Source organism: Diuraphis noxia, unplaced genomic scaffold, assembly GCF_037042655.1.
Source record: "Diuraphis noxia isolate RWA-SAM2 unplaced genomic scaffold, SU_Dnox_SAM2 contig0001, whole genome shotgun sequence".
NCBI lineage: Eukaryota > Metazoa > Arthropoda > Insecta > Hemiptera > Aphididae > Diuraphis > Diuraphis noxia.
The window spans coordinates 51,533,072-51,584,292 of record NW_028301711.1 but is presented as its reverse complement, the minus strand read 5'-3'; the positions used below and the strand labels follow the sequence as shown (position 1 = coordinate 51,584,292).

The window sequence follows — 51,221 nt, the reverse complement described above, 5'->3', positions numbered from 1 at the left end:
ACATAATAATTGATGAGAAATTTATTCGTGGGTTGTCTCCCTCTCCAGACGCTCGTAATGAAGGAAGACATTTCGGGGGGGGGGGGGGGTTATAACCTCCTAACCCCCCCCCCCCCCTGTGTGCGCCACTGAATTAAATTATCTATATATTATATTCATTATCCATTAATATTTACCACCAGACGTGGCTGATTAATTATTAATTTTTTTTTTTATCACGAATTGTCATTATTTTAAAAATTACAAATGTTTTTGAAAATATATTTTTTTTTCATTGTCTCAAGTCGTTACAAAACAACGTTTTAATTGATTTTAGGACAAGTAATCAATGAGTTATAGTATAGTGTTAAAATTTGGAAAAACGGGGTAATGAACTAATATTTTGCAGAATAACCGCGTACCACTATAAACGAATACTTTGGTAAATGCTAAATACTTCAAATACTTCAAATTCATAAACTACTCTTCGTAATTCGATTTTTATGAATTGAAATACTCAAAAAAATATTTTGTTTTCGAAAATGAAATTCAAACAGTATGCTAATTTTCAAAAAGTAAAAAAAAGTAATAAAAATAATCATAATAACAACCAAATAACCATAATATACCAAAAAGACTCTTTTTTGTTATTTCAATGGCTAAGCTAATTTAATTTCCAGGCGTAGGTATGAATCAAGACGAGACATAGTTGAACTATAACTGCTCAATAACTAAGTAGGTATATCTACAATATCTTGTATGGTAATATCGATTAAAAGTTTCGGCAAAAGTAACAATAAAAATCTGAGAAAATATACTTGATGTTTTGCTTGTAGTTTAACTGCCCAAAAACATAGTTTTGACTCTAACTCAGTATAACGTTTTTTAATTCAGTTCAATACGGCGAGAGCTTTTCATTTGAGACTGAGAGCGAAATATTTTGAACAGATTAATCATTTATTTGAACTACCCAGTCTTAAAAGTTGATTGTTCAATCACATAGCACACTATGGTTAACAATAAATAAACACAAATTAAATTATTATTGTACAATTTATCATATGGCAGCCACCATGTGATTTTTTAAGTTTTTTTTTTATAAATATCTTATAATTAAATCATTACTCATAATAATATAATAATATTACACAACAGACTGCATGATAAAATTAATATGATTTAAAAGAATATTTTTAAAATCGTATTAAAAATTTCATTATTCAAAAACTTAAGGATATGATTGCATATAAGCAGTACGCCAATGTAAAAAAATACAGTGTTGTCAAAATTCGATCAATCCAAACTAGTCTGAAAAAAAAATACAAGAATTTTAGGTTTTTGTTTAGGCATACATTATTTTGTAATTGAAACTGACTTTTTCAATTTTTTCCTCGCCTCGGTTATTTTATTGGGATTGGTATTGAACAAATATTTTTGCGTTCCAGTAAGGCAAGTTATAAACGTATCTTCTACATTGATATGATCGAATTTGAAATCAAAATCGCCTTTTTCGTTATCCGGGATATGAGTGATCAGACTTAAGAAACTCGTATTTTTGAACGTCCATGATTGCAAAGTGAAAGACGATAACGCCATTGTCGCTAAATAAATTTTTCGTTGCAATTTTACAAAGTAACTGAAAGCAAGTATAACATTTTATGATTAGTGTTTGGAAATATTATAAAATATAAATCATTATTAATGGAAATATAAGATGAATAGTAAATGAATAATGATTTGATTTCAATTGTAAATCAAATAATATAATGTCTATCAAAAAAAATCTGAATATAAAATATAAAATATAAATATAAAATCTAGTGAATAATTATATTAAATTTTGAAAAGTAATTTATTTTCAAATACAAATTAGTCTAACACATATTAATAAAACCTTTTCAAATACTGTAAACAATAAAAAATGCAACGCAATTCTTTTTATTCATAGATAATAATATAGTAATTATAATATTATTAAAGGCACGTGTTCTGTTTTTTTTTTGCTCAAAAACTCATGAGAAAAACTTTCACATCTAGTATATAGTCGTCAAGTGGTTCGATTACGATAATTTTTTTTTTGATATGAAAAACACTTATTACAGAGCTAATTTTACTTGACTGTTTTTAAAGCGCTTCTTTTTTTTCTATAATTTATGAAATCAAAATTAAAATTTATTGTGATATGTAGAAAACCATATTATTGCTAACAATAAATTAATTAATTAAGACAATTTATAACAATTTTTCCTATATATTCCAAAAAAAACCACTCTTTTAAGTTTTGTCGGTGCTGCTATTGACATGTGCGCACATGTAATGTCTGCATTGATTATCGATTCCTAAATTTACATTTAATAATTTGCATAGACATAAGCATTCATGTACTATAAAATGCCTATGCTGCAAAATTAAGGCACAATTTTTTTTCAATATACATTTTTATAACTATTTATATTTTAGAAGTTTTTTCGATGCTTAAAGAGATTAAACATGATATTCTATTTTAGATAATATTTATTGTGTTGATATAAGTTACTTGATGATACGAAATAGTATAAAACACGTTAATAAAGCTCACTCTGTCAGTGTATTGAATATGTATATAATATATATATATATATATATATATATATAGAAACCTATTGCCAGTTTCTAAACGTAAATACAACGCAATAATTTATAATTCCATATCATAGAATTTATGTACAGTAACTACGGATAATAAACATCCTAAATCGTAACTATGTAATGATAATTAACAGACAGATGGACATTGAGTGGATATATGATGTTATAAACATATTTAAAAACTTAAAATCATAGGAAATTTATGATTCAAATTTAGTCAACTATGTAAAAACAGTTTTCAGTGCCTATTTATTTTTACTGTTTAGCTTAAATAGCATTATATTTCATATTCATATTCCATTTTTACACTGGTGTAACCAAGACCAATATTTTACGAAAGATTTTTTTTTTTACTATGAAACCTATAAATTTTTTTTTCTAATAATTTTGCTTTAACACAATGGAAAATACTTAGATTAATTATCGGCATACTATAATTCTCAAAATATTATTGTTATTTTTCAGCTATCCACAGCCTACCGTTCAAAAATCAAAAGGATTTGAAATTTGAAATTTTTTCTATAAATGTTAAAATCTTTAGATCTTTCTTAGACGAGGGGAGGTGGAGTGGTGCCGGTGGTGGTAAGTGTATTGGCTCCCTTACACATTCGTATTTATGCAAAAATTATATTTTTAAATGATTTGGATATTTAAAATAATTATATGTTATCACGTGATTCTATTTTGCATTTGATATTATATTAATATAACTGACAGTTAAAGAAGAAAAATGATTTTCAGGTTTTTAACTGATAGCTACTATATCAAGTGTAAATGCGATCAAGCATATATAATGTATAATATATTTATAGTATAATCTAACTAGTCCCATAAAAAATAAATTAAAATCGGATTAACATCAGCCAGGGAAAATAGGACAAATGCGACCAAAATAATTATCTTCACCTACTATTATAATATATGACGTATTTGTTTATTAAGAGCGTAAATGCATAATAATATTATTGCCTATTTGTCGTTTGAACTATAACTCCTCGTAGGTAGGGTATCTAACTGTCACTAACGCTCATTACATTTGTATTAATTATATTGAACGGTTAAGTTATGGTAATTTTATTATTTTTCGTTTTTGAATTTATGACGTTTAACGACATATGGATATTCCAACGGCACAATATGAATATCGAGGTTATAAATTATAATATGACTATTTTATACTATTAATATACGCGTAAAGCATGGGTATTATACGTAGTCATAAAATAATACATTTCAATAATATAATGATATGAGTAATATGACATTAGGATAAAACATTAATTAGATATTATCGATCTGTGAATTTAATGTGCGTATTAAAAAACCATAAAACATATGCATTTGAAATTTTAAAAAAATGCAGTATAAAATGTATATTCCAAAAAACAATTTAAAAATCACGACAGAAAATTTATGAAATTGTATCGAGTTTCTTTGAAAATAAATTAACTATGCTTTTAATTAATTAAAAAAATTTAAACAAAAATTAAAATGTATTTATAATGTATGTAAGAATTTTTATCTGACAGACATTACTAATAAAAAAATAGATTTCAGAAATGAAAAAAGAAAATATGAACTAAAAATTACAAACAAATACTACCTTAAAAACCTAAAGTACAAAAAGTGCAAAATAATTTAAAATAAAATTTAAAATTACTTAATTCATCGCAACCTAATTCGAGCAATCATGTACTAGTCAATTTATGAGGAGAATTGTTTTGATTAAAGTTTGAAAAAAGAAAATGATATCTCCACCCTTAAATAGTAGAAAAAGACTCAAGAATTTAAAAATATAGTCTGAAAGTAAATTTTAAAATTTCAAAATTCAGATTTTTAATAACTGCAGAGTTATTGAAGATGAAAACGGTGGTGACTATGATTGATGAATCAATGCATAGTGACCATACTGAGTGCAATTTATTAAAGCCTTATACAATTTAATATTAAATTTAAGAATGATAAAAATTTTATTAACTGTTTATTACTATATGCTCGTCAATAACATGATAAATCATTAATACTTATAATAATAAATTAGTTCAAAACTGCTTTTTCTATTTTGTGTGCATCCACCGTAGATGAGGTACTCATAATATATAAGAATACTTTGTGATTATTTGTAACGTAATAAGTAATAACTATTTCAATTGATAGTACTAAAATTAATTTGAAATATGATAATCAAATGTGTTTAATTTTTGGACATATTTGTGAAATTTGATTGAATCAAAAACATTTTATACAAATTTGTAACTTACATTTTTTGTGGTATTCCAGTAATCTTCAATACAAAATCGATGAGTATAGCCGGAAAAACTTGCTGGATAATGGTAAGATAGTAAAAAATCCGTTTGGAAGCCGTAATAAAAATTTTCGGCCTCCATAAAATTTCATCGAACGGATGCAACAAAAAATACTTTACTGCAAATTGCATAATTTGGTTGTTGGTAATTGACTTCTTAACCGTAGAACAGTTGTACACCGTCAGTGGATTGTCCGACGACAAGCTAAATGCACAAAATCATAGTAAAAAAATTAAACACAAAGACAAGCAATATGATATTGCCAATATCTATTATGGTAGTATGATCAAAAAACTATTTAACCACCTGTGATTTAACACCTCCAAATAATGGACTTTTTTTGAGAACAAACTATACAGACTATGCAGGCTGCCTAGTATACAAACTGAACCCTCCTAAATAAATTTCAGTGATTGAGAGTGGAAGGTTTCTATAATTTAGAGGTTTCACCGCAATAAGTATTTAAAGTATTGATGAGCAAAGAATTAGAATGTTAGATACACATTTTGTAGATTATATACTCGTACTTATGTGTTCTGTACTACTCCATTCATCTATTTATCATAACTTTAACAACTGTTTGTATGCAAACACAATTTTATCTTAAAGCAAAATATATATTTAAGAATTTCGACGTATTATAATCAAATTTCAAACGAGTTGTTATTACAACTTTAAAATGTTTAAATACTTAAATATAGGTACCTAACTCTACTTCACCACATTCACCACTCATAAAAACTTTAAAGTGTAAATACTTAAAAAGTTGTAACTAATATTAAAAACTCGTTTGAAATTTGATTTTAAATTCTGAGCAAAGAGCAGAGAAATGAATGTGTGATAATGATTTCAACCAAAGGTTTAACAATTATGTTGAATTCGTTTTTTTGTTTGATTCAATGTATTGCAGCAATTCTTATTCTACTACCTATTTAATATTGATTCGTCTTTTATATTTGTAATGTTTGTGGGCCACATGCCAGTTGTTATATTTATTACAATAAGTTTTTGTTTCTATTTTTTAAATAATATTTTTTTCCATTCTAATATACAGATAATTTTTATTTGTTTTTTTTTTTGTCGATGTACTAATATTTGAATTTTTTCCTAACGATTCGTTAAAAAGAAACTGATAGGGTAATATTATGATTTAATTTTCTATCCACCTTATTATTATGTTATTTTCGGGATAAGTTTTACATATAACTGATGGCTTCTTAACAACGTAAGTAACTCAAATTTATATTTTTCTTCCACTTCTATCACAAATTGTAATTATTCTTACTGCATGGCTTGTACCTAGATATACCATATATTTGTAATAACTTAAAAAAATTCTTATGATGCATGTAAACATTGTAAACCCCAAACATGTCCTAATAATGTTATTTTAACCACGTTTTCTATTATTTATTTAACGCAATATACACTTATTATTTCAAAAAATTATTTATGTTTTTACATAAAATTAATAAATTAAGTCATTAAAACAAAATGTTTCACGATTTTTTTATCATTATAATTAAATTAAATTAATTTTTGTAACAACATGCATTTATAACTCCTTATTCCAAAACAGAATTTGGTTTTAAAAGTACCTACTTCAGTTTACAAAAATCGAACTTTAGACAGTAATTTATGAGTTATAAGTATATTTAATATTTAAATGAATGAAGTGGAACCTAACCGATAAATTGTATTGTCCCACTAATTATATTCCTCTCATCAACACTTTAAATACCAATTTATTTATAACTAATAAATGACTATTCCGAAATTTAACTTTTAGAAGTCAAAATGAATTGAATATTATTTGGAAAGTAGAATTATAAAAGGTTAACACACTATAGGTGTCATAAAGATGTGAAAATAAAAAATGAAAAATGAATACAAGTTATATAATGTATGAAAAAAAATACAAAATTATAAAGATAATAAATGATATTAAATGTTTGAAAATTCACAAAAAAAAATATTTTGAAAATTTATATAATTTAATAAATTAATTTAACTAAATAAGACGTTTTTACATAATTATAATTTTCCTAAATTGGTTTACGAATTGGCTATAATAGGCCTTACAAACAGCTAATCTACGGTATTTTATTGGCCAAATAAGCCCTTCTAATATGTACCACATGTGAAACCTAAATCTCCATAAAACACATATTAACAGATTGTCGCAAACATAGGTTAGGTAGATTTGGACGAAAGAAAATAATTGTTATAAAAAAAAAATGAATTGCCATCGGTCATAACTTACTCATATATTTTAATATGTAATACTTTTTCTGCGTACAAATTGTACGTCTTAAAAGCTGGTTTTCCTATAAAGTTTTTGTCATTTGAAATTAAATCGATTGTCGAGAAGTATTTAGCTGTACACCGTTTAGTAAACGGTTTTTTTCTAGACTATAGAAAAACACCACAGTTCACTGATATGTGTGTTTTATACACCTCTTTACTACATTTTACTTTCGATGGAGACTTAATTATGCAATGCTTTGGAAAAATATTGATTTTGTAAAAAGTACCTGCTGCAGAGACATAACCTTTCACGATTGGTCGACTTGTGTGTGGTACATAAATAAATAATATTATAATAGTTATATCGTGACTGTGGTTATATATATATATATTATATTTTTGTATTAATCCACATTTCAGATGTCTGCCAATTACCAATTATTAATGATTTAATATTATATTAATATCTATAATTGTTTTATTTTTGTTGTATACAAATATAAACAGGCGCAGCCATTTCGCTCAAAATCAAACTTTCCCGTTTCGCCCAGATACCCGTTTTGACCAAAGCCATTTTAGTCGTTTTCGAATTGGTTAGGTTAGGTTGTCCATACGCATAAGTAATAAAACTCTAAAATAGGAGTAAAGAAAAACAAGTAACACTTGGTTAAAAAAATGAATTAAATATAGTAAAATATATCAAAAAATAAATAATAAAAAAAAAAGGTAAAATACTGATTGTTAGCTACGACAACGACAATAAGCGAAGTGAATCGAATAGCCAGGCTCTCGTCGCAGACATCGCCTTAATGTAAGTCGTTATAATTTTGATGAATCGGCTTGATTGACATCTGCTTCGTATATATTCGCTATTCTAATATTTTATAATTTTGTTATATATATATTATGGGCGGCACCCGTTTCGCTCAAAATCAACCCTTCCCGTTTCGCCCAGATACCCGTTTCGACCAAAGCCATTTTAGTTATTTTCAAATTAAGTTGGCAATGATTTTTAAATAATATAGTATAAATAGTATACCATATAATATTATATATTATGTAATATTAACTATTTAAAAAAAAGCATTACACAATATAATATATTACTATTTTCTAATAAGTTAAGTTAATTTAAAGAATTATTTTAAAATAATATTTGAGTTTCATTTATCTTTATCCAAGGAAAAACCAACGATGGTATGAAATTCAATATTTATCATGGTAGATTATTGTATTACCCGTAGTTGTCGCGATCACATATTATCCTATCTTCCGATAATATATTATACGCACCTTTTTATATCACTTTCAAATTAATAACATGTTAGTCGACTAAAGGTCTTTCCACATTAATATAACAGTTATCTACATGACGTATAAGTTAGCAGTCGCTAGTAATCGAGCTTAAACAAGAATACAACGAAAAACGTAAACTTTTATATAGATCTGGCGAAATTATTATATAGGTGCGAATTTGTAAAAAGCATATTGTGTAGAAATCTAAAAAAATAATGGTTTTTGTAAATGTATTTTGATAACTTAACTTAATTTTTATAAAAATGCCTGTACCTATTGTATGTAAAATATATAAATAATTGATTATTGAATATAACTTACTTTTAGTAGAAAATAGTAATATATTATATTGTGTAATGCTTTTTTTTTAAATAGTTAATAATAATATATAATATTATATGGTATACTATACATACTTTATTATTTAAAAATCATTGCCAACTTAATTTGAAAATAACTAAAATGGCTTTGGTCGAAACGGGTATCTGGGCGAAACGGTAAAGGTTGATTTTGAGCGAAACGGGTGCCGCCCATAATATATATATAACAAAATTATAAAATATTAGAATAGCGAATATATACGAAGCAGATGTCAATCAAGCCGATTCATCAAAATTATAACGACTTACATTAAGGCGATGTCTGCGACGAGAGCCTGGCTATTCGATTCACTTCGCTTATTGTCGTTGTCGTAGCTAACAATCAGTATTTTACCTTTTTTTTTTATTATTTATTTTTTGATATATTTTACTATATTTAATTCATTTTTTTAACCAAGTGTTACTTGTTTTTCTTTAATCTTATTTTAGAGTTTTATTACTTATGTGTATGGATAAGTTTGTGGTGAATAACACTCTTGGAAAAGGTAATAAATAGAGTTAGGATGTTGATGACCCTAAAAAACACACAAAACTGCCCTAAAAAAAATGCAAAAAAGCCCTAAAAACAGTGCAAAAATGCCATAAAAACTTCAAAAAATGACCTTAAAAATTATCTGAAATACTAATTAAGTAAGTGAAAAAACTTATTTATAAAATACTAATAGTCCAAATTCAAAGTTAGATTTTAAATAAATTAAATTTGTTTCCAAACTTGAGTGTAACATTTAACATTAGCCCTAAAATCTATAATTTGTGAAAAATGCCCCACATTGTATAAAAAGTACAAAAAATGCCCTAAAAGCTGAAAAAATGACTGAAAAATGTTGAAAAATTACGTTAAAAAACAAATAAAATGCATTTTTAACTAAAAATGCAAAAAATGCAAAATAAAATTAGAATATTCTGCATCAAGGGAGCATGAAACAAATTTATAGCTAGAATAACATTGTACAGAATAAAAGGAAAAAAATGCAAAAGTCATCAACATCCTAACTCTAGTAATAAAACAGTGTCGTACTTACTTTCTCGTCCAGTACTCGTTATCGTGGTCATTCAAGAAAGTGTAAGCCTTTGCCTTGGTTAAAGAAATCTCACCCCCGAACATCCAGTACTTGTTATCGTGGTCAGCTGTTCGAGAGTAAAGTAACCTTAGAGTTGTATATAGTGTAAATTCAATTGGACCTAGTTTAATTATCCTTTTGTGCGGTACTCATTATCGTGGTCACCAATAGGAGAACTTAAATAAACTCATATAGCCGGTATCAATAATTTACTCGTTTGACGGTTAGAGAATCGGATACGAAAAAAAATCTATTATAATAATATTGTATACGCTAAGCCTCTGCGTGGCGTATACTACACTTTGTTTATTATAGATAACTTAAATTAAAAACTTATTACTTGCTGAACTTTTAAAATAGGATTCTGTTCATATTGTTTACAGAAGTAATTAAAAAATATAATAACAAAGATTATATTTTTATTTTAGTAAAGCATTTAATAATGCACCGTGTAGCTTCATATTTTTTTTTTTTTTTTTTATTCAAAAACAATCTGTACAACAAGCACATTTAGTAATTTTGATATAGAATATATACATAGTTTATTTAAAAAAAAAAAACAACAACTTTTAAGGAAGTCACCCATTGGTAACACCTAAGAACTTATAGTCGGATTTAGATCACTTAAGGAGATCTCGATTCCAATTACGTTTGAGCCTGCGAGGGGGGTTGCCTGGGATATGCAGTGAAGCCATATCTTTAATGAGAGGATTAGTACTGGAGTTGAGTTGGGAGTGGAAACGGTGGTAGTGAATTTTGGCGTAGTCATTGACATTTGTAACTTTGAGGTCGTTGTGAAGTGAAAGGTTTGTCATGTACCATGGAGCACCAGTTAAAGTACGTAGGGCAATGTTTTGGAAAGATTGGATGGGGCGAATGTTTGAGGGTTTGGCCATCCCCCATATTTGAATACCATATGACCAGACAGGTCTGATCATTGTATTATACAATAACATTTTGGTTTTTAGATTAAGTTTAGATTTAGCTTCATATTTTTACTATAAAATATAGATTTTTTTTGACATTATTTTTTGCTAATTAAATTTAAGAACTTTAATTAGATTACAAATTTACAAGAATTACATTGGTTATTTGTTTTTTTTTCTTCCCCAAATGATGCCTTGGTTTCTTAGTATTATTTATCGGTGTAAAAAAGTCGGAAGTTATAAATATAATACATGAAAACAATTGTTTTAGTTGCTATAAAGGATTTAAATTTTATAATCCAGGCATAATATATAGCACATTGCAACTTATAGGTGAAGGTTCAAAATAAAATATTCACAAAATTCAAAAATTACCCAAGCACTATATCAGGGATCGAAACCATTTCGAATGTTAACGGTTACGGTTTCGGTTATTGAGAACAGTTTTCTAGATTTTCTGGTTTTGGTTTAGATTTTAAGATCTGTTTTGAAAATTTTTGGTTTTGGTTTTTGGAACGGTTTTTTCAAATTTTTATTTTATTTTCCTGAATCTAATAGTTGTAGACCCAATTTTTATTATGTATTAACTATTAAGGACAGTAAGGACACGCACTATTTTAAGCCAAGAAATTGTTAGAAATTTACATTTTTACAATTTATATTTACTTAATAGGCAATAAATAATAACATTATAAATAAAATATTATATTATTATATATCATTATTTTAGTACCAGCTGTGTTGCAATAGTTAGAACCTTAGAACACATCAGAAAATGGGACGTTCGAGGAAATGGGAATACATTTACATAAGTACCATTTTATATTATTATATATTATGAAGTTAGTTACTATTTGTTAGTTGTTACATTATGCCTTTTGTCTGGTTTTCATAGGTGTCACTATAAAATTGCAAGATTTAAACTTAAAATGTTTACTATATCTACTTTAAAATGGTCTCATGTAATGTATGAATTAATGAGTTTAAATTCAACCTCCTTCATTCCTTTTGGACATTTACAAACACAAAATTGTATTTAATACTATTTCTATCATAACTCATAATTCATATGCTATTGCCTATTACTAACAAATGGGAACAATACAGACATGCAAAGCTGCATAAGGGCAAAAAAGATAACAATAATATTGCGATATTTGTATCTAGATTTTGAATTTTTGAACCAATAAGTATAGTAATAATATAAAATATGAATAGAACAATATTTGTATAGCAAATTAATATTTCTTAATACTGAGTACCTATAATAGCATCGGGATTTTTATTAATTAATTCGGACATTATATTGTTTTCTTTATATGAAAATACTTGTTTTAACTAAAATTATGAATAGTATAATTTATTAACTTTATAAGATTTGAAGAAACCTACATTAGTTTTAAATTTTAATCGGTTTTTCAAGAACAGATCAAGAGTGGTTTTTCAATTCTATGGTTTCGGTTTGGGTTTTGTAAACAGTTTTTTTAAAGATATTGGGTTTCAGTTACGGTTTTTTAACCGGTGTTTAAGGCTTTTGGCTTCGGTTGTGGTTCCAGTTTTCAGTATTAAAAAAATCACGGTTTTAATCGGTTTCGATCCCTGCACTATATCCTTATAGCCATAAAAGTGCAACTGTTAATTTTTATATGGTTATTCGATTTTAATAATAGTTGTGTATTTTGATTGTTCAAATTTATTATTTTAACATTTATGTTTTGTAATATTTTTTTAGATCAATATTATATTAAATATAATCAACTTAGTTAATATTTTCAATAACTATACAAATAGAAAATTTTCTCACAGCTTGCGTATGAATTATACCTACATAAAATTGCTAACATAATTATTTTTTCGTTTCGTTTTTTATTTATTGTTTTATGTATTTTTTAATCTGTAATAATCACAACATTCACTCTTCCTTAATTTTAATTAATTTTTTTTTTTTTTTTGTCATCATTATTTAAGAAGTTTGTGATTTTACATAAGTATATACGACATATACGTATGGGCGCGCCACGCAAAGTGTATGATTTTTTTTGTTTTGATTTTTACAGAATAATCTATAACACTATATTAAGTTGTTTCATAATATTGTAACCTTGCTCGGCCCCCAAATCCACCGGGGCTATAATAGCAAACCTATGGAGACGGGGAGCAAGAGCATCTCTGCCCTTCGGGCAGACGGAAAACCTAATAAGTGAACTTACCTTTATTGGTTAAAGTAACACAAATAATGTAGCTCCGTTCGCCAAAATCAAGGAGATTTGACTTCGCCTATGGTCCCAGTCACCATACTCAAAGTCCTCCAGACCTCTCGTTGAAGTCGGACTCATCTACTAACCACCCCCGTGGCTAAAATATTGAATAAATAAACCTACCTAAGTTTACTAAACGGGTTACTTCTCTGGCCGGCTATAAAATATAGTGTTGAGCGCATGCGTATAAACGTAAAATTACAAACTTTGGAAGGTTATAACTTCTAAAACAATAGTATCCAGTAAAAAATGTTTAAACCATCGTTTTAAGCATAAAAACAAATCGTTTAAAAAAAAAAAAATTGAGAAACATGAGAGGGTTGGTAAAGTGCATTTTAGCCTAAAAATTAAAAACACATACGTTTTTGAACACAATGATAGTATGATACTGTCAACGATACCCTTCAATTAATAGTATGGTGCTTGAGTGCACGAGTGTATGACTGGACATTTTCGGAACAAACTGTCGTGGATAAAAAAAAATTGATGGGTGAGCGCGTGGGTGGATGGGTACTGCCTTACTGGGCGGTGGAAAGTTGTCAGCTATCACTAAGTGACTATTGGGTGTAGGTAACTAAATTTCAATATCTGCGTACTTCGGGGGTAGGTGGGTTGAAAAATGTTTTCAGTTTCACGAATAAAAATTATTCGTGCTGTCACCGGACACCGATTAATATGAATTATCGGTAAGGTTCTCAGTATAGTAAAGCGACAGCAAACCAACTGAGCAACCACGCCTCGGATCACGGTATACTGCGACTGCTCGACATTTTGCGTTTAGCGGAGGTTATCGTTGTTATTATTATTAGTCAATTGACGAAAACATACTTGTGTGTCCCACGATGATAAGCAGCCACGATCATCGCTTTTATCGACACATCGACGGGCATAAAGTCCGGAGTGGAGTCTTTATGAGCCAGCATGACATGCGCTATGCCTTTACCACACGCCAACATGAGGCCGACCGGTCCATTAACGTTATCTATCCATCCGAGTACGGGCTCGGCGATCGATGATATTACTGTGAAACCATAATAATTAGGGCTAGGATTTATATGCAATAAAAAATTGTAAAATATGCATTTTATTTACCAAAATATGTAAAAACAAATTTTTATTATTATTTATTATAATTCATAATTTATTATTATTACTTATTATTAGCTCATATTATTGCATTAAATATTAGTTTAATTAGACGTAACTTGGCACTTTCACTTTGAACTCTCGGCATACTGGACACTGTTATTCAAACCATTCAAATTATTACGTATAAAAGTCCACACATTTACGCAACACACGACGTACTAATACAATTTTTCTGTTCTATCTTACTGTATAACAAATAACAATGTGTAAGTAATTCTACCAGTCGTCCGACCAACGATAAGGTAACTAACGGATATTATTCGACCTAAGATAAAGTAGGTAGTATTTATGCTATACATAGGCGGCATCTAGGGGAGGGGCATGAGGATGCAGTTTCACCCACGACTATTTTTCTGGGGGGGGGGGGGGGGCAAGGTAAGGTTTATTGTTAACAATTATACTGATATAATGTAATTTTTTGATAATAAAAAATCACTATGGATCATTTCAATATTTTATATCTGATTACCTACTCAATTAATTGTACGGATTAAAATCTTAGTCCGTGATTAAATGTTAAAATAATAAAAATAATATAATAATATATTTACAAAATAAAAAGTTGTTTTAGATTCTGAACGGAGCGATGAATGTATTGATTTTACCATGATGTGTGTGTTTTTTTTTTTTTTTTTGTGTCTGTCATCACGTTTTGGGGAAGTAAAAATGCTTTGATTTTTGACTTCAGTACCTCGTTCGATCAGAAAGTGAATCTAGTTGGTACTTTGGGGGGTCAAAAGTAAAAAATAAATACTTTTCTAATAATCGAGAAAAACAAACTAAAAATTAAGGGAAAAACGGGAAAATTTACGCACACTCATTTTTCGACAAAATCGATTTTGGTTTTTGATGTAACTTTAAAACGAATGACCATAGATACATGAAATTTTAACAGAATGTTTATATAAGTATATTCTATCCACCATGCAATTTTCAAAAAATTTCGACTTAAGTTGAACTATTCATAGGCATTTCAAATTTTCGATCATTATTAGTTTTTTTTAAATTAATATCGATAAAAATTTATTTGTTTGGCAGAAAAGCTTGAAAATTTAATACAAGGCTCTTAACATATTGTTACAATAGCAATTGAAAAATAAAAGAAATTTATAGCCACAATTTTTTTTTATAAGCATTCAAAGTTTGAATTTTGATAAAATACGTAAAAATCACGAAATTTCACAAATTATTTTAAGCTAGAAATTCATAAAAATTTTCTTTTTAAATCTAAGATTTCAAAACTTAATACAAGATTCCTTACAAGTTTTTCAATGTTTATCATAAATAATATTCCACCGGAAATTCAAATTTTTATGAGCATTTAAAATTTAAATTTTTACAACATTGAATTTTCACTTTTAGCGATTTCCTTATTTTGGTGTAACTCTAAAAGTTTAAAACAAATGACCGCAGATACTTGAAATTTTCACTCAATGTTTATATAGGCATTTTCTATATTTGATAAAATTTTCAAAATATTTAGATTTGTTTTGAGCTGTTTACTGACATTTTAATTTTTCAACTTTTTTAGTTTTTTTAAAATTAATATCGATAAAAATGTATTTGTTTGGTAGAAAAGCTTGAAAATTAAATATAAGGCTTCTAACATATTGCTACAATAGCAGTTGAAAAATAAAATAAATATTTAGATCAAAGTTTGAATTGTGACAACATATGTAAAAAATTCACGAAAATCACAAAAATTCGCAAATTATTTCAAACTAGAAATTCATAAAAAATTTTCTTTTTAAATCTAAGATTTGAAAATTTTTAATTATCTATAATATATCCTAGACAGATAAACCGTCTTCACTCAGAATCGTTTTTCGTATATACAATGATATAATATCATTGGATTCAAATTTAATTCCATCCATTACAGTAACCCACTTGTAACCTACTGTACAGCAGAGCGACATCCACGACTTACCCGCCTTTTTTAAATAATATTTTTACATATTCATGTACATTTTTGAAATACAGAGACCCAATTAATAGTTATTAATAAAGAAATTGTTTTAACTACATTTGTTGTAGCAATAGTTATATATTAGGGGGTACTGGGGGGGGGGGGGACTTCCCTATGGATTTGTGAATGTTATTACCATAAACGTTTGCACCCACATTATGTGGCGTAGCCAGGATTTTTCAAGGGGGGGGGGGTTAAGTATAAATTAAACTTAGTTTTTTACAGTTTTTGTTATATTTGTTACCCAATTGAACTATTCAAAAACAGAGTTCAGTTGTGATTTTTCAAATGTACAATATTATATAATTATATATTATAAACACCTCAATATGAAAATTAATAATCTGATATAATCGGTTATAAAATTATACATAACAAATCAAAGCCTAATAATATTATGAACTTAAATATAATATTACTATTTTTATCTACATCAAACGTATTCTTCTTGTTTTTATAGCTAATTTATTCAAAACGTCTTCCGGCTTTAATATTATTTCTCTATAAATATTCAAAAGTGCCAAACCATTTAATCTATTTTCGCAAGTCGTATTCCGCAAATAAGTCTTCAATTGTTTCAACGTAGAAAAAGACCTTTCACTATTGACAGTAGTAACTGGAAGGGTTGCTAAGATTTGAAGCAATTTAAAAGTTGATGGGAAAATCATTTCATTACATTTTTTAAGAGCGTCAAGGGCATTTTTTGGAAAAATATGTGACTGTACAAATATTTGTTGTCATGTTTTTATTTCTCCGATTGCAGCTAATTTACCGCAATCCAGATCATCTTGGTACATTTCGATAAGTTGTTTTATATTATCTTCTTCAAATTTGCTATTTGAGGAAGGTAGAAGATATGTGGAATTTTTTTAGCATAGTTTTATGAAATAAAAATCGCTCATTTAATTCATTTATAAAACTATCAATAAATGAAATAAATAGAGAAATCCTATAATAATCTTCAGGAGAAGTTTCTTGTACATTACAACGATTTTTTTGAACATTCGTCCTACGAGGCAAAGAAATTTCAATATTTAATGCATCACATTTAGTTTTAACTTCATCGAATATACTTTTAAATTCACTTTTTGCGTTTTTTCTTATACTTTCAATAATACATCTAACACTGTCCGCATTCTCAATAGCATCAATCAGATCTATATTTTTAATTTGGAGATGTTTACTTAGTGGTAAGCTTATACCAAATACTTTTGCTAACACAAATGTTGCTAGTATAAATTCTGGCTGTTTTATAGAGCATAATAATTGGTATGCTCCCGATGAAGAATCCTTATCAAACCAAGAACATACTTTTGTTAAGCTATCGATAATAGCATCAAATAAATCTATAAAAACAAGTATAGAGTCATGACGGTCCACCCATCTAGTAGGACAAAGTAACTTTAAACGTTTAACATTTGAAGAAGGACATATAGAAGATATTGATTCTGTTAAGACATTGTTTCTTTTTGGATACCTATTTAAAGAAGACACAAACTTTCTGAATAGTTCCTGTGCAGTTACTAATAATGGATTGAATATTACAAGCATCCGAAATCGCCAAATTTAAACTATGGGAACTACAATGAATATAATGAGCAATAGGTATTCATAAATTTCGTAATTATAAATTTGCAGATTTTAATTTATCACAATATCACACAACCAAAAGTAATAGATAACAACAGTCTCACTTTTGAATATTATCGTGATATAAATTATAAGCAAACAAACAGTTTTACCAAATATTGTGATAGTACGTTGTAATAACTCATAACCACGGTCTTAGAATAATATAAAATAATATCTTTAATCGTGGCCATAATCACAGTTGTTGAAAACCCATGCAGATAGTATCACGATTTAAGATAATTATATAATATAATTATTATTAATCAGGTTTCTGGACGAGTTTTCGGAATATCCAGAAACGTTTTGTCATATATTTTTATAAATAGAAAGTACTAGAATTAATGAAATATTAATAATAATTTATTAGACGTGGAAATGCAATGTGGGGGGGTTTAAACACCCAACCCCCCCCCCTGGCTACGCCACTGCCCACATAAGTTTCTACCAAGTGCCGCCTATGATGCTATATATTTACGAAAATTCAATGGATAAACCATAAACTGTCAGTTTCGTGAGGTACCATTTAAAATTAACAATAAATTATACAAATTATAAAATGTTAGTTAAAAAATATTGAATTCTAAAAAAATCTATGAATATGCAATTATATGCATTATGTCCAAAATATGCAAAAATATGCAAAAAAAAATTGGTCCTATTTAAACGATATAATAAGCCAAATCGTGGACAAATCTGACAACCAATCAATTTGGACTTAAGGAAAAAAACATGCAAATGCATATAAATCATAGCCTTAATAATAATAATAATATCATGATATTATACAAAGCCCATTAACATAATATTAATAATTATCATGGTATAGTATTCCTAACTATACTAATAATAATAATATTAATATATTTTTATCACGCGCGGAACACGTTTGGACGGAATCCGAATTTTATTCGATGATAATCTCATCAGTAAGTTTAAACATATTATTATATTATTATTCGTACGCATTTTAAAATATTATTTGGGGTACGAAATTGTCATTCGTCTTATGTAATTATTTATCTTAGGATTGAAATTTGACTCGAGTAAAATAAAAAATATACCTACAACTGCAATACTGGCGAGTAACGTAATATAATACTAGTCTTGGGAACTAAAAAAAATCGTGTTTTTGTCTTAATTTTTTGGACACGGTTTTCTACAAGTCTTATTTCAGTCAACGAGACGCCGGAGGAAAACGTATAAATTAAATTAAATGCGTTTAATTTTATATTACTTTAGGTATCTAGCTCTAGCTATAGATATACAAATTTTCATTATACAGGGTGATTCTTTTATCAAACAACACTTATATGGTGTTTGTGTGTAAATACCACCTAACATACACCTATAACACACAAATACCACCCAAAACCACCCAACTTTGGGAGGCTATATCTTGTAAACGAATTGACGAAAAATGAAAATTTAAACGTGAAAATTCATTGAAAAAATAGTCTTTTTAGTTTATCAAATTTTAAGTATAGGTTGTCATTTGAAAATCAAAAGTTGATAATGGTTAACCTGATAAATATAAGGGTGAAAATATTTAAAAAATATATAGTTCTAGAACAAGATGGTTCCAAAATTTTGAAAAAAAAAAAATTTGAAAAAATTCAATAGTTTTTGAAATAATGAGTGTTGTTTGATAAAAGAATCACCCTGTATATTAAAAAATACGATGAAAATTAACGTAATTTTACACGATATTATTTTGTTTCATTTTTTTCTTCTCATTTCACTTTTGTTTTTGTTTTTATCTCCATAGTCGGAAATCTGGTTTGACATATTATTATTATTATTATTTCGCCGGTTACAAATCATCGGCAGACATCTTTAATCAGGCCGGTCGTAGCTACGGGCAAGATGGGACTTTGCCTTCCTTAAATACATTCATGCCCCTTCTAAAAATATAAGAAAAGCTTTGAGGTAGGTATATGTATTTTATAGCCTATGTTATTATATAATATAATGCCGATCATTAATTCCCCGCTAAAGTTTTGTTTGCTCCATCTGAACATTTGGCTACGGGACTGTCTTTAATACATCCGAATTTTAATCAAATTAGAATCGTTTATACATTCGTAGGTATCTACAATATATTATAATTATGCTATTACATTACTAACTATTAAGGTTAAAAATTGTCGTTCCTGTTCCGTGATATTTATCTTACAGAAATATGACACTCGTGTAAAGTATATACGCTTCACAATTTACGCGGATATAACTTAGAACTAGACTTAAGACATGAAAAATAGTCCTAACCTCACATTTTTTGGACACGATTTTTTTTCAAGTCTTTAAAGTTTAGAACACCTTTTATTCCCGATGTATCCCTTAGTCCGTCCGTTAGTATAACCAGCACACAGTTACGAATGATAAAATATCAATTCTTTTTAAATTTTATATTAGTATGGGATTATAGTTTATTTCTAAGTTGTATTAAATATGTTTGGAAACCGGGAATTTAGCACGCTGGCAGAGTGGATTCCCTAACTTGTTTATAAATTAAGATTATAATACAGTCCGCTCAATTTTCGTTTCTTCAAAAACACTTAATGATGATGAAATAAAAAATACTATTACCTAGTATTTACGTAATTTTATATGATATTATTTTGTTCCATATTTTTCTTCTCATATTTTAATGTTTGTATGCCCACGGTCAGGGAATCTGGTTCGACGTGATTCTTTTAATGCATTGTTATTTCGATGGTAATAGATCGGTAAACATCTTTGATACGCGCATTAGGCATCTATATAATATTACAAAAGGCATTCGTGGTTCAAACTAAACGGAAGATAATACTTTCCTGGAGCGAATTTCCGCCTTGTGCAGACGATTTGTTTACTCTTTCTCTGTAGACATTTCGACCTGATGGCTCTTTGTAACAAAAATCAATGTCACGCGACTTTAATACGCACAGGTTACGAACGGTTTATAACATTTGATCGTAATCAACTGTCTAACATGTAATGGAATTATCATCAAATTGTATAATACGCAGGTTCCGAAACGTCTGTTTTTAAATACTATTGAAAAATAGATTGTGTCCTTGTCTCTCGACTTCCTCCATGAAAACTCATTATAATCGTGCACAACGATATAATACGCTCGACAACATTGTTTAGATTGGCGTTAATTTAATTTATTTATATGTAACAGACCTACTCGTTTATAGTTTTAAATCAATTTCTTCTGTATTTATAATAAATACCTACCGAGTATCGTCACGATTATACTAGTATTAATAACCATCGATTATAAGTTAATTTAAATGCTTAAAATACTTGATTCAAAATGTCGTTATTGACAATCCAATTAATTAATGTTAAAAAATATTAGGTATAGGATATATTTCTAAGCCGGTCTCGATTTCTGCAGTTAAAAGTGTTATCAGTTATCACTTTATGAGCTGTATTTCACATGTCATTAGATACACTTAAAAATTACTGTGCACAATTTATTTCTAAGAAATTCGAGGTTTAATTTGCTAAATAAATTAAATTTTACTGTGTAAGTGATTTAAACGAAATTCGTGTTGCACTTTGTGGCAAAATTTCTCTTTACTATATTATATATATTTAATACATTCTAAGAACTAGTTGATGATACGTGTAACGTGTTGGCATAAGGGTAGGTGCCTATTAAAATTGGATATAAACACGACAGAATATTTTTTGATGGTATCATTTTTGTAATACTTAAAAAAAAGTTGTATTGTTAATCAGATGTAATTTTTAAAATGAATTGTTATTTAAAGTAAAGAATATAAACATGTTAAAAATACTATAAACTACTTTGGTTTTTAAATAGAGATTTTATATAATTTCATATTGTTAATTTATATTATAATATATTAAAAGCTTAAGAATCTCCAGTGATATTTTTGAAAATAAAAAGTCACCTTAATAGTAATGAAGTTACTTTTATAACTTAGAGGTACCAAGGTAATATATTATGTAATGTAATTACCAACAAAACATATTATGTAGGTATTCAACACTCAACTATAGTACCACTCACGAACGCTATAATATTGATAATGATTGTGTATTGTATACTATATAATATATATAAATATAGTTTATTAATTTAATATATAGATTTAATAATAGTTTTTTGACATAAAAATATATTAAATATGTATTAAATGTTTTTAGTCAGAGAATGCATTATTACATTTAATTTAAATGTATTATTACTTTAATTAGAAAAATGAATGAATTCTCGGTCGCAATTAATATCTAGTGTACAAACGAAATTTGCTCATGAATGCATTAAATTGAATGCATTAATTCTAGACCACAGTATATTACTATGGATCATATTGTTTAATGTCTGTATACCACAGATTAAAAAAAAAAGAGGCTGATAGCAGAGATAAAGTGGTTCGAAGGCCGAAATTATTACAAGAAGAAAGAATATACAAGTTAGGTTTATTTATACCACAGATAATATAAGGTCACCAGAATTTATCATACGAGAATGAACATTTTGATAATATTTTCAGGTTTCAAAGAGGTCTGACCAATCATGTATATCTATCAAGCTTAATTATTGATAAAACACCTTATCAGAGAAAGTGACCCTACCTTTCAATCGGTTGACGCCTCCTTATTTTGTTAACAATATAGAAGTGAACTATACTATCTTATATTATTATTATCTATGATTTATACCCCTCAATAGTGTGTGAATATGTGTCTGTTTTATTCTCTACAACTTTTTATAAGGATTAATATTTGGTAATTTTACTTTAACATAACAAAAAAAAATTCAAAAAATTAGTTTGGTTGAATGCGTTTTATATATTTAGACTAGAGAGGAGAACTTATTGAGTTATACCTACAATTTATAAAGGTTGGCTCCTAATTTATAGTAGGTACCTAGGTAATCCTTAAGCTTTGGTTGATATGTAGTTTATTATTTTATTTATTCAGCTTATTCTGTGTACAATCAATAATCATATTTTCTAATTATCTATAATCAAATACGTTTAAAGGGGGAAAAATAAATATTTTTCATGTTTTCATTGAAATATATAATTTCAAGAAAAGTGTAATTTTGAATTTTCAAATATTTCAAGAGAATAATTCCAAATTTAGACCCTAACTTATAATAATATAGTAAATACTTGCCTATCGACGGTCTGAATATGACCATTGGCATATTATTGCTGTTTTCATGATTCGACCTGGCTGATTTCTCGCTGATTATTTGCTCAGCTAATAGTTTTGTGAATGTGTATGTATTTGGAAACAATCCCAAAAATCTACAGGAATAGAATAAATTCAAAGCTTTTAGTTTTTTTTTTTTTTAAATAATAATATAGTCATTGATTATTTTATTTTATTCTTAAGCTACAATACCACATATCTAATTACATTTTCATTTATTATTTTTAGATTAAATTGCATATATAAGCAAAGTTTGTGATCAGGATAAATGAGTTACGATAACATAATATACACTGTACCTATTTAAAATTAAAAACCAGTTACACTTTAGTCTATAATATTACATTTTCATATAAAACATAAAATAAACAAAATAAAACATTACATACAATAAAAATATGGTTGAATTAACAATCGGTAGGTACAGCTTTTTATAATTTATTTTTCTAATAAATAATCAAAATGGTTTTTTTTGGTTTATAGATAACCTTGTTTTCATTATTGAATATATATTTATGATGCATTCTCATTAAACATTACACAATAAAAATATCCAACGGTCAAATTACATTTTAAGAGGATTTATTTATTTTCGATACCTAACTGTTATAATAATTGTGTAGCAAGAAAATAGTAATAATATAAACTGTCGAACTAGCTGAGTCTAATCGAACTTATAACGTATAAGTGGAAGTCGTTTTTTGATTCATAAAATGGACTGTGGACACACTTTTTATTTGTTTCGTGAAACGGAAACCATTATTTTAAATTTTGTGAGTGTGTTTTTTTTGTAATTTACACAATGTAGGGGACTTTTTGTAAAATGGTTTTCGGATTATTCGAAGTAGCGCTGTGTAAAATTATATAACAAAATAATATATTGAAGTAATCACCACTTATTGGACTCACTTTGGGACCAGCCTACCATAGTATTTAAATCTATTAATTGAATGAGTTAATAAGACTAAAGGTCGAATAATACAAAAACATACGTATATACATTATAATTAAAACAGAATTTTATTTGGCTATGTGGAGGTGCATGATACATTGATTAGCATATTATTACATTATTATGTACCTATTTGGTATGTATTTAAAAAATATGTTATCATTAGGAAAGAAAAAATATATAAAAAGCGGGTAAGTCGTGTATGTCGCCCTGCTGTACAGTAGGTTACAAGTGGGTTACTGTAATGGATGGAATTAAATTTGAATCTAATGATATTATATCATTATATACAAAAAACGATTCTGAGCGAAGACGGTTTATCTGTCTAGGATATATTATAGATTATTAAAAATTTTCAAATCTTAGATTTAAAAAGAAAAATTTTTATGAATTTCTAGTTTGAAATAATTTGCGAATTTTCGTGATTTTTACATAATATGTTGTCAAAACTCAAACTTTGAATGCTTGTAAAAAAAAATTGTGACTACGCATTTTTTTTATTTTTCAATTTTAATTGTAAAAATATATTATGAGCCTTGTATTAAATTTTCAAATCTTAGATATAAAAAGAAAATTTTTTATGAATTTCTAGCTTAAAATAATTTCTGTATTTTCGTGATTTTTACATAATATGTTGTCAAAACTCAAGCTTTGAATGCTTAAAAAAAAAATTGTGACTATGTATTTCTTTTATTTTTCAACTTCTATTGTAAAAATATGTTAGGAGTCTTTCCACAAAAATAGTTCAATTTGTACAAAGAATATCATCCAAACAGTACCTATCAAGCAAAGTGGAAAATGTTAAATATGGTTTCCACAAAGTAATGCACTAATATCTTAGGAGTTATAAGACTTGTTTTAATCATTCTATATAAAATTTATCTGAAATATGTAAAATTGAACTAGATGGGTTAGTAGTTACTTATACAGATGAGACATACCAATACTGGATCTTCTCTATAGTTACACATGAGAAACTTTTAAATCAATAAAAAAAAAAATATACATTTTACAAGTTATAAGTATAAAATATTACCAAATTATATCGAACAGTAAATGCACACCCCTTACCAAGCATTGTATAAATTTGTCTTTCAATATAGACTATAGCATACGGTGAATGTTCACTTATAGAAATACAAATAAATTGAATTGTAAGAACCCGTTTGGACAAAAAAGAACTTAAGGCTTCATGTCACAAAGCTAAAAAGTTCTTCCAGTTAAATAATTGTTGTGCAAACAATTCGCTTTCCTACTTTCAACTAGTAAGACAAGTAAAAAAAAAGATAATGGACGTGATATTATAGCGTATGACATTTCTGTATGAACGTACGCAAAAAAAGTTCAGTAAGTACACACTTTGTTGATTATCAAGAATAAAGAACATCAATTGGATGTTAAAAAAAGTATACTGAATAACGTTGATAGAAAACAAGGCTATGTACCTATAAAATAAAACATTGTTTTTGCTTATTTATTAGAGTGGTTATATAAAAAAGAAAACTATCTTTTTATTTCAACCCTATTTTATTCTTTTTAATGTTTTGTTTTGTCATTTTGTCTTTGTTTAGTTAGAACTTATAAAGCAGGGAATAAATAATAGTATATTAAAGAATTATTATATTCAAAGTAATAATCGTAGTACCTATGTCCTATATATAGGTAACTAGATTTAATTATAAGCTACATGTTGTAACTTATTAACCTTACAAGTCACCACAAGCTTTTCTTAGAAAGGTTAATTTATCAAAACACTGAAGTTTGTAATTATGAAATAAAAGAAAAATAATATACTATTAAGACTTGACAATCCTAATACTCCTTAAATTCATTTAATACCATATCATTAGCCCTTCAACGTGTTTTAAAGATAAATACCTATTAATTTTATCCAAAAGTTTACAACATTTTGTGATTATTTTTTTTTGATACCTATACATAGGTAATTTGTATATTCATTGTATAATACGTTTGAAACGAAAATAGCGGTTTTATATTACTATTATTTGTGTAATTTACTTTTTTAGATAGCCTGCATACGTTTTGTTAATATTCCAAAGAAAAATATTTTTCTGAGAATAAATACAAATCTAAGTTAAAATCATTATAAGTATGTAGGTAATAATAAATAGTACCTTTCCAGATAGTTTTAATCAAAGTAATGGATCAATATTTTGCATATTAGATGCCCCTGTGCTACTGAATCCCGTTATCTAGAGTTTAAGCAGTTACTTAAAAAACAACTGGTCAACTACTCATTTTAAATTTGACTTTTAAATAATATTGAAGTTTTCAGAAAACAGCCTGTTTCTCATAGACTCAATTTTAATAAAAATACTAAGGTTGCTTAAGCTTATGCATTTTATCGTTTATTTTTTAATAAGGAGACATTTTAGATACATAAACATGAACATTATTTGAGGGTGCTGATTTAACAATTGGGGGGTGCTGACACCCCTAAGACCCTCCTATTTGCGCCTATGCTGTTTTGAAACGTAAATATATACCTGAAGTTATTCAAAAAAGTAAAAACATGTTTTTAAAAATAAATCATCGTTGTTTAAAAACTTTAAATTATGTACAAAAAAATTTTAAATAGCCTTGATCCATTGTGAAGTAATAATGATAATGATGTTTACCAATAAAATAATTCTAAAGTTTAATACAGTTTAATATTATTAATCAATTATTTGTATGAAATTCAAATTTTGTAGATCAAAGGTCTCATATAAGTATCGTGTTACGAAACTTAATATTGTATACTGTTATGGTATATACAATACTCAGTCATTGAAAAAAATAACAGGTACCTAATCTAAATATTTTTACAAAAATGTTAATACTTTTCAAATTTTAACGATGGTGATATTTACTAATAAAATAATGCTTTATAGTATGAGTAGTGTTCTGTATAGATTTATATTATTAAGTTTCAAAATATTTATATTGAAATTGAACAAAATCTATATAATATTTGTTTCATATTTAAAACATTTAATTCAAACACGCGCCGAAGCAGAAATACGTGAGTTATTGCTTTTGATAATCGACATATTAATTTATATTATTCTGGAAGTATGATGAGGGTTAAACAAATAAAAGTATATGCAGAGATAAAATATTACATAATAATAAATAATAATATACACCCTCGATGATTATATTATATCATTTATTAAATAAGTAATATATATTATATATAAATAATATTCTTATATGAAGCAGAAATAAGGGCCAGTTTTTTAAGGCTTTTCCATGTTGCTTTATAAAATTACGATGCTACAATAGCACAAAAGGCGATTGTAAACTCTCCCGGGTTTAGTCCAATACTACCTGACGGGAACATGTAAACTCTCCCGGGTCTAGTTCAGTACTACCTGAAGAGAACATGTAAACTCTCCCCGGTCTACTTCAGTACTACTAAGCTAGCTGGGGAGCATGGGGTATTATTCGTTTTACACAGTTAGAATTGGCTGAGCCATTATAGTCGATATCGTTTTAAATATTTAAATTAAAAATATTCTAACGGTAATTAAATATTTAAATGATAAATACAGGTTAACACAAGATAAATACAGATTTAATACGGTAATACAATTCATAATAAAAATTATAATCACAATCTCTGCAGTGTAGCCAATTCATAGAGTAGCACATAGAGTAATATTATATATTACTCTATGGAGTAGCAATAACATTTAAAATAACTCGGGAGAGTTTGCACATTTCTTTCAGGTAAACATAATATTGACCCGGGAGAGCTTACACATTTCTTTCAAGTAAACATAATATTTATCCGGGAGAGTTTACTAGTTTTAAAAATCGGTAGAGTTTACCACCGCCCAGCACAACGTGATCGACTAAATATTTTTCTAATGTTTCCCAAGTTCTATAATGGTGTTGAAGATATTTCAGATAATCGTAGAAATATTTTTTTGTTTTCTAATGTCTTCGTGATCTTGACATTCGATTATACTAAGCAGGAAAGGTAAGCTATACAATATACTTTTTTCGTCGCGTAGCTGATTTTTTGTATTTTTTATGTAACGAATAATGATATAAACATTTTTCGATCTTATTTATAATTTATGCGTTGAAAATACGTAAAATAAGCATCCCGAGTCATTAGTTATATTCTTAAATTTATTGTATTGATTAAAAAAAATATATATTAAAAAAAAAACCCAAACTTTGTACCTACATTTCACCAATCATGTTTGGTTATTTGATTTATTTTTGTGTTTGTACCTCAATATCAAAAAAAATACAATACGACAATATTGTCTTTCGAAAAAACTACGTTCAGTATACGATATTTATTACATTAAACCGATGGATTTCACATTGACAGTTAATGATTCGACGTTTACATTCATTTTTCCATAGGTTTGATAGTATGAGAAATTTTAACAAAATATATCGTATTATCTTACCATACTTGAATTATGTTTTTTTCTTAAAATTAACTATATTTTGATTTATAATTATATTATAATTTACTTACTTTGTCGTTAACGTTTCAGATAATTTGGGATCTAAATTTTCTGCAATCAAAATTGCGTCCTGCCAACTGATCGGTGATTCGTACACTTTCTCGTCCACGTAAACTCTGTTACAGTTACAATAGGTTGTTGACACATGTAAAAATACCTGTATCACAAAATGTATTATGCTATTTGTATTAATCGTGTTATAAAATAATTTAACATTGCATGTATTATGTTGCGTATTGGAAAACCATGTACAAAATTATGGTACAATACAGTGGTCCCCATCACGTGGCACGCACTAACATTAAATTATGTATTCTAAAATCCGAAATCCAAAGTTTATAGAAAAACATTTGTGTCATTCATGAACTTTTCCTACAATATTCTTTCCTGATAAAATATCCTATCTCATTCTATTATTATAATTTTTTTTTAGTATTCTTCACTAAATTCACTAACAATTGCACATTGTTACATTTTTAATTATCATCAATAAATCTGTGAGCATGAAGTACTATTATTTAATAGTTTTTTAATCAAGCCAACCAAGCCCTCTCATGTATTTCTCCATTTATTGTGCTTATTGTAAAAATGTCTTATACAAATTGTAAAAATTAAAATAAATATAACAAATAAAAAAACCAAAAATATGTAACCGGCCCGCAAGTAATTTTCAAAATTTATGTTTGGCCCTTTCTAAATTCTTAGTGAGGGTCACTGATATAATAAATACCCCGGAGATGGGTTATGCCTTACAATCATTATTAATTACTAAAATAATATATAAATCTATAATAATATCGATAAACTTATACGTACGTATGATACATAATACGACATCTAACCTAACCTATGACTTCTAAAATACTAGCCAGTAGCCGAATTGAAGGTCCAGAGTTAGAACGAACATTTAAATACATAAAATCAATACATTTTAAACACATAAAGTCAAAATATTGAAGTTAACCACCCAACTTGTGAATACCTTTTTTAAAATAAAGATGTTAATATTATTTTAAAATACAAATTATGTATGAATCGTATGACATGTACGAAATTATCATGAATTATGTAATCACAATCTATTAACCTACCTATTAACTTAGGTGTGGTCAACAAATAGATCTTGATACCTTTTCTTGATTTTTTCAAAAAATAATTTTTTCGTAAATAATTTTTTTGTTAGCTTAACTAAATACAAAATTAAATGAATATCAACTGATAAAGACAATAAATATAACTATGAAGTAATATAAAAAATAATAACTGTTTCTACTTTGGATTGATGTACCTATATGTGAGGTGGCCAAAAGTAAGTTATTTACCGACCAATCACATTTAAATAATAATAAAGTGATATGAATACTACTTTTAACGTCAAACACCCCGGATTTTGTGAAATTATCCAATCAAATACAAGTACAAACATTTAATTATATTATAAAATATTTTTTATTTTATTGAAATTAATCTATATTCTATACAATATATTCTAAGTACAATGAGAAGGTTTGATAAGTGACAAATAAAAGTAGATAACATAAATCGTATGATTAGGGAGAATACACAGTGGTAACCACCCTATAAATTGACAGTAATAACAACGAGAGTTTTTAAATTTGAAAGGTGTTCCTTGGTAGCAACATTCAGCACTTTTTCAGCTCACTTACTTAAGAATAAGATCTCTATACAATTGCCTTTTAAGCCTACGGCGTGGGTTACCAGGGAGTGTATTTGTTGATAATTTAGAGATTAGTGGAATTGTGTGTTACTTGTTGAAGTTTATTGTGAAATTTGGTATAGTATAGTTTGAAGATTTGGCAAATATTTTGAATTTTAAGATCTTTATGGAGATTGTTGTTGGTTAGGAATTAAATATTTAAATAAACTAATTGTATAAAATACAATTTTTGAATTTTCCCCTTTTAAAACTAATAACTTATAACATTTTCTTTTATTCATTAAAGTCTCAACAACTAAGGTTATTGGTTTACATTATTTACAATATTAATATTAAATTATGATAATATGCGATATTTAGAAATATTACTATATATTATTATGTGCTTTGTTTAAGTATGCAAAAAAAAGGTAGAGAAAAAAAATAACATAACATTTGGAATTAAATACATATTAAAATGTTATAAGAAGTAAGACTGTAAAATAAATATTTAAATTATTTGAGTTTATAAACCTTTTTGGTCGATCGTGACAACCAAGAAAATCTTTATTTTAATTAATCTATAGAAATTGGACGCCGCTGCTATTATCACTCACAAAAATTAAATATACTCTATGCATACAATATAATACGATACTATTTTCCAATGATATATATTCAACAATAATACAGTATATTCTAATTTTGGATGTTTTAAAACATACTTCTCAAGCACAAAATTTGTTTCATATATCAAAGAACTTAAAAATGAAACTTAATAATTATCTAGAATTTAAAAGCGTAACCGTGTAAAATTAATAATACACTTTACACTTATAATATTGTTTTCATTACATATATTTATCATATCAACGATTAAAACGACGAATAATCATCATCAAAAAATAAAAGTATTTGATTCGCTGTGAATTTATTTTATTGAATTATCTTTCTTCACGATAACGAATGATTTATACTACGAATCACTTTCACATAAATTACATTGTTCACGTTTCTTTATCGATATATTCAATCATTGAGGAAATCACGAATAACATTATATTATCTTGAATTGACGGGAGGGGACCATTTTTCTCCAAAAATGGGATACTGCGTATTTCCTGCACTATTCATTTTTTTTATCAAAAAAGAAAGTTAATTTCCATTTTCCTCCAAAATTTGTTTTTACCACATTCGTATCTATTTACTTTCAAAGTCACATGTGAATTTATTGAATTTTAAATTATTTATTGAATTTTTACGATGTAGATACTTAGGTATATATGAAATTAATATTATGACACAAATTGTTTAATTTATATTCTTATACATAATATATTATTAATCAGTATGTAATTAATAATTAAATATATCGTATTCGTATATAGTTACTTGTTGAAAAATACTTTTTAGAAATATTTCCAATGATCTTCGATACTAAAATGTAATAATTGTATATTGCCATCAAACTATGAAAATAATTGAAAACACAAACTAAATATTTAGTTTAATATAATTTTGTGTTCAATATTTTTAAACACAAAAGTATGTATTATCACAATAAGTATTTGAAACATATTTAAAATACAATAATATAGCTATTCAAATATTTAACATTAATGTGTGTGTAATATTACGTATATGAAAAACTGACACTTCAAATGTTAATGGCATAGGTAATTCAAAAATCGACGATATTTAGTATGTTATTTGTGATTTTGATAAACCTACATAACTGTCGGGGAGCAATAAATAAATAATAATAATAATAATAATTTATTATTTAGGTAATTAAGATATACAAAATTAAAATATTTGACTTATAATAATAAGTAGCCTATAACTGGCCCTTGAATGCTCTATACATTTCTTTTATACTCTAAAAAATCAGGAAATACAGTGGACTGGCCAACTGGCCTACTGTCCTGTGGGATAGCAGGTCTATGTACTATGGAGCCCTTCATAAATAAGCACCAAGTGGCTATAACTAAAGGATTATACTTCTAAAATCTTTATTATTCTCAATCGTGAATTCTGTTTTCTGAATTTGATAATAGAATAGGTACGTATTGCGTACAATGTAATTTTTTTTCATAGAAAGGTAATTATAATGTTAAATTATGCTATGTTTCGATAAAATTTGTTTTATTTCTATGGCGCTGTAGTATATTGTCTTAAGAGGACTTTTCGCCCGCATTTGTTGTCTCCGTCTTACACACTTACTACAAAGCTTATTTTCGTTCTCTAGTTTTAATAGTGAGCTGTTGTTTTTGATATTAGAGTGAATTGACCCATTACCAAACTTTTAGGTAAGCAGTGAAACACGATACCTTACCTTTTTCCATACAAAAAACGCAACACGATCGCCCTCCGCAATACAGGTATATACACTATTGAAAACTACAGTCAGAATGGCTAACTCAAAGTTGAAGTTAAAAATTCTAGTTAACCAACTTCGACTGTATTATTATTTGACATTATAAACATTTGTCATATTTTTTTTTTTATAAACGTATTTTCTCAATATCTATGCAGTTATAAGTGTAAATACTTGTAAATATACTACAAAAGGTTGTACAACAATTGTTCATAGTGTAATTTAAAAAAAAAGTTGATCATAAATGCAGAATATTTTTATATGACTTTTCAATGTTAGAACTTTTATGAAATTCATCGAAATCCCAAAAACTTTCAAATTATGGGTCAATGGTCAAAATAAAATCGAAAACCATAATTTGAAAATTTAACAGAAGATTCATTATAAGTTTTTTCCTTGATCAAACGAAAGGTTAACCGAAATTAATTCCGTTCTTTATAACTATTAGATATTTTTAATTTTTATTCATTTTTTAAAATTATTTATTCTTATTATTAGATTCTGAACGAAATGATGAATGTGTTGATTTTACAATGATGTGTTGTTTTTTTTTGTCTGTTTTTGTGTCTGTGTACAGCATAACTAGCCTTAATAATGCATCAATTTCAAACTTTGGGGGTGATTTCCGATGTAAAAGTTAATATCCTTGGTGCATTATACAGGTCAAAAGTAAACATTTTCCAACAGTTTTAAAAAAAATCGAGAAAAACAAAAAAAAAACGGGAATTTTTACGCAAAACCAGTTTTCGACCAAATCGATTTTTTTATATGGTTGTAATTAAAAAACTAATCTCTGTAAATACTTGAAATTTTTACCAAATGTTTATGTTAGTGTTATATATATACAGTTTAATTTTCACAAATTTTTGACTTTTTTAAAGTTATTTATAGACCACTGACATTTTCAATTTTTTTTTGAAGTGCCGGTAAAAAAATATTGGTCGACCAAAAAAACTTGAAAATTTAATACTAGGTTTCTTATGAGTTTTTCTTATTGTAGCTAAAAAAAATTTTATAAACGTTTATAGTTCAAATTTTTACGAAATCTGTCGATAACGTTAAAATTTGCAAGTAATTTTAAAGTTGAAAAATCATAAAAAATGTTGTGTTTATAACTAAGAATTAAAAATACAACACTAAGTTTTCCGTAAGTATTCCTTCAAGTAGGTATAGAGAAAACTCGAAACATCATTATACGAAAAATTTTAGGTGCGTTTGAATTTTAAATTTTTACGAAATAGCGTAACGATAACGATTTATCCTCAAACGATTTATAATATTTGTAATTATTCAAAAAGTATAAGTCGTAGATACTTTAAAATTTCACAAGTTATTTAGATTGGCATTTTCTTTACATGATTTAATTTTCAAAATATTTTGACTTTTTTTGAGGTATAAATAGACAACTAAAATTTTCAATTTTTCTGAAAAATTTTTTTGAAGGATTGATAAAATTTTTTCAGCCCTACCAAAATACTAACTATTCATAGGCATTTGAAATGTTCGATCATTATTAGTTTTTTTAAAATTAATATCGATAAAAATTTATTTGTTTGGCAGAAAAGCTTGAAAATTTAACACAAGGCTTTTAACATATTGCTACAATAGCAGTTGAAAAATAAAAAAAAATTCAGTCACAATTTTTTTTTATAAGCATTCAAAGTTTGAATTTTGACAAAATACGTAAAAATCACAAATTATTTTAAGCTAGAAATTCATAAAAAATTTTCTTTTTAAATCTAAGATTTGAAAATTTTTAATATTCTATAATATATCCTAGACAGATAAACCGTCTTCGCTCAGAATCGTTTTTCGTATACAATGATATAATATCATTAGATTCAAATTTAATTCCATCCATTACAGTAACCCACTTGTAACCTAATGTACAGCAGAGCGACATCCACGACTTACCCACCTTTTTTTAATTTTTTTAAGTGACAAACATTTTTATTGTTTTTGTAAAAAAGATTCAATATTTAGTAAAAACTAATAATATAATATTACAATGGTAGTTAAAAATACAAAGTCAATTGTTTTAATAAACATTGAAAGTTCGAATTTTGACAAAATTCATTAAAGATCATGAAAATTTACAATTTATTTTGTGTTAGAAATTCATCAAAAATTATAAGGTTTGAAAATTCTTAAGAGTTTGTCAACTAACAAGTTAAAAATTTCTACCGAAAAGTCAAATTAAATTTTTGAGTACCTATTTGAATTAAACCAAATCATAATGAAGAAGAAAAAACGATTTTCAGATGAGTAATGTGTTAGCATTTAAGTAATTTACTGTTGGCACGAATGATGCCTCTACGTAGTTTACGGGATATCTTTCAGAACCTCAACTACGATTTGATTTAAATCCCTTAAAATGGCGGAGAACACGAGAAAAATATTGGCTTTTTTATTTTAATTACTAATCGATTCAAGTACCCAGTCCTATCCATTCTTTCTTAACATACGGCAAGTTGTCGCCGATTATCCCGCGTTATATATGTCAGCTTGGCTACAGCGCAACAATGATTTCTATTATTATTGACTATTCACTTTGAAACCTACTATATTAACAATTACTTTTAAATTCAAGTGTACGTTTTCGTATAAATATACGTGATTCGCATGAATTACGTGAATTACGAATAATAAGGTTTTCAGCACAATATCACGTGTACATGTATTACGATTTAAGAGTACACGGATAATAACAACACTAATTATTATTACAACATTAAACATTCACTCAATTTCTGTCTTGTATCGATATTCCTATTTTATTGTTATTCAAAAACGAATAGCTGTATAAACTTGAAATTTACGCCATATGTTAACATTATCAATTCCTATACTTAATAAAATTTTCAAAATATTTCAATAATTTTTAAGTTATGTATAGACATTTAAAATTTTCCTTTTTTTAGTGTTTATTCTATAAATGTCGATAAAATATTATTCATTGAGTAAAAAAAACTTAAAAATTCAATACAAGGCTCTCAATGAATTGATATAACAGCAGTTATAAAAAATAAAAAATATATGAATAGGAATGTTTTTTTTATAACCGTTTAAAGTTCAAATTTTAAAAAATGTATTTAATTGAAATTGTACAAATAATTTAGTTGTTAAAAATTTATAAAACGTTTAACTTTTATAACCAAGGATTGAAAATTCAAAACAAGGTACCTACTATTAATTAGTTTATTCTGCTACAAAAAAATAAATAAATCCAAAAACTATGCAAACAATTTTTTTTATAGTTATGTTACGTACAAATTTGGATGAAATTACATATTATTAAAAATAATATTATTCGTGGGTATTTATAATTTCTAGAGTATATTGTAATGATAGTTAATGTCGTTAATAACTTAAATTAAAACTTTATAATAAATTGTATATACCTACCATAAATGACTGAGTGAGTCGGGTACATAACAAATCTGAATTGATTAATTTGGAATTTATTTTATAGGTGCCTACACTCTTTTTTGTTTTTGAAACAATAAAAATATAATTAATATAGTATAAAATTCCTAGACTGACAAACCGTCTCTGCTCAGAATATTTTTTCGCATACAATGAATAATGATATTGTATCATTGAATTAAAATGTAAAACCATCCTTTAAATTAACCTACTTGTATAGCAGAGCGATATCCACCTACCCACTTTTTTTTTTTTAAATAAATTATTATTGATTCGGAAATGAAACCAATTTTATTTAATATCTTTTATTTTGATAAAGCCATTCCATCAAAATTAAGAAGAATAAATATTTATTATCTTCCGTATTTTCGTGTAACCATTAGGAGCATTACGGTATCGTATAGCGAACACACGTTTTGTCTGCTTATCGGTTTTAATTACCGATCACCCCTGTTTTAACCTCCTCTTCCATTCAGTTACTAAATACCTACTCAAACTCCTAAGCAACATGCGTATTCACTATTCATATTAAAATTGCTTGTTTTGTACGATTTTTCAACGCAGTTAACGTGCACAATGTATACTATACTAAACATTATTGATTGTAGTACAGTTTTCCCAATCTGTTTTTCCCGATTTATTTTTTCCAATTAATTATTCCCAATTTTTACTATTTCCTAATGCAATATGGCCAACCCATTTTTTCCAATTTCAATATTTACAATAAAAACATTTTCCCGGAATATATTTTTACAAGTTTAATATTTTTCCAAAAAAAAAAAAAACAACATTGTTGCCGAATACACGAAATCGGCATTTTGGCTACCAAATTCACGAAATAGACAAATTTATAATTATAAACAGTGGCATATAAATTAAATATAATTGCACGCGTGCTGATCGGCATTACCACACCGTTATTTTTATAACTTATATGATGATAGATGCTATGATACGTATACGCATTTTACGTAGGTGCACGGCGTCTATCACTGCTTAATCGGACTATAAAATATATCCATATATCTGTATACACCTATACCTATACTCGTATATCTCTAAATGGTACACATTTCATCATTATCTTTATTACCGTTTGCCGCTGAACTCTACATTTATACCTATACAGTATCTACACATTCTACACCAGTACCATACAGTACTCCAACGATTGGCAAGAACAAATAATTTGTCAGAAGTCTGGCATAATCGGTTCCAAGTGGTTGTTGTACGACAAAATCCTAGCCACTAGCACTAACATTGGTAGGTGATTTAAAGGAAGTTTTGGATCAAGTTGTAAAAGTGATAAATTATATTAAAAGTAGTCCACTAAAGTCAAAGTTGTTTGAAAAAATGTGTGAAGGTATGGATTCAGATAACTCAAAATTAAGTGAAGAAATAATTGTATTTTTAACAATAGAAGAATTGAAATAGGTACGAGTTTCTTTGAGATGAAAAGTGGTGGACAAAAGTTTCTTTTAACTGATATTTTTGAACTTTTGAATAAATTAAATACAAGCATGCAAGGCCCTAACGAAAATATCCTTACATCATCCGACAAAATTATGGCTTTTAATGAAAAATTAACTCTGTGGAAAACTCAAGTTGACCAAAATAAATTAACTATGTTCCCGCGAACTGCAGAGCGAGATGTAGACGCCAGTCTCATATCGTTAATTAGCGAATCTATGATGTTACTGAAAGGCAAATTGAAGAAATACTTTTCCAGCATAAATGTTGAAGACTATGACTGGGTGCGGAATTCATTCAGTGTATCAGTTAATGAGGTAATTGGTTTGACATTCACGGAAGAAGACAATCTTATCTCACTGAAAAATGATCGAACAATGAAGCTAAAATTTAAAGAAATTACGGTTAAAATTTTTTGGATATATGCTCAAGCTGAATCTCCTGAAATATCTATAAAAGCAATAACAATTTTACTACCATTCTCCACATCATATCTATGCGAACAAGGATTCTCAGCAGTCACCACAATAAAAAATTAAAAAAGAGAACGACTTCGATCCGTAGAAGAAGAACTGAGAGTGAGCTTGTCGACAGTTCGTCCTAGAATAAAACGTTTGTGCACCACACGTCAAGCATAAATATCTCATTAATCGGTATATTATTATTTCATTGTACATAATTATCATATAAAATAAATATTTCTGCTAACACATTTTTTTCATCATTGTTTTAATTTATTTCACAATAATTAACCCTCTAATAGAGTAGATTATAAATAGTGTACCTATACATATAGGTATAAATATTATATATCTAAATATATACTAGGTATTATATCACGTATTATATGAATTGGTGTGCCACGAAAATTTTGTAGGAGACGAAGTGTGCTACGCATAGGCGCAAATCAGGGGGGCTTGGGAGGGCTAAGCCCCCCAAACTTGATCGTAGCCCCCCCAAAAAATCAAGGACATGAAATTTCAAAATTTATATTTTAAATGTGTACAATTTGTATTTTTTTTTTATGTTTACATAATATTATATATTATGAGACGGTCATGTTAATTTATAATTATAAAATATAAATTATCGCTGATATTATAGAAATAAATGTATAATTTTGACCGTAAATTATTAGAAATTATTATTAAAATGTTTTATTATTGGTATCAGACAATGGTATATACTATATACTCATTTCTAAATGTACAATGTATATTTATGTACCTATTTTATAATACAAGATTATCTTTATAAAAATCTAATATATCTCTAAAAATTTTCACAGTGGTTGGGGAAAGAAAAAAAAAGTTAGACAATTAGTAGAAGAGGAAAATTGTCAATTTAATTTGCTTACTGAATTGGGCCAAAGATAAGAAAAAATAAGGTTCATAATTGAATAAATTAAATTAAAATATAGGTATGAGTATACCTATAAAATTTGTAGATTTTTATTCAGTGTTCTAATTGTTCTAATAAGTTGCGATATTTAAATGAATTTACACTTTTTTTTTATATATAAGTACACTCTTCAGTACTTCACATATTAGTAATGAACACAAATTTGAATAAATAAAAATCAATTTAATTTAATAAATTGCTCAAACGGAATGTTATTCATCTTTAAAACTTATACTTATTAAAAATTATCCACGTAACACAACATCACAAAATTGATTACCTAACTAATATTGCTTAATTAAATACTGAAAGGCTTCATACTTCGAGATTCAATGTAAATTCCATTATAAATAATTTCCCTAATTTAAAAGAAGCCAGAAAAAAATAATTGTTCAAAACAGATAAGATATATTTTATTATTGTTTAAATTTAATAATTTTAAATCAAAAACAATTTACCTACAAGACGCAAGTGGTTTTAAACATTTTGTTTCTTAACGTTCTTAGTAGATAATTTTATATTTTTAATGATTGAATATTTATTCTATTAAACTTTTGACATTTTTATCAAATATAATTTTATGAAATAAGTGTGTTATGAATAGTTATGCCTTTAAGGCATGTATTAGTTGTTCATTTGGAGTATTCATTAATACTCCTATGATATTGCGGTTTAGAGTTGAGTGAATTGTATTGTTATTGTAATTTACTGTATTTTATTTACATTTTTATCCAGCCCTCTCAAACCACAAAAAAAAAAAATGAAAAACATGAATAACAAGGAGTTTCTAGATTACACAAGGCAAGTACTCTAATCACGGCACTAGGTAGTATTTATATAATTACTGAAAAAGTTTTACTTACCTTGAGGTTTTTCATTTGTGCAGCTAATTCTACGACTTCGCGCGTTCCTCTCACGTTTTTGATGATCGCATCTCGTATGGGCTCATCAAACCGAACCGTTGCAGCAACGTGAAAAACAATAGAAATATTACGGGCCAACATATTGAAATCGTCATCACTCAACCCTATTCGGGTTTCACTCAAGTCACCCAATACAGGAATAATTTTTTTTTCTGCGACACCCGGATGCTCCGCTTTCAATTTATCAAACAGCTGGACGAGTAACAAAAAAAAACTTCACATAAACAAAATATAATAAATATTAATATAATACGTAAATCGATAATATTATTATTAATCAATTCAAGAAAGCTCATATTGGGAACGGTACAAATTCCCAGTTTTTATATGTAATATAATACAACGTGATAAACTAGAATTTTCGCAATTTTAAAATAATTATTTGTTAATTCTTATATTTTGGAATCTATATTTTAACATTTGCCACTATGAATCTATATTGATTATTGATACTCATATTTTAATATTTTTAATATTGAATAGACAGTATGATTTTACTTTTAATAAAACCTCGGTTATATAATTTTAATACAAGCAATCATTTCTCATAAGTTTCTTTATTGGATTTTCAAAAATATCAAAAATACTTGTTTTAATATGCATATTTAATTGATTAAAATGATTACAAAAGTAGGTAAGTTTAATAATTATTATGTTCAAGAAACAAATTCATTGTAAACAACAAAATCCAACAACTGTATCGCCAATGATATATCTGTAGTAGTTATGCCTGACTACAGCAATTCATAAAAAATAATAATTCAGACTGATTGAATTTTCTCGAAAATTGAGTAAGGTCGTTCAGGTAATAAAAGTAAATAACATTTTCACATGTGTGCAGATTTCGTCGTAATAAGTATATATTATATTACCGGAAATGTATACATCTAGGAAATGATAATAGTTCCAAGAAAATGTTGACAATTTCTAACGGATATCTCATGGCCAAAGAAGACCCTCCACCATGCCTGACGTGTAGAACAATCATCACAGTCAAGCATATACTAACAGAATGTCATCAATTCAGTGAAAGGCGCATTGAACTAAAACTACCTGATACACTATACGAGACGCTATCACCCACTCCCGAGACGACTAATAAACTCCTCAATTTCGTCAACTCAACAGGACTGCGTCAACTGATTTAAATATTCTAACTTAGATTAAAATGTAAATCCATAATTATAAGTAATAAGTAGAAAGCAATTATGTAAGTAATTAATGTAAATTTAATATGTAACGCCGGATAATAACCATGTAGTCGATGCCATAAACAATTAATAAAAAAAATAATTAATACAATTTCTAACGATGTCATACAAAGATGATATGTATTATTTTTTAATATTTTACTTAAATCTGCCTAATTTAAATATTACTTTTATCAAAAATAACTATTAATTAATTACCCTGCTATTACCCTAATAAATAATCAATAAAAATTAAGGGTAGTCAAAATTTTTTTTATCACTTTAATTTGTGTAATTTAAGCTTTTTACATGTTTCAAAATCATTAATGTTTATGAATTGAAGAGTCTCATCCTACACTAAGTGGATCACTTCATATATTGTAATAATTAGCCTTTAAAATTTGAATTTATAAAATGAAAATAAAGTAAGTATCTGTAAAAATTCAGGTCATATATGTATTTGAAATGTATATTGATGAGAATGTATGGCCACCAGCTGTTTTTGACGCACTGCGGATGTTGTGAGATAATTTGTATGCAAATAAATTTAGTGCATTGCAACAAAATATACTTTTTTGACGATGAGTTTGGTGGGAAAGGTAATTCTGATATTATATAAATACGGCTCGAATCATTCTGACTGAAATGAATTAAATTTTACTTATTTTTCGGTTTTATCCACTAAATATCCTCTTTTTTTCGTATAAGTACCTACTTACTTTTTCATAATCTTTATATATTTTTCACAAAAATTTCATATGTTTTACTATGATTGTATTTTATTATATCTCATTACTAACAAAAATTTTATACTTAAGTAGATACCTACTTTTTTCTTATTTTTTCTTAATTTCCGTGAAAATTACACATGTTTTTACAATTGTATTTCATTATCCCATTATATACTGTTGACGGAAATAAGACGTGAAATCTTCGTAATTTAATAAAAAGCTAATAATATAACTATATCGGAATAATGAAGATATTCTAGTTTCATCAAATTGGCCGTACCTATTATAGGTACTTATAGTTTTATTTACGACTATAATATTAAACATGTTATTATACAATCATAATAATATATTTTAGTCTCTAGATGATAAATTAATCAGCATTATGGTTTATAACTTATATACCTATCCAATTAATTTAACTTTTTGTATGCATTATACATAGTGCATTAGCAGGATACTTATGGTTACATACATTTTCCATTGAATAATTTGTTGTATTTTACTTATATGGGTATGTAATTTTCATAATAATTTTTGTCATACGTTTACTAATATCATTTTTTTTTCGAGTTTTTCTCTTACACCGTGTATATAAATATGCAATGTATACAGAATATTGATACATTTTATCAATCGCACGAAAGCACAGTTTAAATCTAAATTTTCTTATACCGGTAACGCCAATATGTCTGTGACTCTAGCAGTCATAGATTTTTCTTTTCGATGTCTCATTAAAACATAAATGTTTGTGATGCCCGGGCACGATCGTAGTAGTTTTTCGATCAATACTTTGCCCATGAATCCTGTGCCACCTGTAATGAAGATATCACATCCATCGTAAAACTCTTTTATGCCCATAATTACAGCTGAAACAAAAAAAAAAAAAAATATTGTATTGAAAAAAAACCGTAAAGCATAGTTGAGTAGATTTTATTGTTTATTTATGTCATATTTTTGGTATATTACATAATGCATCGTGAAAAAGGATACTTTACCCGATACATCTATCCCCCTCTCACAAAAAAAAAAAAAAAAAAAAAAAATATTACACAATTAATTTGTTTTTATTTTTTATTTTTTGGTCTTAAGACAGAATAAATTTAATAAATTAGGTATATTTTTGAAAAATGTCTATTTAAAACCAATACAAGTTAAAACAGTGCTTCTGATATAATAAGTCATGTTTAAAACAAGTAGGTATTATAACATTCACGATATTTTACAAAAACCCATTGCTATTATAATTCTATACGTAGGTTACCCTTTAACAAAATACATAATATATTTTATACGATAAGAAATACTATTAAAATAATGAATAAGTAACACTTCATAATATTTTAAAAAACTATATAACTAAAAGATTTTTTAAACAAAATAAAATATAATAATTATTCATTTGAACTCGATCGATTTTAGTTCTTATCAAAACACTGTCATCGATCCACGCGATTAACCACACAGGTATAAATGGGGTGGGGGCTATGAAATATTCAAATATATATATTTTTTTAATCGAATGACGTATTTAATTTGAACATGTTCTTTCGTTTTTTTCTTTTCTTGTGGGTACGTTTGATAAACGTCGGAACGACCACATCCGAATTGAATTACCTACATAGTATTAATCAATAGGTAACGACTTGTCAATGTGTAAATGTTTCACAAAATGTTGGATGAAGTTAAGCCAATACTGTGGTTAAGGATTAATAATTATTACTATCTAGGGAGGAAGTATTAGTATATATCACAAGACAAGTTTTTTAGTTTGTTTTTACTCGGTTGTAGAAGGATTTTCTCAAGCACTACATTTTTAGATCGTCAAGTTGTCACTACGACACAACTATAATAATATATTCATTTATAAATTAGTGACTAAAAATCTTAGATTATGTTCAGGACCAGTATTTTAATTGAAGATGCAAGCCTAGTATTTAAATTAGAATTCTTCTTTGATTAACTATAGAACATTATAAAAATCCATCCATTTCTATATGTTCGATTATTATATTTTTTTAATGATACCTTATACGCCTTAAACTATATTAGGTAATAATTTTTAGTTCACTACCAACAAAATCTAAGTTGAGTTTTACGATTTCCGAAAATAAAATAATCAATCATTAATTTACAAAAAATATATTATTACATAAAAATGATTTCTTAAAGACGATTCTTAGTCATTATTTAAACTTATTTAGGATACGAAATACGAATAATCTGCGTATACTGGATTTGATTAGTTGTAGATAAATTTCATATTTAAAAATCTTAAGTAGTGCATATTTTATATTATAATATTATATTTATATATGATTGAGTAACTATTCTAAGGAACCCCAACAAAAGTTATAAAAAAATTACCTAGTCCTGTTTATATAAAAAAAAAAAAAAAACGAAAAAACGGAGATCACTATATAAGCATCTAGATAATCATTATTATTATTATTATTATTAAATTATAACTAATAAGTACTTCCACGGAGAGACCTCCGTTTACCCGTATCGTACTTTATTTTTTATTTATTTTCATCTATATAAATTAAGATTATTGTTCAAATAACATGTAACAGGCGGCGAAAAATAAATGTTAAGTTTATATGATTATTATTTGTAATAATAGCTAATTATATTATTTATAAGCAATTGTAAATAACTAAAAATATTATAACAAGATCTTAATTATTGTAGTTTTCTATATAATTATTAATTACTTTAAATAAGATTTAGTTCACTCGATATTTGAATAAAAGGAGAAATATTTATTTTTCTCTAGTTTTGGTTGTACGATGGTTAGAGAAACACCTGTTTTGAACACTGCATTATTTTGTCACAGTAAGCACCTATAACTATCAATACTTAGGTATATGTAAAAAGTGTATTAACATTACCTTTAATCGAGTAGTGTTTACCTTTAATTTACACTATAACGTTACTAGTCGTAAATAAGGTAGGTAGGTGGAGAATTTTGATGTTTGTTCGGTTTTACGTCAATAGATGTTGTATTTTAGCAGTATAATTTATAGTCGAAGAAATGCGATGATAGAATGAATTAATAACGAACGCTGCGTTTCTATTGTGTTTGATAATTGGATTCCTTAATTAAAATTCAATGTTAAGAATACATTATGAACTAATATCGTAATTAATTATACTGTACCGCGCGTATTCGATTTGTATTAAATTAATTTTACATAATTTTCTATATTTCAGTGACATTAAAATATACATATTGTGAAAACGTATGATTAAACCTATAATAATGTAGTTTAAGGTCATATATAGGTACGTCCCATCACGGCTGCGCTCTTGACTGCAGTTTTAAATTACTTGCAGTGGCGAAAGCGAAATGAGGTCAAGCCCCCGAAAATACCAGCGAACCTTGCCAATTTCCACAATACACTTGCAATATATTTACGATAATATTATGCTTAATGTTTATTTAATGCTCTAAGACTTCTTCCTAAAAGGTGGTATATACTATACTTATATAAAATATCATGAGACTGAAGCATGCCCCTCTCCCACCTGGAAATTTGGCATTTTTGTAATAGTTTAGGTTATTTTTTTCCTAAAACGGCTTTGGAAGGTACGAATTCCTCAAAAACAGTGCAAAAGACAAGTAATACATGCAAAATATTTTAGTTCTAATAAACAAATATTTATGTGTTGTCTATATAAGAATGTTTACGCGAATAATTCTCCAAAGATTTTGACAGAATTTAGTACCTCTACCGCATAATTCGATTATTATGCTATTATTTTCCTATTTCTCGGATAAAGCTTTTATTAATAAAACTTTTTCAAAAAAAATAAAACCAATAGAATTATTTCGCTAATTAATAATCGGAACCTAGCACGATATATTGTTGAACAATTTATTGCAACATCATATTATGATAATTAATATTTTAACGTTAGCAAACAATTCTAATTTAAAATTTTTAAAAACTGTACTTAAGCTATAAGCTCGATTATCTGACACTACTTACAATACATACTTAAATTTAAATAGGTACTTAATTTGTTTCTCCCAGACATCTACTTACAAGGATATTTAATAAATTCATAAATATATTATGATTCATAATAAATATCACACGACTGAAGCCCCACCTCCTCCTGACTCGAAAATTTTAGCCTTTTTGTGCTAGGTGTATATGAATCATTAGAACGATTAATTTTAGATAAGTCCTGAGAGCGTCCAGCTTAATTTTTTTACCCTTTTCCATAACTCAAGTGTATCTTCAGTCCGTATTCAAAACTTTAAAGAGACAGAACCAAAATTTACCATTGTAATATTACAAATGTACGATGTTTATTTTTATTTGTGGAAATGTCCACAATGGGATTTTATTTTAACTGATAGTAACTGAGCGACTAGACTCTTTTGTTCAATAAGTCGGAGTATTTAGTTATAGTTAAGAAATTCAACCTAAATTGTGCCACATACAAAAATAATAAAACACTTTTTATAATTAGACATTTTCCACTTTAATGTCCAACAGTATCTCATACGAGTGCTCTATCAAGAATTCAAGAGCATTTAGGTACTGTTCTAATTAAATAACTATATATTATTATAACTTGCAAATGTCTCTACAAAGTGTACCCCGATGTGTAGTATTTTTATTAATCAATAAAAAATAAAAAAAACAAGTCAAATATTATAATTTTATGTTAGTATAATAAGTAATTTTTACTATTGGTGTTGATGCTTGGAATCTCCCTTAAAGTTGATTGTTTACTAAAGTGACATGCTGAATAAAAAAGGTTTTACATTATTGTATTATGATATTTGAATATTGGCACACTTACAAATTACAATAATATATAAATATATTATATTATGTTTGTAATTAAAACGCAGAATGCACATTCAGTGGCGTAGTTACGGGGGGGGGGGGTAAGGGGTTTCCACACCGTCCCCCCCCCAACCACCCCAAAAAAACTTTTTATATTGGTATTTTATCTTCTGTGATACTTATATAATACTAATACGTTTAGTTTAACTAATAACTGGTAATTTGTGTCATAAATATATTTAAACCCCCCCTCCCCAGAAAAAAATCATATCTACGCCACTGTGCACATTACAATATTATTGTTCCGAGCAAACCATTCGTTTGTGTTCGTTTCGATGCCGCGCTGCAGCAATAATATATATATTATTATATATTTTTTCCATTAGCCTGTCACATGTCATCTGTATTATACATATTTGAATAGCTGTAACGTGTAGTAAAAGTACCTATACTAATATTATAATTATAATTATATTAGAAGAACGCCTTATACCACATTAATACTAATTATAAACATATATAATATCATTGATTATAGATAGTATACTATCTATACTCAATGATAATATACATATTATATATATATATATATACATATATAAGTATAATGCTATGAGCCGCAGTCAGCTAGTCAATTATTATGATAATAATATTCTCGTAAGTCGTAGCAGGCCCCAGGTACCACCGAATGCACCGCGACGAAGACTACACGAAAATAATAGCATATTATTGTAATAAAAAAAAGACTACACGGTTAGCTTCCATATGTGAGAGGATACGATCGCCGCCGTATACCTAGGTAGTAGGTATATAATATACAGTATACTTGTATATATATTATATACACAGTATTACACACATTACACGTATATAGGTAAAATACCACCGTGGCGTGGACGACGAATACCTATAAATTATGAACACGCCCGACACGGAGAATGTCTTTTTTCCGATGTTTTATCGGCCTACAATAATATTATTATTATATAGTCCGTCGTCGCGGCTGTGGGTTGCGCACTTGGTGGGGGAGGGGTATAAGCACATATAATAATAATAATAGTATCAGTAACACGCACAGGGCACCGACGAATGAAAAACAACAAATAAATATGACTATGGTCATTGTGAATATATATGGGCATATATTAATGAAACTATATGGTATACAGGATGATTCACTAAATATTTTTTATTATAAAATTCATCCCCCTTTTTTTACCATATAATGCTACATTCGATCAAAATCTGATTTTTGGAGTTTTTAAATATACACTCAGAGGTGGATTTATTTGTAATAGACAAAGTAGGGTGATGCCTAGGGTGGAGGATTCTACTGTAGTGTGCTTTTAAAAAATATTTCATTGGTATAAAAATAACAAAATAAAAAACACTGACATTTTAGCAATATTATTTATACCTACCTATACTTTACTGTCTTTTATAGTTTACGGTCCAAGTATATTCAATCCTTATATCATCCGATATTACATTTATATTTTCGTAACCCCATTTTCAACATAAATAATTCGTTAATCTGAAAACTATAAAAGTTTAAACTTTGAATTTTCAAAAAAAAAAAATTCACCCATTAAATTCACACAAAAGTCTCGATAATTCTATCACCCGATCTTTAATAACTTTTCAAGTTATAAAAAGAAAATTTTATTGCTGAAATACTTTCGCTGAATTGCTCCTTCAATTCAAGCTCTAAAAGAATGTTTTTCCATTTCTGTATAAACCTGACTACCTATATCACTTAAACTTATTGTATTTTAATATTGTTGTAAGGTTTTTGAACATAATTTTAATAAAAATGTAAAAAAAAATGTTCAACTGGTTAGTTCCACGAAAAAAATCTCAATAGTGCAAAAAACGGTTTTTATCAAAAAAATCATAATTTCCACAAATTTTTTTTTTTATTATTTAAGAGATAATATACAATCTATACAATATAGCATAATAAGTATATGTGAAAAGAGTAGTTATACATGAAAAGACTTGATTAAGAAATCACCCTATGGTAACCCTGTAAAATTGAAAAGATTGGACGGTGGGAGTAAGAAGGCAGGAAATTTATTAAGCAGTAGGTAAGGTACACATTTTTTTTTTTTAAATTTAAGAGGTCTCTGCAACATCTTCTTTTTAGCCTCCTACGAGGGTTTTCCGGGAGCGTTAAGGAATTTAGGCTTTGAATCAGTGGATTTTCGTGATTGTTTAGACGTGAGAAAAATCGTTTGTAAAAGATTACAGATTCTTCTTCAACAGATTTCATACGTAGGTCGTTATGAAGGGTAAGATTAGATATGTAGGGTTGGGCGTTTGTGATTTTTCTTAGTGTTATATTTTGATATGCTTGAATTTTGTTTAGGTTCGTTTTTTTGGCTGTACCCCAAAACTGTAGTCCGTATGACCAAATTGGCTTTAACAGTGATTTGTATATTAATAATTTAGTTTTTAAACTTGAACATTTATTATTTGTAATTAAATTTTTAAGTGAACGGGAGCGAGAGTTTAAAATTAATCTTTTTGATTTGATATGTTGGTTTTCCACAAATTAGAAAAATAAAATAGAGGGTGAACATGCCCGTTGAATCGCCCTGTATAGCATAAACATCGGAAAGATTCGAATTTGAGTTTTTGACTTGTGATGAAATTATCGGTATAGAGCGCCTATATATATTATATAGTATCATGTGGTGTGCAAGGCTTTGATGTATTCATTAACATATTATTATACCTAGGAATCTATATACTGACATCCAACTGAATTTGTAAATAAATATATATATATTTTTAATATCATTTATTTCTAAAGCGTTATAATATACAAGACAAACGCATTAAGTCGTACGCATAATATAAATATATGATATCCATAATATACATAAGTTATAGGATTCCCGCGGACTATACGGACGGCAGTATTATATCTGGTATAATATCAGCTATTATACCTATAATATTATGTATATTATATTACGTATAAAACTAAGCGTTCGTATAGGTCTTGTTTCGTCCCAAAATCGGATGATATTATTGTGTATATAAAAACATAGTTTAATATACCTACCTCATACGAGTTTTATCTTGATTTTAGCTATATGGTGCGTAATAGGCCCACCACTTTGTCCGGTTTGTATAATACAAAACGTTAACTCGAGGCAATTCGTTACACCGCCGCCGCCGCCTCACCTCGGACGCTTGTAATGCCTAAATTGTATACACAATACACACACATATATATATAACTAACCTATACCTATGATCTAATGTATGTATTATACTTTACGTGGTGATATTAAATGAATAATAAGAAAAAATAACGAATTAGAATATTATAATCGGCGCCGCAGTGTTTTGTAAGACTCACCTAACGAGAGTTTACCCAAAAACAAAAAATAATAAAACGTAATTTTCAGATAGACCTATAGACGTAGGTACCTACTATATACCATTATATATACTATCAGTTTAATGACATTATAGAAAATTGATCTCGTCGTCAACATTATGTATTTACATCATAAAATGGATTAAAACTTCGAATCATTCAAAAATAGAAATATTTACTGCTTCTGCAGCAGAGCTAAAATCTCTTATCCACCCTGGATGTTAGACAAATGCATAGCGACAAAAAAGTGACATTTTTTTACAGTGCCTACTTATATTTGTCATAATTTTAACTTTGATTGTAATAAACTAATAACGACGGGTTTCCAGTTTTTACAACTCAATCTATAATTATTTAAAATTAATATAAATATATGAGCATATTATCGATTAGAAGGTGGTACATTTTCATACATATGTTCACCTTATATTTTTAATCAAAAAAGCTTTAGGTACAACCACAACTCAATCCTAAATCTAAAATTACGTTCGATTTTAAAGGAACTATAAAGTGAAATAAATGCCAAGAAATCTGTTTTTCATAAAATAATAAAACGGCGATTCACGATAATATTGTATTTGTACTATAATTTTGAACTTGCAACATGATTATTTTAGTGATATATTTATTATCATTATATAACTATAACATTATCACGTAATTACTGTCATGATACTTTGATGTGGATTTCAACATTCATATATTTAAGCCCAATATCATTGGTCGTCGACCATAATTATCATTGAAATAATAGCACCACATGCATAACTAAAGGGGTGGCTAAATCATATATATAACTTCCTCAAGATAAATATTAACCTTAAAAATAACTGTAGCGGATCACAATATGTGAAACCGTCACATATGCAGACTATAAACATAATATTACTGTCGATTTTTAAGAGGAATATGGACTACTAAGCATATTATGGGGTCATTCAGGTTCAGTGGTGGAACACATATTATATTAGGTTAGGTAGGGTTATTGAACTGTATTTATTGTTATATTATATATTGACCTAATTTATCCCAAATAGAACACTCTAATTATAACGCCATATTCAGTCAAAGTTAAAAGTAGGTATATTACATATGTACCTATATAATCTGTATACCACATCAGAAACTTAATAAATGGTTTGGTATATACATTTGAATTTAAATTTTGTATACAAGACTTGAAACAAGTTGTGAACATTTTCATTGGTAAAAACAAAAACGAACATTTTTTTTTTTAAATTTATTTAGTAAAAGTAGATGGAAAGGATTATGGGGGGGGGGGAACACCATTGGGTTAATTTTTATGAAAATATATGGTATAGGGCTTAAAAAAAACGATTGGACTAGTTGTGCTACTGATTAGTACCTACAATAGTAGATAGGTACATTT

The 51,221-nt window shown here is 27.2% G+C and overlaps 1 protein-coding gene across 1 annotated transcript; it reads right to left on the bottom strand.

Moving 5' to 3' along the window:
• Positions 1–917: 917 nt before the first annotated feature.
• LOC107168368 (putative fatty acyl-CoA reductase CG5065) lies at positions 918–44,691 on the bottom strand. The gene is made up of 9 exons (XM_089217224.1): positions 44,527–44,691; positions 42,308–42,501; positions 39,652–39,903; positions 28,469–28,614; positions 22,974–23,107; positions 13,910–14,102; positions 4,869–5,117; positions 1,355–1,615; positions 918–1,287 (listed from the first exon to the last, which is right to left on the bottom strand). The coding sequence occupies exons 2-9, from the start codon at positions 42,491–42,493 to the stop codon at positions 1,200–1,202; spliced, it is 1,509 nt and encodes a 502-aa protein (XP_089073350.1). The 5' UTR covers positions 42,494–42,501; positions 44,527–44,691; the 3' UTR covers positions 918–1,199.
• Between the last annotated feature and the right edge of the window lie 6,530 nt (positions 44,692–51,221).

Bases quoted from the DNA above. Each gene is read 5' to 3' on its own strand.
- LOC107168368 (XM_089217224.1), bottom strand. From the start codon at position 42,493: ATGGGCATAAAAGAGTTTTACGATGGATGTGATATCTTCATTACAGGT. The intron at 39,904-42,307 runs GTATAAGAAAAT...TTACTCGTCCAG, and splicing joins CAGACATATTGGCGTTACCG to CTGTTTGATAAATTGAAAGC. The intron at 1,288-1,354 runs GTCAGTTTCAAT...TTTTTTTTTCAG, and splicing joins GCGAGGAAAAAATTGAAAAA to ACTAGTTTGGATTGATCGAA.